General features: G+C 43.3%; 1 protein-coding gene, 2 non-coding genes and 2 pseudogenes across 7 annotated transcripts; 3 read left to right on the forward strand and 2 right to left on the reverse strand.

The window, feature by feature from the left end:
- Positions 1 to 4,546: 4,546 nt before the first annotated feature.
- Positions 4,547 to 14,976, reverse strand: Mzf1 (myeloid zinc finger 1). Of its 5 annotated transcripts, XM_020158681.2 has the most exons (7): positions 14,480 to 14,976; positions 12,629 to 13,063; positions 12,011 to 12,194; positions 11,285 to 11,355; positions 11,045 to 11,165; positions 6,082 to 6,120; positions 5,760 to 5,966 (listed from the first exon to the last, which is right to left on the reverse strand). In XM_020158681.2, the coding sequence occupies exons 2-7, from the start codon at positions 13,022 to 13,024 to the stop codon at positions 5,902 to 5,904; spliced, it is 876 nt and encodes a 291-aa protein (XP_020014270.1). In that variant the 5' UTR covers positions 13,025 to 13,063; positions 14,480 to 14,976; the 3' UTR covers positions 5,760 to 5,901. The 5 variants fall into 5 exon arrangements, with proteins under 5 accessions (XP_020014267.1, XP_073914652.1, XP_020014270.1 ...); XM_020158678.2 differs by having other exon boundaries at positions 4,547 to 6,120; XM_020158684.2 differs by lacking the exon at positions 5,760 to 5,966 and having other exon boundaries at positions 6,098 to 6,201.
- Positions 8,302 to 8,401, forward strand: LOC141418410 (small nucleolar RNA U13). Its single transcript, XR_012443044.1, has one exon. It is a non-coding gene; the product is annotated as a small nucleolar RNA U13 (small nucleolar RNA).
- A 2,615-nt stretch (positions 14,977 to 17,591) lies between the features above and the next one.
- Positions 17,592 to 23,719, forward strand: LOC141418004 (large ribosomal subunit protein uL23 pseudogene; annotated as a pseudogene).
- A 33,648-nt stretch (positions 23,720 to 57,367) lies between these two features.
- LOC141418285 (U6 spliceosomal RNA) lies at positions 57,368 to 57,469 on the reverse strand. Its single transcript, XR_012442968.1, has one exon. It is a non-coding gene; the product is annotated as a U6 spliceosomal RNA (small nuclear RNA).
- A 4,622-nt stretch (positions 57,470 to 62,091) lies between these two features.
- Positions 62,092 to 65,374, forward strand: LOC141417924 (vomeronasal type-1 receptor 1-like; annotated as a pseudogene).
- Positions 65,375 to 71,438: the final 6,064 nt, after the last annotated feature.

The raw sequence follows: 71,438 nt of genomic DNA on the forward strand, positions 1-71,438 counted from the left end.
CTGCGGACGCTGGGCTTGCTGGGCTTACCGAGCTCTGCTCATTTGTTTCCTCCGCGAGGGGGCTGCTGTTCGGGATGGAAGGAGGAGGCGGCAGCCACGGTCGCGGCGGCCGTATAGTGGCGAAGTCTTGGCTTCTTCGCGGAGGTCGGCAACGGCCTCAGGCGCCCCGCCGCTTCGGATATTTCCGCCGCCTGCCCGCTTCGGCTCTTCCTTCCGGGACTGCGCTGTGCGCCTGCGCAGCCCCTGTCCTTTGCTGCGCCGCGATGGGGTTTGGAGTTCGGGCTTCTTCGGCTAGGCTCGGGTATTTCCGTTCGTGAAGGTGACGGTTCGGTGGTCCATCGGGGATTTCCGGGGACGTTCCCCCGCCGAGCAGGAAGCGGTACTTGTAGCCATCTTTGAATGGGGCGGATGCTGGTCGCTTCGCTCTCTGTTGGTCCAGTTAATGCGGTGCTCCTGCGGAGGCCCGCGGGGGTGGGTCAGAAAAGGTCCTTGCCTCCAGAGGTCACAAAGGCAGAGCCCGGGCGAAGCCAAGATACCCAGAGGGTACCAAAGCGATCACCCTCAGTATCCGATCGCAAACTCAGATCGCTCTCTTGGAGATTCCGATTGAGGTAAACTAACATCGCGAGTGAGGCAGGATGATAGTGTGAGCCCAGGAACTCGGGGCTAATATGGGCAACATGGAGACCCTGCCCCTTATAACAACCAAAGTTGTTTCGTGCCAGATTGTGATAAGCTCTGTTGAGGTTTACTGTACAAATGAACACTGACCATGGGACACTAGTGCTGGAGCCGGGAGACCAACAGAGGTGCACTGATGTATGTGGGCGGGGCCACTCCCTCCAATCGCCGTCCAATCGCAGTTCGATGTGCCAGTCCGGGGGTGTTGGTGGGGGGGAGAGGAAATGGCGCCGAGTGGGTTTGGGACTTCAGGCCGTTACCTAGGAAACAGGCGGGCTTCTGCGGCTGGATGCTCAGTGCTTAGGCTGCGCCCCTAGCAAGTTCTCTCCCGTCACGGCGGTGCTGTTGTCTCTGCTCGCGCAGCGTGGAAAACGTGGCTCAGGCTGTCTGGGGATGGGGTCAAGCAGGTGTGCGCTTAGGCCCTTCTCCAGCATCTGACAGATCGCTCTTCCACCCCTCTCTTAAATATGGGTACTCGCTTGTCCCTCGGATCCGCCCGGCTCCCATTCTTACCTCAGGGTAGTCGCCCCGGCTCTTTTCGTGCGCAGCGTATCCTCATTTGCTCTGTTCCCTGGGGGGAGTGACCCTCTTCAGCCCTCTGGTGTTCTGTCTACCCTCAGCATCCTTACTTTCCTTTATCCTTAAAGACGAGTGTTGAAGAGGTCTGGGGCAAGGATGGACGTTCAGCTTAGGTTTGGTGCCAACATGGATTTCTACTATCCCTCCCATCTTCCTCAGACTTCACTCATGGCCAGTTCTGGGACTCAGAGGGCCACTCCAGAACTCTTCCATCCTTACTGTTCCCAGCCACCCTGATTATTTTCATACCGGCCCTCCTTCCCTCCTCTCTCCCCCCACCCCACCGCCGTCCTTCCCTCCCTCTTCTTTTTTTGAGACAGGGTCTCGCTATGTAGCCCAGGCTGGCCTCAAACTCGAAATCCTCTGGCCTCAACTAATGCTGGCATTACAGGTATGCACATAGAGGCCATTTCTACATGAGTTGACCATCCCAGTGTTTCGTCCAGTCTTGGGGGTGTTTTCTATTGGCTATCCTGATTCTTGTGTACATCCTTTAGTTATTGACTGAGGCTCATCTACCAAGGACCATCTAGGGTGGTTTTTTGTTGTTTTGGTGGTAGTGGGGTTTAAACTCAGGGCTTCCTGCTTGCTAGACAGGTGCTGCTTGAGTCTTGCCTCCACAGGCAAGGTATAGGGTATTGGCCCACAGACGGGTGATGCTGGATTAGCTCTGACCTAGTTTCTGATCATCAAGGTGGGGGGAAGACCATCAACTCTGCAACAACATGCTGGGGAAAAAAGGGGATCAGGGGGCTCAGACTAGGGAAGAGGAAATGGCCAAACTGAAGCTGGGGGCTGGGCTCTGTGTGCAAACTGTGGGTGTTAGTGTAGTTGCTGGGAGCTGATACTATAGAGGTGGGGGAGAAGAGAGGGCAGGCACAGACATAGATGGGAGGCTGAGGGGGAGGTGTTGTGGGTTACCACACCAGAGATTGATGACTAGAATCAACTGTGCTGAGGAGAGATGAGAGAGAATAAGGAGAGGGCTGGGTTTCGAGTGAGACTAAATGGATGCAGCATTGGCAGGTGTAGTGCTAGGCTTGGGGTTACATAGTATGGTTCTAGGTACAGGTACAGGCTGGCTAAGCACTTTGTTATACCTGCTTTAGCTGACTAAGGCCTTTTGGGCTCCTTTCCTAGTTTCCTGGTATGGCTATGATTGTGTGGGTCTATTTTGTCCAGGCATCAGTACTGCTGGTAGTATGTAGCACTTGCTTGCTGAGGGGCCGATTCTGGATTCTGTGTCTTCTGCCCCTGGGTTTTGGTGGTTGGAAAGGGTGTCATCATAGGGATCAGGAACCCCTCACTCTGCCACATGGAAGTGGCCTCTGGTTGGATTGTATGCTTTCCCTGAGGTCAGGGTGTCTTGGGTGTGAAGATGAGTGGAAGTGATGAGAAAATACAGCTGTACTCCTGGAAGAAGTTTAGACATACAGGCTTGAAGTTGATGTTCCTGGAAATATCTAGGCCAAAGCCAGGCTGTTATCTGCCCAGAGAAAGACCTTGACTAGGTTTTAGGGTTTAAGCTGGAGCCCACTGCATGAGACCTCTTTGACCCCTTGTTACCTGCAATTCAGGCATACACCAGGTGCGGTGAGTGGGACTGTGTCAAAGGCCTGATCAGTGAGATGGAAGGGGAAGGTGGCTAGAGCAAAAGAGGCAATGGCATGGGATCCTGGAGATACCAGGCCTGAAATCTGCAGCATACTGAACTACACTGTCAGTGTCTGTCCACTTTCACATAAGTTGGTATTAGCTGCATTTCCTGTGACTGGCTTCTGAATGCACTCTTGATGGAGACTTCTTATTATTTGGAAGCCCTTGTAGGGCTGTGCACAGGGCCATGGTGGGAGGAACCTATAGCTGGAGTGATGGAAACAGTTGCCAGAGGGTGGAGGAATTGACCCTAAACCTGCAGCCTGTGCTCCATTTGCAGGGTCCTTCATCCTCAGTACTGCTGGCTGTAAAACCATGGGAACAGAAAAGTCTTGAAATATGTTTGCAGGTAAAACCTCCAGCTTATAAACTTAGAAAATGGCTTCCTAGGTCTAAAGGAGTATTACAAGTACATTTTTAGGCAGGAACTAGCTTGCCAGTGTCAATTTATTAATAGTGCTATATAGGATGATCTTGGCTGGCTAGGAAGAACCAGGTCAATCTGGGACCTATTTTAGAGGTTGGCTTGACCCACAGCCCCAAGGATAACCATGGAGGGATTGGAAGTTTCAGATACCATGATCCAGGCATGGTATCGCCAACAAACCTGTGAGGTGGGTGATCCTGCTGGACCCTGGGTTCACAGCTGTCAGAAGTGCTCCACTTATGGGAGGCTAAGCAGTCCCTCTAGGACCAACTCTCTAGGGTTTCTCCCACTGGTGGGAAGCTTGGGCTACTTGTGACTGTTGCAAGGTTAGGGTGCCATTAGGGTGAAGGTGATTGAACAGCTGAACTGAGAGTGTGAGGAGAGTGTCATGGGCTTGGAAGGTTGGTCATCCCTCTGGATACTGACTGCTTTTCCAACTTCTCCCAGGCCCCAGGGAGTATCCTTAGTATCAGAGAGGATCTCATGAAATATTGTCCCCTGTCAAGGAGTGGGCTGTGCTGCCCTTTAATTTTCTGCATCTGGGTTCAGGTTCTCTTCATCTGCAGCCCTGTGAGGGGCAGGGTGCCATAGGGGCTGAGGGGTGTGGAGAGCAAGACTCACTCCTTCCACTAGGACAGCAGTGTCTCTTCACCTGGCAACTGAGGTACCTCTGGTACCAGCTCTCACCTCTCAGGACCAGGCTCACTGGCCCCTCACGGGTGCCCTCTCCTTAGGAGTCTCATCTTGGGCCCATTGGCACCCCCTTCTGAACCTAGAGACCCCAGGACCACTCTAGCACTGCCCTTTCCTTCTCAGGAGCTGAGTTTCAGCTCCATGGGAAACTCACTGGAGCTCCTGAGTAGCTGACCACTAACCACATAATACCTAGTTAGCAGTTTTGTTAAAACATCTGCTGTAGCTCAGACTCTTGACTAGACTCTGATTGACAATCACGTGCCCCAGGGCAGATGCTCACAGGGAACATTTCCTCCTCTGTGAGTCTGGGTGTCCATGGCTGTTCTGTCCCACCTAGGGCTGGGTATTCTCTCTGTGTAAGCCAGAAGTAAGGTACATTGGCTAGCCCACGAAGGAGGTGTGCTAGGAATTGCCCTTGGGGAGGAGCAGCATGGGTGCTGTGGGGCGCAGAGGGGGCACACCAGCACAGAAGTGGCGGGTGGGGTGAGCAGAGAGGCACCGCACAGGTGGGGAAGCACTGTCTACCGTTTATTAAGCAGCTACTCGGAACCAGGTCTTGAGCAGGCCTACTCGTACCTGTGTCATTTTGGCCTCACAACAACCCTGTGAGGTAGGTGTTTTGACCAAGCAGTGCATGCCTAATTGGAGCTACTCTGCACTGTGGACACGCTGGTGCTGGATGAGCTTAGTGCTCTGGTGGAAGCGGCGGCCGCAGTCCTGGCAGACAAAGGGCTTCTCTCGCCGGTGCGTGCGCAGGTGCTGTGTGAGCGTGGGGCGCTGGCGAAAGGCCTTGCCACACTCCAGACACGTGTAGGGCCGCTCGCCCGTGTGGATGCGCTGGTGCTGGGTGAGGTTGGCATGTTGCCGGAAGCTCTGACCACACTCAGGACAGGCGAAGGGGCGCTCACCCGTGTGGATGCGCTGGTGCTCTGTGAGCCGCGACACCTGCGTGAAGCCCAGGCCGCACTCGCCGCAGTGGTAGGGCTTCTCGCCGGTGTGTGTCCTCTGATGGCGTGTGAGTTTGAGTCGCTGGCTGAAGCGCTGACCACACTCAGGACAGGCGAAGGGCTTTTCTCCCGTGTGCACACGCAGGTGCTGCGTGAGTGTGGGTCTCTGGCGGAAGGTCTTGCCGCACTCAGCGCAAGCGAAGGGCCGTTCGCCAGTGTGGATGCGCCGGTGCTGCGTGAGGTTGGAGCGCTGCCGGAAGCTCTGGCCGCACTCTGCACAGGCAAAGGGCCGCTCACCGCTATGCACGCGCCGGTGCTGCAGCAGTACCGAGCGGCGGCCGAATCGCTCGCCGCACTCCACACAACCAAAGGACTTGTTTCCGGTGTGCACCGCCTGGTGCTCCAGCAGCACGTCCCGCCGCGCAAAGCTCTCGCAGCACTCACTGCAAGGAAAGGGACCTGGGGGTTCTGGCGTTCTGGTAGGTGCGGGGGGTGCAGTGCCATGGCCGGGGGGATCACCGTGGATGCGCTGGTGCTGCAGCAGGTTGGAGCGTTGTCGAAAGCTCTGGCCGCACTCTGCGCACCGGAAGGGCTGCTCGCCTGTGTGCACGCGCCGGTGCTCCTCCAGACGCGCGCTGCGCACGAAGCTCTGGCCACAGTCGCAGCACACAAACGGTCGCTCTTCAGTGTGCGTGAGCTGGTGGCGCAGCAGGTGAGAGCTGCGGCTGAAGCTGCGGCTGCACTCGCCACACACAAATGGCCGCTCGCCTGTGTGGATCTTCTGGTGCCTCAGCAAGTTGCTGCGCTGGCTGAACACCTTGCCGCACACATCGCAGCCGCCGCCCCGCACAGCCCCGGTTGCAGTGCAGGGGCGGCCCCGGTCTCGGCCCCTTGGAGCACACCAGCGCGCGGTGACTATTGCGGGCCCCACGTCTCGGCGTGGGTTCTCACCCGCTGGCTCCTGTTCACCTCCCGAGTCGCTGGGGAGCACAAGTGCATGCAGGAAGTCCCCATCGTGGGAGGGTGACCGGATCTGCCTGGAGAGGCTGGCCATGCCCAGATCCCAGGGGATATGGAAGTAGGGACTCACAGTACCTGGCTCTGAACAGACGCCGTCCATCTGGAGCGCAAACCCTGCACAAAGGGAGCCATGAGAGAGAGTCTTGTCTCTGTCAGAACCCACTGAACCCTGGGTAAACAGTGTGAACTACAAACCTAAAAATGATAAATGAGACAAAACAGGTGAGAAGGGCCACAAGCAGCAATTTTTGTTTTTGTTTTTTGTTTTTTTTTTTGAGCTACTGGGGAGGAGAGATCAGGAGGATCATGGTTCAAAGCCAGCCGGGGAAACAGTTTGTGAGACCCTATCTCAAAAAAAAAAAAAAAATCATCACAAAAAAGGGCTGGTGGAGTGACTCAAGGTGTGGCAGTACCGCAAAACCAAACCAAAACATCAAAGGAATCAACAAAACCCACCTCAGAAGACAAGCTCAAAAACTCTCCAGAGGCAAAGGGCTAATTAATCCCCTAAGAACTTCAATAAAGCTGGGCACCAGTGGCTCACGCCTGTAATCCTAGCTGCTCAGGAGGCAGTGATCAGGAGGATTGCAGTTTGGAGCCAGCCCAGACAAATACTGAGACCCTATCTTGAAAATACTGAACACAAAACAGGGCTGGCCTGGTGGAGTGGCTCAAGTAGCCCCCTTAAATATGCTAGTTCTCTTCTTAGTAAGAAAAATGGAAAGTAGAGATGAATTCATTCACCATTTTTACATTCCCAGCATTTTTTTTCAATGTTGGGTATTGAACCCAGGATCTCACACATACTAGAGAAGTGCTCTACCACTGAGGTACATCCCCGCCCATTTCTACATTCTCAGTGCAGAATAAATAGGAAGGCATTGTAATTAAATTCAACAGTGAATGGCTCACACCGTGACCCAATAATTCTAAAGTTCTTTACTTATGGAATTAATTCACCCTTTGCCTCTGGAGAGTTTTTAATTCAAAAGAGTGAATGGCTCACACTGTGACTCAATAATTCCACTTTTATGTACTTTTCCAACATTTGTACCTCCCTATGCTAAATGACCTATGTACAAGGTTCTTAAGTGCTTCAATGAGAAGCAACCCCAGTATGAACCTACGGAAAACGTATCCACAATAAGACAAAGTAGAGCTCTATGCTGCTGTCCAAAGACCTAGGCGACCTCTGTTGTTTAAGGGGGAAATGCTAGGTATGGCATGAAAAACACCAGGTGTGGAACCATCTGGAGAATAGGCATCCATGAGTTTTTTTCATAAATTTTTTTCCATGTGTATTTTAAAGGCGTCAAATGAACATGTGATGCTTAACTAGAGGGATAGACCTAAAAATTTGTTAAGCAATTTTATTATGTGACCATCACATAGAAACTAAGATGATTATAATGTCAGTATGCAATATAATTTTGTTTTGTGCTAGGGATCGAACTCAGACTCATGAATGCTAAACATGTGCTGTACCATTCAGCTATGCTTTTAGTCCAGTAGGCAATATACCCTTATAAGACCACTATTGTATTTGTGGTCCAGATTGACTAAAACATTATGTGGCATGTGTTTGCTTCTCTGCATATAGACTTTCTGGGAGGACACAAGAAATTGGTAATGTTGGCTATTGGGGAGCAGGACTACGTGGCACAGGCAAGGAAGGTGCATTCCACTCTCGTGTCTTTTGAATTGTCTAATATGTGAATGCACTAACTATTTAAAATATTCTTATGCTGAAAACATTAAAAACAACTGTGGCTGGTGGTGCAGCTTAGTGGTAGAGAGTGCATGTTTAGTATGCACAAGGCTCAGAGTTCATCCCCAGCATCTCACACACACACACACACACACACACACACACACACACACACATTCACATTCACACACACACTCACACAGAGGCAAAAAAAGAAGGAACTTTTTGGCTGCCAAAGAGGCACAGGCACAGTTAGGGGACAATGGAAGCAGCTGAGGGGCATGATGGTAGTACCAAGGCGGCCAAGGGGGAATTGTAGCTTGAAGCCAAGAGCTGTGGTTGTCTGTATTGAGTATAGCCTGAAAACAGGGCTGCAAAGAAAGAACCTACCAAGGAGCCTGAAGCAGTGCTGCTGATGTGACTGAAATAGAGCAAGAGATTGTCGGACTGTGAATTAAGAGAGAAGGTCCAAACAAGGCCAGTCAGCACAGGCCAGGCCTGTCCAGATCAGCTGGAGCATGTGCTGGAAACTATTCTCTGCTCCAATGTGCAGAAATGTAGACAAAATGTAAGAAAGGTTTTAAAAATGCCTTTTGTGGTTCATAAATGTGACTGGGTTTTCATGCCACTGTGTGAGATATGACTCCTTCAAACATGGTTGTGAAGTTGGCATATTATTGTCCAACATGTCTACTTTGGATAGCTCTGAAGCAGGAAGGGGCAGTGGTACAGGGAGGAGATTAGGCATCTATGAATTTTTTCTTCAGAAAAATTTTAAGCCAAGGAATCTGAGACAATGGTGAGATCAAGACTGGTGCAGCTGTACACAATGGTATGTGCCTGTAGTCTTAGCTACTAGGGAGGTTAAGGCAGGAGGACCATTTGAGGACAGCCCAGACAATACAGACTTTGTCTCAAAAACAAAACAAAACAAGAACCTTGTCCAGTGTATTCTGAAGATTATTAAGGCTGTGGGCACTTTAGGCCTGAAGCCAGGCTCCATCATGAAACTGGGGTTTTAGTAGCCCAGTTCACTCACTGACCTGGTCAGGAATTAGCTGTTTGCTTCTGCTTGGCTTGCAGGCCTGGAGACCTGCACTGAATGGTCCAGGGTCCAGATGCTCCAACTTCAGGGTTATAGTGGGTCCTTTGGCAGCCTCTCACCTAGGAAAATGCTTAGAGCAGGGGCAAACAAGAAGTTCTGAAGGTTTCAAAGGGCAGGCTGTCAATAAGGCAGCCAGTGGGAGAACTCACACCTGAGGAAACAGTAACTGGCTAGTCTGGAAAGGACATTAATGTTTTTCCAAATCCTCAAAGGAGGGACTGGTGTCCATGAAACAAAGATATTATGAATAAAAATTGAATTAGGACCCCAGTAAAAAGTACAAAAACTTTTTTTTTTGAGACAGGGTCTTGCCATATAGCCCAGGCTGGCCTGGAACTTGTAGTCCTCCTGCCTTAGCCTTCTGAGTGCTGGGGTTACAGGTATGCACCACAATGCCTGAAACCCTTGCCATGTTCCTCCTAATTCTTAACTGCCACAGACAATAAATCCCTGACCCACCCGCTCAGAGCTGCCAGCCAGATTTGTGGTCTCCCTGTGTTACATATAAGCAAACTACTTGGAGGGAAAAAGAAAACACTGAGAAAAGAAAAGTTAAAAACAAACAAGTTATTGCTGTCCTCTGAGAAATAAGAGAAGACTTAAAATTGATAGATGAGGAAGTGACTATAAAAATGAACATGAGAATGAAAATACTCTTGGAAATTTAAAATTTTCTGGCAGAATGAAAATTTCAGGTCTGGAAGATAGAAGTGAAAAATATCATGGAAAACAGAACAGAAAGACAAAGAGATGGAAAATTGGAGTGCAAAGATAAGAACAAGGCTAGGCTCAAAGATGTGTGCCTGTAATTCCAGCTGCACAGGGTAGGAGGTGGTGGACATGGGAGTTTCTTGGTCTGAGGCCAGCTGGGCAAAAGTGAGATCCTATGTGAAAAATAAAAACAATAGCAAAGCCAGGTGTCTATGGCTCATGCCTATAATCTTAGCTACTCCAGAGCCAGAGACCAGGAGGATTTCGGTATGAAGCCAGCTCAGACAAATAGTTCATGGGACCCTATCTTTAAAATACCCAACACAAAAAAGGGCTGGTGGAGTGATTCACGTGGCAGAGCTCCTGCCTAGCATGTGTAAGGCCCTGAGTTCAAACCCCAGTACCGCTAAAAACAAAACAACCCCCCCAAACAAAAACAAAATATTAGAAGACCTGTCCCTGAGGTCTGGCTCCCCGCCTTTTTTGAGACAGGATCTTGAAAAGTTGCCCAGGCTGGCCTGGAACTTGTGATCCTCCTGCCTTAGCTTCCAGTGTAGCAGGGATTATAGATGTATATGACCATGTCCTTCTCCAAAGAAACATTTCAAAGAAAATTCCCACAACTAAATTGAAAGGGCTTGCCAAAAAAGGTTTGAGAGTGAGTTAACTAGTTCTAAGCTGGGTGCTGATGACTCACGTCTATAATCCTAGCTATTCAGGAGGCAGAGATCATGAGGATTGTGGTTCAAAGCCAGTCTAGGCAAATAGTTCGTGAGACCCTATCTTGAAAAAAATCCATCACACACAAAAAAATCCAGGCTGGTGAAGTGCCTCAAGGTGTAGGCTTTGAGTTCAAACCCCAGTAATGGCAAAAAAAAAAAAAAAAAAAAAAGTTCTAGGGCTGGGAATGTAGCTGAGTGGTAGAGTGCTTGTCTAGCATATGCAAGGCCCTGGGATCAATCCCTAGTACCACAAAATACAAGTAAATATATTCCATTCCATAAATATTGAGGAATAGGCAAATGTGTTTGATACATATTTTACGTCCCATAACAGAATGTATAGGAAGTTTTACCAACTCAAGAGACCCTGGATAATTGGGCAGGATCCTGGTCTGTCCTTGCCAGATACCTGTACTGTGTTAGAGCTCCTCCTCCTCTGTCTACTAACGTGCTTTCCTTGCCAGGTCATGACCTATCCAGCAGGATACAGCTTAGAGTCTGGAGGCCATGCAGGATGCCAAGACTGGGAGAGGATGTGGATGTGGGGAATACAGGCTGTTCTCAGGAGATGTTATGATGTAGGGAGAAGTTAGGAGTCATGGAGTCAGTGGCAGGTTTCTTTTGAGGGCAGAACTTGCTAGAGTGAGTTAGACATTGCAGAGGATGGCCTAGGGAATGGGGATCTTGGGGATACTGGAGTGAGAGGGCTGCCCGGGTAATGACAGAATCAGGGCTGATGGGGATGGTGGACCATAAGGAGGATCTAGCTCCACCATGCCCAATCTCACTCACCTGAGGAGAAGATGTCCCCAGCCTCCTCATGCCACAGGGCACCAGGGTGCTTCTTCCATGAAGACCCCTCAGGCCCAGTTTCACTGTGAGGAAAGGCTTGGTCCAGCACTGTCCCATAGCCCTGAAACCACAGTGGTCATTTTATGATTGTGCTTAGATGGGCTCAGGGAAGGTCCTTTCCGATGCCCACCCATTAGACTCCTGGAGCAGGAAATAGCTCACATCCTTTCCAGGGCTCACCTGGGGCTTCTTAGGTAGGAAGGTGGCTGCAGCCTCTTGGGTGGCAGGAAGAGGCCCAGACTCCAAGAGTTCTGGGGAGAAAGAATGGAGTCAGATAGCCCAAAGGAGTTCTCACCTTTTCTTCTTAGTGGTGTGCCAAGTACCAGGATCCAGGCAGGGGGAAACCTGGACATAGACTTGAGCTGAAGGTCCAATTGAGAGTGGAGTGAAGCAGGGTATGCTGGAAGGCCAGGGGTCAAGGAACAGAGGGATGAGGTAGGCTCAGGTTTGTGCTTTTGTATCCATGTGAGCCTTGGGGAAGGATGGCCAAATATGTGTGTGTATGTGTTTGACTTGGACAGGGTCCACACAGGAATGGCAGAGTGTTGGTAGCTGTCTCAGGGGAATGTGGAGGGCACACAGTCAACGTTTTGAGGTCTTCTCCTCAGCAGCACTTCCCTGTAAATAAGCCTGCTTCCCCACAAGTGGATACCTCACAGGGGATCTCACTGGGGACTTAATTCCATGTCTCCCATACAGGGGAATCCCAACAGCCTGTTCCATGTTGGGGGAGAGCTGAGGAAATGGGACAGGTTGGCTTGTAAGTGACAGTGACAGTGTTGTTGGACTGGAAAGGGTATGGAAGCCACAGGTACATACGAACCATTCCACCTAGCAGGGCCTGGCCCAGTGAAATTCAGACTATCAGGCTAGGCTTTAAGCCTTGCCCATTCTGCCTGGCCTCACCTGGATCCTCTGTAACTTCTGGCTCTTCTTTCACCTGAAGGTCCAGCGGCAATTCCTGTATGGCCCCAGGGGGTGTGTCAGCCCCAGGTCCTGGAGTTTGAGGCTTGATTTGAGGTATAGGCTGGAAGCTGGAAGGCTCCATCTTCTCTGATAGGACCTCCTCACCCTGCACCTGGACTGTGACCTGGGGAGATGCCCCCGCAAAGTAGAGAGTATGGCTGGGCACAACCCAGGATTCATGAGCACCAGCACCCACTCTATTGCAGGACTCCTGAGGTTTGCCTGGTCAATGTCTTCTGACTGGATCCTCAAAGGTCCTACCCCCTTTAGGCCTTGAACAGGGAGCAAAAGGTCCACCTACAGATGGTACAGGGTACAGGACTGCTTGGTACCCTCCCTCTCTCACTTAGCCTGCAGCCCATGTATCCACAACTCCAGGTGAAGCAGGGATGTGCTGGTGAGAACCCTCCTTGCCTTGAGTGGCCACAGAGGATTGCAGGTGGCAACTTCTGTACCATGGGGATAGGGGTGGGCATGTCTGACTGGGCACAGTATCCCCAGGGTGAGGCAGAGCTGGACAATGCCCCAGCTCTGCTCCACTTAGGGCCATTGACTCACCCATCTCCGAGGCCCACCCAGCTCCCAGCGAAGCCTGTCAACCAAGGCTGCAGCCTCTTCGATGTTGCTTGGCCATTGCCCTTCCACACGTGCCTGGATTTCAGGGGGCAGTGCACCCAGGAACTGCTCTAGTACCAGGAGCTCCAGGATCTGCTCCTTGGAGTACACTTCTGGCTGTAGCCATTGGTGACACAGCTCTCGGAGCTGGGCTAGGGCTTCTTGGGGACCCATTGCCTCCTCATAGCGGAAGCACCGGAAGCGTAGGCGTGCAGCCTCAGGGCTTGGGTCCCACAGGGTGGCTTCTCCCTCCTCCTCAGAGTCCTCCAGCGTTACCATGACAGGCTCCTCGTTTTCTGGGGGTGCATGGCCTGGGTAGTCCAGCACAGTGGGTCTCATCAGGAGTACTAAGTCAGGTCTCTGAGGCAGTGTCTGTCCCTAGAGAAGGAATAGTATGAGACTGCTACATTAAGGATAGACAGTTGTCAGTGAATTCTTATTGAGTATTTACTGTATGCTGTGCTGTTTAGTCCTCAGACCTGCCCCAGGTGACCCATGAAGAAACAGAGGCACAGGCAGATCAAACCCCAGGGACTTGTGGGGCTGGGAGCCCTGGCTGAGCCACCTGTTTTCCTAGCTTTCTTCATTTCTGCATTTTTTCAGGTGGGGTCTTTTTATGTAGCCCAGCCTGGCCTCAAATTTGTGATCCTCCTGGAATTACCAGTGGTGGTGTGCACTACACTGACTGCCTGGCCTTCTTTCTAGTTGGACCTGTGCAGAGTCTCTGGGAGTCCTTGCTGCTCCAAACACAGGCTGCTTTTTAGGCCTAGAAAACACCGCTCTCCTAAATCTTTTCCTTCTTCTACATGCCTTTGTTCCTCCTCATGCCTGCCCATCTCTATACAGTGGATGGCACCTATGCCACCTACCACTTGGGCATCAGCACCACTGCTGACTACCACCCCCACTCCCAATGTCAGTCCCTCAGTGTGCTCCACCCAATATCTCTCTTCACTTCTCTGTAGTTCCACATCACTCCCTTACCAACCTGGTCTTATGGTGCGGCTTTGCTCTACTTAGTCCCCCATCTCAACCTGTGCAAAGTCACTTGGGTCCAGCACAGCACTCTTCTACTCATCCTGGAGACCTACTTATCACACCACACAATGATTCATCTCCCCAGCTCCCTGATTTTAGGTAGGGCTGGGAGATGATGGGGCACCTTAAGACCACTGGAGCCGTGGCCTGCAAGGAAGGTCCAAGATGTTGATTCTGCCCATTTCAGGTAGCTGTGCCTCTGTTAACCAATTTCCCCATTTGCATACCAGGCTGACCTCCCGATTCCAGATGCTCTTTTTGCAGCTGGGGCTTTGTGAAAATCTTAAGTTTATTATTGGGATGGCGACACAATCATCCCCCCGGGGGTGGCATCAACTTCGAGGGCCGCCTGATTCCGTGGGTCAAACATTTGCTTCTCCAGGTTTCATTCAAGTCAACCCTGGGAGAAACTTGGGTCATCGCCAAGCGAGCGGGTCCCTGCCATTGTTCCGAAAATACATTTCCCAGAAGTCTAGGAGGACACTTCCGCTCTGGGGTACGGAGGCTGGGCCTCACAGCTTCAGGGTAACCCGGAGCGGGAGAGGGGAGGGTGTGTGTGTATTCCAGAGCCTGTCTCCGCGGCAGTGGGTAATGAAGGACGAGCTCGCGCGACCGCGTAAGGCCAATTTGAAAGGAGTGCTCTGACCCCTGCTCCGCTCTCCGGGTCTCGCTGGGCAACTGGGACCCCCGAGTCTGTGCCGTCGCCCTCCCTTCCCGAGTGGAGAGCTCGCCCCCTCCCCGCCCTTCGACCCTCACCTCAGCACTCAAAATTGCTCCTCCGCGCTTGTGAGCATGCGCACTCCCGTCTTCCTCGTTGTCCCGGTCAGACTACACTTCCCAGACTGCCCCGCGCGCCACCTCGATCCCTCCGGCCCTTCCCCCACCTTGCCTCCGTTTTTATCGGTCCTCCAGTTCCCTGGAGGTAGGGCTGACCGCACAGATCAGGTCGCACTCCTAACAGTCTCTTCCTACACTCCCTCCAGAATCCAGGCGTCGGACCTTCGTCGACGTGCGCAAGCTTGTTGGGGGGCAACGGACAGCAGTACCACTTTGCAGATCGCGCATGCCCCCCAGCACATTTTCGTCAAATTTCTACAGGCCTTCCCGGGATTTACAGGGTTCTGCGCCAATCACCGCTCTCACTAAAGCCGCGGTCAGCCTCCCCGTTTCCATGGCAATCTCCTGCCAGGAGGCGCACCGCCTCTACTACCTTCTGGACAGCTGAGCACAGAGGCTCAGCTCGGTGCTTTCTGGGAGACGTAGTCAGCAGAGCGCGCTGTGTGCGCGTGCGCAGCACCTTGGTGGTGGGGGGGTGGTCTCCTTTGTACTCCTGAGCGGTAGGTGGGCTTGAGCGTCTCTATGGTAACCGGGTGACCACGCATAGCCGTCTCCAAACCAACCCTTCAACCCGAGTGGGTATAGGGCAGGTGGGATGATGGCGTGGCAAGGGGACTGCGATAATGTCGAGCGAGATAGGCAGTGACGAGAGAGAGGTACAGAGATAAGAACAGAGACAATAGACCCAGAGACTTAGAGGGCAAAGAGGAGAGACAATGAAAGGAAACCAACAGACACAGCGACACGGGTCTGGGTGAATGAAAGATGGAATTCACTTCTCATTAGACGGGATCAGAGAGTCAGGACTGGGGAGACCGGTATTTCAGAACAGTTAGCGAGAGGGAGAGAGATTAGAAAGAGATGGAGATGAAAGGAGAAACAGAAACAAAGAGGGAACTCTCGAGACTTGGGAGGAGGACTGGAATACAAAGATGAAGAAAGGGACAGAAATTAGAGATAAAGTAATTGATAGTTTTCAAAGTCTGGATGAAAGATGAAGAGAGGGAGAGTTGGGCAAGATGTTTTAGGGAAAGTTATCTAAAACTTGACAATAAGACAGAAAAATGAGTGGGAGCCGTAGCGTAGTATCAAGCCCTTTTTAGGACACCTAAACGCAGCAACTCTTAGCCTAACTACCTGTGATCGAAGTCCAGGTTCTGTTCAATTAGAGGCTGATTTAGGAAAGGTTGACAGGTTGCAAGTGAGTTCTGTGCAGTGTAGTTCTGTATCCGACCTTGCGCTTTTTTCAGTAGTGATTACATCTTCCTGAAACCACCTATGTCACCTTGTGGGTTCCTAAATCTTTGGCATGCTCTCTGAGAGTCGTGCCTCCCTCCCTTCCTCCCTTCCTTCTTTCAGTATTGGGGTTTGAACTTGGGGCCTCCTCCTTGTTAGGCAGGGGCTGCGCCACTTGAGTCAGGACTCCAACCCATGTTTCTAACTTTTTAAAAGCTGTGGGGGAGCTTGGTATCGGTTTCCCACGCCTGTAATCCTAGGTACTTGGGAGGCAGAGATTGAGAGATCGTTTGAGACCCCCATCTCCTGAATAACCACAGCAAAAATGGACTGGAGGTGTGGCTCAAGCCTGCTTTGCAAGAGCAAATCCTTGAATTCAATCACCAGTCTTCCCCCCGCCCTCAAAAAAAAAAAAAAAAAACAAAAAACAAAAAACAAAAAAAAAGAAAAGAGCCGAGGTGGCCAGGGGCAGGGACTTTGCTGATTGGTGCTCCATGAGAGAGTCTGACTTGAGGCGTTGGAGACGTTGCTTTGAGGCAGGATAGATAAAGGAAACTGAGGCATGGGAAACAGCCAGAGATTTACAAATAAGTATTGTACTAATGAATACCTCGATTAAAAACATAGATACTGCTTTTTCTGCTTTAAACCTTACACTCCCTCAGTAAACTGCAACATTTACTAAAAAGAAAAAAAAAAAAGGAAAAAGAACATCTTTCTCCTTCTGATGTTGCCCTCTTGCCCAAAAGTAATTAGTGAGCTCTGAGAACTGAACAAGGATATCTTAAAGAAAGAGGCTTATCTTGGGAAAGAACTTTGGAAAATGACTCCCCTGGGAACAAAAAGTAGCTGCAAAGAAAAATACTTATCACAAAGATGGACACCTGTCCTGAAGGGAGCATCTGGCAGGACCCAGACTTTGTTTAAAAGGATGTTCAAACATGCCATAGTGACACAAATTTAATGAGCGGACGAATAGATAAAACAGTGTAACAACAAAAATGATAAAATATACTAGTTGCAGAACAAAGAGGAGCATTCTTTCCTAAGAGAAATTTGAGTCAAACCCCCAGTCCACTTTTTCATCATAAATACCCCTGATGTTAGAGCACTCCTTGCACCTGTTTTCTTTTCTTCTTCTTCTTCTTTGTTTTTTTGGCGGTACTGAGGATGGAATCCAGAGCCTCGTGCATGCTAGGCAAACATTCAACCAGTAAGCTATATCCCCAGCCTTCTCCTTGCACCTGTTATCATATGTGCCCGTACCCATGTCTAGGTTGTGCACTATCTTTCTATCTTTGCATTGCTTTACTAATAAACCTTTTTGGTCTCTACCTCAACGTGTCCTAAAATTCTTTTTTTGCAATATCACAAACTCGGTACCCAAGTGCCAGGCGGAGACTTCCTCCTTTGGAGACCTCCTCGTTGTAGTGTCATCGGTTCTGGAAACAGTCCCTTTACTGCCTCTGAAAAAAAGGTCTAAAAGTAAAAATATACATGTGTTTGTGTATAAATATATGTGGGAATATAAATATATATTGACAGTCTGAGGGAGGTGGACAGGCAGAAAACGGAGGACTACTGGGAGACAAATGAGTGGCAGAAAACCAGCTTCTGGCAGAAACCCCGGATTGTTCTACCAGGCCTCGTTACCCACTGCCTCTGCAGTGGGTGGACAGGAGGAGCAGCTCGGAGACAGGCGTGGCTGAAAGGGGGGCGTGGCCAAAGGGAGCTGGGCGTGATTGGAGGAGGTGGGCGTGATTGGAGGAGGTGGGCGTGGCCGGGTCGCGGCGAGATTAGCCTGGGACAAGAGTAGCCCGAGGAAGGCGCTTGTGGAGGGGGCGTGGCCGGAGAGAGGCCAGCATGGTCGGAGGAGGCTGGTGTAGCGGGGTTGAGGAGAATTTAGTTGTGTACGAGTTTCGCCGGGGGCGAGCGCCGCAGCTTCGGCTAATTTCCGCGCTCTGCCTGCACGTGACGCTGGTCCGCTAGACCACTCTTGTCCCTTCCTGGCGCTGAGGGCTGGAGGTTCACCTGCCATGACAGCGCAGACTGAGTGTTCAGCGACCGCGGACTCCTCTGCATCACCGTGTACCCCGAGTCCAGGAAACGTAGCCTTCCCTTCGGATTTGGGAAGGGAACACCGCGAGGCCGTCTCTGGAGAACGGTAGAAGGGAATGAGGGAATCTATGTGTTTTAATTTGAAATTGCGCGTGAGCTGCTGAAGGCATGGGTATGGGAGAAAAGATTCCGCGAGTGACCTTCAGAATTCGGGCTTCCTCAGGCCCACCTGCCTTTCCAGTCTCTTGGCTCAGGGCTGTGGGCCATACCGCCTTGCTGAAATCAGACCATGACCCGCGGAGGTGCTTGTCCTGAGTTCCACAGCCACTCCACAGACCATCAGGCATTTGTACTTGCTTTTCTGATGCTTTGATCAGGTGCTAGGTTTGCATGGTTCAGAATACAGATTGGACACGGTGAGAAGCTGCCTCCCACCAATGTACTTAATTTAATAGTTTACTTGGTAAGTGACTGCTGGATGCCTGCTAAGTGCCAGCCCTGTTCCTGGGGACACAGCAGAGCTCAGCAAATAGTTCCTGCCCTCAGGAAGTGTATCAGACAGTTAAACCCAGGGGGAGGTCCTCTTTAATAAAGTTACCTTTAAGCAGACGAGGTGAGGAAATAATTTTATACGGGTAACAGAGCAGAACTCTGGCCCAAAAGCTCAGTCAGGAGTACCCTTTGTCTGCCCAGAAGATGTGTTCAGAAAGAAGTGGAAAGGAGGCTTTGATGTCACAAGGAAATTGATGAGGACAGTGGCTTTGACTCAGCATTAAAAATCTGGGAAGGGCACCTGAGCAGATGAGGGACAGGATCTGACTTAGGTCTTACTGAATTACTGTTACTATGGTGTGGAACACTATCTTCCTCTGCCCCAGGTATTCCATGGTTTTAGGGAGGTTCCCTTCTGTGTTAGTTTCCAATAATTGATGTAATAAATCACTACAAATTTAGTGGCTTAAAACAACATATATTTATAATTTTAATGTTTTGGAGGGCAGAAGTCTGAAATGGGGCTGGAGGTGTGGCTCAGTAGTAGATTGCTTGCCTAGGAGGCCCTGGGTTCAATCTCCAGTACAACAAATTAAAAAATTCAAAGGAGATTTCACTAAGTAAAACCAAGCTATGTGCAAAGCTGGTTCCTTCTCCAGGCTTTAGGCTTCATTGGTCAAATCTTCCTGAGTCTCTTATAAGGACTTCTGTGATTACATTTAGGGGCTACTTGGATAACCCAGGATAATTCACCTAATTTGAGATTATTAATTTACAAAGTTCTTTCTGCCATGTAAGGTAAATTACAGGTTTCTGGGATTAGGATGTGAACATCTTTAGGTGCTCTTAGTCAGTATCCCACACTGACATTTGATCTCACTGAAGGAGAACTGTTGGTTGGCCCATCTGTTCATCTGTGTCTGGGAGGTGGGTCAAGTTCTCTAGACTATTGTCTTTCCATTTCAGTGGCAAGAAATTCCAGTAGCCCCCATAACTAGAAGAAGAAAGCAAAGTCCTGTAGAAGATCTCTGTTTGAGTCTCAAACCAAAACTGAGTGACACAGTCCTCTAGTCATAAAGAAGGCTGAAATTGGGCTGGTGGAGTGGCTTAGTGGTAGAGCACCTGCCTAGCAAATGTGAGGCCCTGAGTTCAAACCCCATTACTGCAAAAAAATTACTGGTTAAACACTGTGATCAAGGGCAATTTATACTAGGGATGTTTTGACATTTGCAACTCAATAAGTGTAATACATTACTAATGATATTAAGAATAAAAACTATATGACCATTCCAAGAGATGCAGGAAAAGCATTTGATAAAATTCAGCTTCCTTTCATTATATGAACTCTCAAGTAATTTGGTGTAGAAGGAACATTGTGGAAGACATTAAAGTCTGTATTTGACAAACCCACAGCCGATATCACACTGAACAGGGAAAAGCTGAAATAAAACAGAGACTCCTTTTCAAATTAGTATTGGAAGCCTTACCCAGGGAAAGAAAAAGACATAAAGGACATCCAGTTAGGAAAGGAAGACGTCAAATAATTCTTGTTTGTATAGGATAGGAATTTTACATAGACGAAAAACCTAAAAACTTCATGAAATGTTTAGAATTGCTAAACTAATTCAGTGAATTTCAAGATACAAAAATCAACATATGAAATGAGTAGCATTTTTATGTACCAATAATGAACTTGCAGAAAAATAAATTAGGACAGTAATCCCATTCATAGTAGTTACCAAAGAAAAATCTAGGAGTAAATTTAAACAATGAAATGAAAGATTTCTATAATTAAAAAATTGCAAGCCAGGTGCCAGTGGCTTACTCCTGTAATCCTAGCTACTCTGGAGGCAGAAATCAGAAGGATTGAGATTAGAAGCTAGCCCTAGGCAAATAGATCGCAAGACCCTTTCATGAAAAAGGACTGGTGGAGTAGCTCAAGTAGTAGAGTGCCTGCCTAGCAAACATGAGGCTCTGAGTTCAAACTCCAGTGCCACAAAAAAAATTGCAGGAAAAGACTGGAAAAAATTTAAGAGGACATGCAAAATGAAAAGATATTCCATGTTCATGTATGGGAAGAATTAATATTGTCAAAATTATCATAATACATCAATGATCTACAGAGTCAATGAAATCTTCATAAATACCAATGACATTCTTCACCTAAAATTCACTGGTTCCATAAAAGACCTCGAATAGCCAGAGCAATCCTGCCCCAAGACAAAAGCAAAACAAAACAAAAATAAAGCAAAACAGTAAAGGAAAACCCTACTTCAAACCATATTAAAAAGCTGTAGTAACCAAATCAGCATAGTTTTGGAATAAAAACTGGCACACAGACCAGTGGAACAGAATAGAGAATCCAGGAATTAATCCACATACACAAAACAAACTCACTTTTGACAAAGGCACCAAGAATACACATTGTAGATAGTCTTCAATAAATAGTGGCTGGGCATCTATAACTATCTCCTAATCCTAATCCTAGCTAGTCAGGAGGCAGAAATCAGGAGGATTGTGTTTGAAGCCAGCCCTGGACAAATAGTTATTGAGACCTTATCTTGAAAATATTCAACACAAGAAACCCTTCTCACCAAGATGGTGCTGAAAATGAAGAAGGAAGCTCCTGTTCCTCCCAAAGCCAAAGCCAAACCAAAAGCTTTGAAGGCCAAGAAAGCAGTGCTGAAAGGTGTCCATAGCCACAAAAAGAAGGTAGGCATGTCACCCACCTTCAGGAACTCCAGAGGTAGCCCAAATGCCTTAGGAAGAATGCCCCCAGGAGAAACAAGCTTGACCACTACACCATCATCAAGTTTCCCCTGACCACTGAGTCAGTCATGAAGACAGAAGATAACACACTTGTGTTCATTGTAAATGTCAAGACCAACAAGCACCAGATCAAACAGGCTGTGAAGAAGCTCTATTACATTGATGTGGCTAAGTCAATACCTTGATCTGGCCTGATGGAAAGAAGAAGGCATATGTTCAACTGACTCCTGATTGTGATGCTTTGGATGTTGCCAACAAAATTGGCATCATCCAAACTGAGTCCAGCTGGCTAATTCTAAATATACATTTTTTCACCATAAAAAAAAGAAGCCAGGCACTGGTGGCTCACACCTGTAATCCTAGCTACTGAGGAGGCAGAGAACAGAATAGTGGTTCGAAGTCAGCCCAGGCAAATAGTTTGCGAGGCCCTATCTTGAAAAAAAACCATCATGAAAAAGGGCTGGTGGAGTGGCTCAAGGCATAGGCCCTGAGTTCAAACCCTAGTACTGCAAAAAAAAATTATCCAGCACAAAACTCAAGTGGTAGAATACCTTCCTAGCAAGCATGAGGACCTGAGCTCAAACCCCAGTACTGCCAAAAGTAAATAAATAAAAAAACAGTGATAGGGGAGTCTTTACTGCCATTTCCTGGGTGGGGAGGACTGTGGTTCAATGCTAATCTAGGCAAATAGTTTGAGAGACCCCCCTCAAAGTAAAATAACAGGAGCAAAATGGACTGGAGGTATGGCTTAAGCAGCAAAACACCTGCTTTGCAAATGTAAAGCCCTGAGTTCAAACTCCAATCCCACTAAAAAAATGATCTGAAAGGACACTGCACAAAAGAGGTACACAAATTGGCAACCAGTATATGAGAAATATGCAATATCATATCACTAATCATCACTGAAGGCAAATCAGAACTATGATGTATTATTTTTTGCCAGTTAGAATGGTTAGTATAAAAAAGACAAAAATAACAAATGCTGGTAAAATGGGGAGAAGAGAACTCATAAATTCTTTGTGGTAATGTTAATCAGTATAGTGGTTATGAAAAACATGTAGATTTCTTTAAAAACTAAAAAGATAACTGCCATATAATCCAGCTATCCCACTACTGGATGAATGTCCAAAGAAAATGAGATCCTTATGTCAAGGGATAGGGGCACTCCCATGTTTGTTGCCTCACATGGCCAAGTATAGAGTCAGTAAGGTATCTATCCATAGAAGAATGCATAAAGAAAGCATTATGTACACACACACACACACACACTAGAATATACTCAGTTATAAAAAGAATGAAGTCTTATCTTTCGTGTCAGAGTAGATGGAATTGGAAGGTATCATGTCAGTTGAAATAATCCAGGAATAGGAAGAAAATTACAACCTGTTCTCACTCGTTTGTTGAAGTAATGGATCACATAGAAGGAAGTGGGATATTGGAAACTAGATACTGAGAAGTGTAGAGGGGCTGCAGATGGATAGAGGTTGAAAATGCTCCCTATCAAGCTTCTGTTCCACATAAGACTTAGAAGTTAAGGGAGTAGAAAAGCTGTAAATTTCTGTCTTTGAGTAGAGGATTCCTGACTATATGTGTGCTAGATATCAAACCCTAGAAATTCTTTAAGTTTTTTTACTAGCATATATTGATTGTGCCAAAGGGTTTCTTTGTAATATTTCCATACATGCATATAATGTACTTCGATCAAATTCACTATTTCCATTGTTCTTTCTTATCCCCCTACCACCATTTTAAAACAATTTTAACAGGTTTTGTTATTACCTATGTATGAAGCACTTTGATCATATTCACCCCACTTTTCCCTCTCCTTTCCCCTCCTCTCTCCTGTTGCTTCCTACCCCCAAACAGTCCCCCCCCATTTTACACTTGTGTCACTCATTTTTTAGGTTTAGATTCTGCATATGAGAGAGAACATGTAATATTTGTCTTTCTCAATCTGGCTTATTTCACTTAACATGAGCCCTGGTTCCATCTATTTTCCTGCAAATGACATAATTTCATTCTTCTTTTTGGCTAAATAATACTCCACTATATGTACATACCACATTTTAAAAATCCATTCACCAGTTGATGGATACCCAGGCTGATTCCACAGTTTGGCTAGTGTGAATAGTGTCGCTATAAACATGGGTGTGCAGTTGTCTTTCTTGTATGTTGATTTACACTCTTCAGGTGTATGTCCAGGAATGAAGCTATTATATGGTGGTTCTATTTTTGGTTTTTTGAGGAACCTCCACACTGATTTCCATAGCGTTGCACCAGTTTACATTCCCACTAACAGTGTTATAAGAGTTCCTTCCCCCAACATCCTTACCAGCATCTGCTGTTTGTTTTCTTGATGAAGGCTGTTCTGCCTGGAGTGAGATGAAATCTTAGTTTTCATTTGTATTTCCTTTATGGCTAAGGTTGTTAAACATTTCATCATGTACTTCTTAGCCATTTGTGCTTCTTCTTTGGAGAACTGTCTGTTCAATTCACATGGCCATTTATTAATTGGATGTTTTTGGTGTTTATTTTTGAGCTCTTTATATATTCTGGACATTAATCCTTTATCCTGTGAATACCTTGTAAAGATTTTTCTCCCATTCTGTGTGTTTTCTTGTCATTCTGAAAAGTGTTTCCTTTGTTGTGAAGAAGATTCTTAATTTAATGTAATCCTGTTTGTCAATTCTTTTTTTAAAATTTTTATTTTTTTATTGTTCAAATGTGCATAAAATGCTGGGTCATTTCTCCTCCCTGTCCCCACCCCCTCCCTTGCCACCCACTCTGCCCCCTCCCTACCCCCCACTCCCTCGATACCCAGCAGAAACTATTTTGCCCTGATCTCTAATTTTGTTGAAGAGAGATTATAAGCAATAATAGCAAGGAACAAGGGTTTTTGCTAGTTGAGATAAGGATAGCTATAAAGGGAGTTGACTCACATTAATTTCCTGTGCATATGTGTTACCTTTTAGATTAATTCTTTTTGATCTAACCTTTTCTCTAGTTCCTGGTCCCCTTCTCCTATTGGCCTCAGTTGTTTTTAAGGTATCTGCTTTAGTTTCTCTGTGTTGAGGGCAACAAATGCTAGCTAATTTTTTAGGTGTCTTACCTATCCTCATATCTCCCTTGTGTGCACCTGCTTTTATCTTGTGATCAAAGTTCAATCCCCTTGTTGTGTTTGCCCTTGATCTAATTTCCACATATGAGGGAGAACATTCGATTTTTGGTCTTTTGGGCCAGGCTAACCTCACTCAGAATGATGTTCTAAAATTCCATCCATTTACCAGCGAATGATAACATTTTGTTCTTCTTCATGGCTACAAAAATTCCATTGTGTATAGATACCACATTTCTTAATCCATTCATCAGTAGTGGGGCATCTTGGCTGTTTCCATAACTTGGGTATTGTGAATAGTGCTGCAATAAACATGGGTGTGCAGGTGCCTCTGGAGTAACCTGTGTCACAGTCTTTTGGGTATATCCCCAAGAGAGGTATTGCTGGATCAAATGGTAGATCAATGTTTAGCTTTTTAAGTAGCCTTCAAATTTTTTTTCCAGAGTGGTTGTACTAGTTTACATTCCCACCAACAGTGTAAGAGGGTTCCTTTTTCCCTGAATCCTTGCCAACCACTGTTGTTGGTGGTGTTGCTAATGATGGCTATCTAACAGGGGTGAGGTGGAATCTTAGTGTGGTTTTAATTTGCATTTCCATATTGCTAGAGATGGTGAGCATTTTTTCATGTGTCTTTTGGCCATTTGAATTTCTTCTTTTGAGAAAGTTCTGTTTAGTTCACTTGCCCATTTCTTTATTGGTTCATTAGTTTTGGCAGAATTTAGTTTTTTAAGTTCCCTATATATTCTGGTTATCAGTCCTTTGTCTGATGTGTAGCTGGCAAATATTTTCTCCCACTCTGTGGGTGTTCTCTTCAGTTTAGAGAACATTTCTTTTGTTGAGCAGAAACTTTTTAGTTTTATGAAGTCCCATTTATCTATGCTATCTCTTAGTTTCTGTGCTGCTAGGGTTCCATTTAGAAAGTTCTTACCTATACCTACTAACTCCAGAGAATTTCCTACTCTTTCCTGTATCAACTTTAGAGTTTGGGGTCTAATATTAAGATCCTTGATCCATTTTGAGTTAATATTGGTATAGGGTGATATACATGGATCTAGTTTCAGTTTTTTGCAGACTGCTAATCAGTTTTCCCAGCAGTTTTTGTTAAGAGGCTGCTTTTTCTCCATTGTATATTTTTAGCGCCTTTGTCAAAGACAAGTTGGTTACAGTTGTGTGGCTTCATATCTGGGTCCTCTATTCTGTTCCACTGGTCTTCATGTCTGTTTTTGTGCCAGTACCATGCTGTTTTTATTGTTATTGCTTTGTAATATAGTTTGAAGTCAGGTATCGTGATACCTTCAGCATTGTTCTTTTGACTGAGTATGGCCTTGGCTATTCGTGGCCTCTTGTGTTTCCATATAAATTTATTGGTAGATTTTTCAGTCTCTTTAATGAATGTCATTGGAATTTTGATGGGAATTGCATTAAACATGTAGATTACTTTTGGGAGTATCGACATTTTTTACTATGTTGATTCTACCAATCCATGAGCATGGAAGATCTCTCCACTTTCTATAGTCTTCCTCAATCTCTTTCTTCAGAAGTTTATAGTTTTCCTTGTAGAGGTTGTTCACATCCTTTGTTAGGTTTACACCCAGGTATTTGATTTTTTTTGAGGCTATTGTAAATGGAATTGTTTTCATATATTCTTTCTCAGTTTGTTCATTATTAGTGTATAGAAATGCTAATGATTTTTCTATGTTGATTTTATATCCTGCTACCTTGCTGTAGCTATTAATGGTGTCTAAGAGCTTCTGAGTAGAGTTTTTTTGGTCTTTAAGGTATAGGATCATGTCGTCTGCAAATAGGGTTATTTTGACAGTTTCTTTACCTATTTGTATTCCTTTTATTCCTTCTTCTTGCCTAATTGCTCTGGCTAGGAATTCCAGTACTATGTTGAATAGGAGTGGAAATAGTGGGCATCCTTGTCTGGTTCCTGATTTTAGAGAGAATGGTTTCAGTTTTTTCCATTAAGCATAATGCTGGCTGTAGGTTTGTCATATATAGCTTTTATAATATTGAGGTACTTTCCTTCTATTCCTAGTTTTCTTAGAGCTTTAATCATGAAATGGTCTTGGATCTTATCAAAGGCTTTTCCTGCATCTATTGAGATGATCAAGTGGTTATTGTCTTTGCTTCTGTTAATGTCGTTTATTATGTTTATTGATTTTCATATGTTGAACCACCCCAGCATTCCTGGGATGAAGCCTATTTGGTCATGGTGAATAATCTTTTTGATGTTGAATTTGGTTTGCCATTATTTTGTTGAGGATTTTTGCATCAATGTTCATTAAGGAGATTGGTATATAGTTCTCCTTTTTGGAGGTGTCTTTGCCTGGTTTTGGGATAAGTGTAATACTGGCTTCATAAAATGTGTTAGGCAGTTTTCTTTCCCTTTCTATTTCATGGAACAGATTAAGGAGGGTTGGTGTCACTTCTCCTTTAAAGGTCTGATAGAATTCAGCAGAGAATCCATCAGGTCCTGGACTTTTCTTTTTGGGGAGACTCTTGATTGCTGCTTCAATTTCATTTTGTGTTATAGATCTATTCAGGTGATTAATTTCCTCTTGGTTCAGTTTTGGATGATCATATGTATCTAGAAATCTGTCCATTTCTTTAAGATTTTCAAATTTATTTGAATATAGGTTCTCGAAGTAGTCTCTGATGATTTCCTGGACTTCCATGGTGTTTGTTGTTATCTCCCCTTTTGCATCCCTGATTCTACTAATTTGAGTTTTTTCTCTCCTCATTTTAGTCAGATTTGCCATGGGCCCATTGAACTTGTTTATTTTTTCAAAGAACCAACTTTTTGTTTCATTAATTCTTTGTATGGTTTTTTTTGGTTTCTATTTCGTTGATTTCAGCTCCTATTTTTATTATTCCTCTCCTATTTGTTTTGGGATTTGCTTGTTCTTGTTTTTCTAGTAGTTTGAGATGTGTCATTAGATCATTGATTTGGGATCTTTCAGTCTTTTCAATATATGCACTCATGGCTGTAAACTTTCCTCTTAGGACTGCCTTTGCTGTGTCTCATAGGTTCTGGTAGGTTGTGTTTTCATTTTCATTGACTTCCAGGAACTTTTTAATTTCCTCTTTTATTTCATCAATGACCCTTTGTTCATTAAGTAATGACTTATTCAGTTTCCAGCTGTTTGCCTGTTTTTGTCTTTACTTTTGTTGTTGGGTTCTAGTTTTATTGCATTGTGATCAGATGTATGAAATGTATAATTTCTATTTTCTTATATTTGCTGAGGCTTGCTTTGTGACCTAGGATATGATCTATTTTGGAGAAGGTTCCACGGGCTGCTGAGAAGAATGTATATTGTGTAGAAGTTGGATGAAATGTTCTGTAGACGTCAAGTAAGTCCATTTGATCCATTGTATATTTTAGATCTTGGATTTCTTTATTGATTTTTTGTTTGGATGACCTATCTATTGATGATAATGGGTGTTAAAGTCTCCCACAACCACTGTGTTGGAGTTAATATATGCTTTTAGGTCTTTCAGGGTATGTTTGATGAAATTGGGTGCATTGACATTGGGTACATATAGGTTGGTAATTATTATTTCCTTTTGGTCTATTTCCCCTTTTATTAGTATGGAATGTCCTTCTTTATCTCATTTGATCAATGTAGGTTTGAAGTCTACTTTGTCAGAGATAAGTACTGCTACTCCTGCCTGTTTTCAGGGGCCAATGGCTTGGTAAATCTTCTTCCAGCCTTTCATCCTAAGCCTATGCTTATTTCTGTCGGTGAGATGGGTCTTCTGTAAGCAACAAATTATTGGATATTCCTTTTTAATCCATTTCATCAAACAGTGCCTTTTGAGGGGAGAATTAAGTCCATTAACATTAAGTGTTCGTACTGATAGGTATGTCGTGATTCCTGTCATTTAGTTGTCTTAGTTATTTGAAGGTTTGATTGTGTGTAACTAAGTTGAGGTTACTCTGTACTTTCTTGCTTTCTCTTTTCCTGTAGTTTGGTGCTGCCTGCCCTTTCATGGTTATGTTGGGTTTCACTTTCTGTGTGCAGAATCCCTTGAACAATCTTTTGTAGTGATTGCTTGTGGTCACATATTGTTTTAGTTTCTGCTTATCATGGAAGACTTTTATTGCTCCATCTATTTTGAATGATAGTTTTGCTGGGTAGAGTAACCTGGGGTTGAAGTTATTTTCATTCAGTGCCCAGAAGATCTCACCCCACGCTCTTCTTGCTTTTAATGTTTCTGTTGAGAAGTCTGCTGTGATTTTGATGGGTTTACCTTTGTATGTTATTTGTTTTTTCTCTTACAGCCTTCAATATTCTTTCCCTAGTTTCTGAACTTGTTGTTTTAATGATGATATGTCATGTGGTAGTTCTATTTTGATCTGGTCTGTTTGGTGTTCTGGAGTTCTCTTGTATCTGTATGGGAATATCTTTCTCTAGATTTGGGAAATTTTCTGTTATTATTTTGTTGAATATATTACGCATTCCCTTTGCTTGCACCTCTTCTCCTTCTTCGATGCCCATGATTCTCAAGTTTGGTCTTTTGATGGAGTCAGTGAGTTCTTGCATTTTCTTTTCACAGGTCTTGAGTTGTTTAATTAATAGTTCTTTGGTTTTTCCTTTAATTACCATTTCATCTTTGAGTTCTGAGATTCTGTCTTCTGTTTGTTCTGTTCTGCTGGATTGGCCTTCCATTTTTTTTTTGCAATTCTGTTCCATTCTTTTTTCTGAGGTTTTGTATATCCTGGGTCATTTCCTCTTTAATGTTGCCTATTTTTGTCCTGAGTTCATTTATCTCTTTATTAATCATGTTCTCTGTTTCACTTTGGAGTTTGTACAGTGCTTCTATGGTTTCCTTTGCTTTTTCAAATTCTCTATTTTTGTTGTTGGAATTTCTTGTTGAGTGTCTCCTGTACATTTTGATTGACCATATCCAGTATCTTCTCTATAAAATTCTCATTGAGTACGTGTAGTATTTCTTCTTTTAAATTATTCTTGTCGGCTTCATTGGGTTCTTTGACATAGTTTTTCTCATTTTGTTGGAGTCTGGATCTGAGTATCTGTTTTCTTTATTTTCCTCTGGTTCCTGTACTAATTTTTTGCTGTGGGGAAACTGGTTTCCCTGTTTTTTCTGTCTTCCTGTCATTGCCTTGGTGTTGTTATTGTCTCTGTACTGTGTGCAAGTAAGTATTTTCTGGCTTGTAATAATAGCACTATTGATTTTTAGAATGCAAGGGTGAGAGGGAATGGTAAGCAAAGAAGTTAAAGGAAAAGGGAGAAACAAATAATCAAGTAGAAAAGAAAACAAAACAAAGAAACAAACAAAAAAACTTTCAAAGATATAAACAGGGAGAGATAGTGTACTAATTAAGCGTAAGCTGAAAACGCATTACAGAGACAGAGAGAGGATTGAAAATTAAAAAGAAAAAGAATAAAGATAAGAATAAAAATAAAGAATAAGTAAACAAAAGAAAAAAAACCTCCAAGGTCAAATACAATGAAGTTTCACTCTTAATAATTTTGGTGTTCATCTCTCAGCCTCCAATCCTGGAGATGGTGCCTCAGATGTTGTTTTGTAGTTGTCTCATCAAAGGGGAAACATAAAATAGAACAAAACCACACAAAACAAAAAACAAGCAAACAAACAAACAAACAAAAAAAGCAAAGAACCCAAAAAAACCCACGAAGTGTCCCAAGTTCAAATGCAATACAGTTTCAGTAATTTTTTCAACATGCATGTGTAGTTTAGTTGTTTTCTCATCAAAGGTAGGGAGAGGAAAATAAAGAGCCTGGAGACATGTCTGTGAATGGCTATCTGCAGCTGTGGCTTGCCTGCCCACTGCTGTCAGCCTGCTGTTGCTGGAGGCATTATTTTTGCAGATCTCTGGGGTGAGCTTAGCACTCACCTGGCCTTGCAGGCTTTGTTTACTCAGAGTTCTCCTGTGTGTGAGCTGTTGCTACAAGCTTTCCCCTTTCCAAGCACACTGGGGGAGGTGACACTGCACCCGCTTTCTCAGGCCTGCTTATTTATTTACAGCTCACATGGGAAGTGGGTCTTCCTCCCTCTTCTGTGGAGTTTTCCTCCCTCTGCCACTCTTACAAGCTTTCCTGCTCCTGGTTGCTGGGCGTGTGCCGCTGCTTCCACCCTCTCCAGCCAGGCCCAGCTTGTTTATTTACAGTTCCAGGAGGGATTCCCCTCCCACCCTCTTGGGCTCTCGGGGCACCCCACCCTCTTTGCTATGTGTCTTTATTCTTCTTGCTTATTACTCAGTTTCTCTTTTTTCCCTAGGTGGGGGTTGGTCTGTCCAGGGGGCTATGCTGATCTGGCCCAGGGTTGTCTGTGGAAGTACTGTGTATCACTTAACTCACCTTGTCCACGTCTTCCCAAGCTGTCTGGGCGCTGGCGTCTGGTGGTGGCCTGGGGGGCCCTCCTGATTTCTCCATTCAATGTGAAGTGGAGATGCTCTGCGCAGGCTGGAGGTGTGGAGGGATCAAAGTTTTGCCTCTTCTCGGTGACCTTGCCTGCAATGTGTGTCTCCAGCATCTCTCCAAGATTTCACTTTAGGAGGCATGCTTTCTGCTTCCTCCCTCTAGCCACCATCTTGGCTGTTTGTCAATTCTTGCTCTTATTTTCTGAGCAATTGGAGTCCTAGTCAGAAAGGAAAAAAGTACCCTAATACATGTTGATGGGAATGTAAATCAGTCTGGCTACTGGGGAGATCAGTATGGAAACTGATTAGTTTCCAGGAAACTAAATATGGAACTACCCTATTATTCAGCTATAGCACTAAGGAGTGTACGTCAGCATGCAGCAGAGATGCCTGCACATCATGTTTATGGCACACCACATACAATAGCCAAGCTATGGAATCAGCTTAGGTGCTCAGCAACTGATGATTAGATAAATAAAATGTGGTACATATATGTAATGAAATATTATTCATTCATAAAGAAGAATGAAATTATGTTGTTTGTAGAAAAATGGATGTAACTGGAAATTATGTTAAGTGAAATAAGCCAAGTTCAGAAAGACAAATATCACATATTTTCACTCATATGTGGATTCTACACCTAAAAATAAAATAACAGCATGGCATGACTGTTTGGGGGGAGGGAACCAGCAGGAAGGGGAGGGAGAGTTAATATGATAGAAATAAATTATACATATGTACAAAAATAGCATAATGGAAACCACTGAAAACTGTTAAAAAGGGGCCACATATAATCCCAGCTACTTGAGAGGTGGAGATCTGGAAATTGTGGTTAGACACTAGTCTGGCAAAATGTGAGCAAGACCTCATCTCAACCAACAAGCTGGGTGTGGTGGTGCACACCTGTGATCTTAGCTATGCAGGAGGCCATAGTTAGGAGAATGGGGGTCTGAGGCTAGCTGTGGCAAAACCTGAGACCCTACCAAAAATAACTAAAGCAAAAAAGAATTGTGGACAAGGTTCAAGTCTACCAAGTATGGGGCCCTGAGTTCAATTTCCAGTACTACAAAAAAAAAAAAAAACCTGGAAGTGGGTTTAGGAAAGATGGGTGAATTTGACCAAAGTACATTGTATGTATGTATCTAAACACTTAATGAAATCCCATTGCACAATTAACTTATGTTGGTAAAAATTTAAAAAGTTAATGATAAACTAGAACTAATGTAATGTTGAAAAAATATGGAATAACATTTTTAAACAATATGAAGAATAAATAGCATAAATAGTAAACATTATTGATGTAAAATTTAATTTATCGAGACACCAATAATAAAGAAGCTTATGCAAATAAATTAGAAAGTACAGAGGAAAAATGTAAAAGCACAGAGGATTTCCTGTGAAATATAGGGTATCATATTTAAATTAAAGCCAAGCACTGGTGTCATATGCCTGTAAATCCTAGCTATTTGGGAGGCTGAGAGTGGGTGTATCTTGATACCCCATCTCCAAAAATAACCAAAGCAAAATGGATTGGAGGTGCAGCTCAATCAGTAGAGCACCTACTTTGCAAGTATGAAGCCTTGAGTTCAAACTCCAATCCCACCAAAAAAAAAAAAATAAGATACTAAGTAGAGCTGGACACTGGTGGCTCATGCCTGTAATCCTAGTTACTCAGGAGGCAGAGATCAGGAGGATTGCAGTTGGAAGCCATCCTGGGCAAATAGTTTGCAAGACTCAATGTTGAAAAAACCCATCATAACAAAGGAGTGTCTCAAGGTGTAGACTATGAGTTCAAATTCCAATACCACAAAAGATAAAAGGATAAGTAAATGGAAAAGTATAAATAATTTTTTAATATTTTAAAGCATTAACTAAAAATTCTGATAGCTTTAATCTCAGTCTCTCAGTCACATTAGGTGACATTTAGCTATTGGTTATGAAACACATCAGGTTGTAGGAATAAATATTAAAAATGACCAGTGATTTTATGAAAAAACACAAATTGAAGCCGCACTAAGATAACACTTCACACCACTTAGCATAATCAAAAGAGATTAATGATGTGGGTGAGTGTGTGGAGAGATTAGGACACTCACACAGTGCTGATGGGGTTGGAAAATGAAGCAGCCCCTTTGGAAACAATTTTGACAGTTCCTCAAATGTTAACATATTTTTACTATATGATCCAGAAGTTTCATTATTAACTGTATTCCCAATATCATGAGATCTTGTATGTGGACATTTATAAAAAGCAATATTCATAATAGCCAGAAACCAGAAAATGGAAACAACCTGAGTGTGCATCAGTGAATGATGGTGAAATATGGTGTATGCATGCAATGTATTCAGCCATAAAAAGGAATGAGGCAGCAGTAGCCTTTGCTTCTTTGCCCACCTGCCCACCATCTTCTTTCCTTTTAAATGGTGTCCTAATAAGTCTCTGCCTTTGCTGCTTTTCCAATCTCATCAAACTCTTTTATCAACCTACAATTCCAAAATCCATGGCATCTGGTAGCCCATAGGAGGATTTGAAGCTTATGGGATCATATCTTTCTAGGGACTTCATCTTTCTTTTTCCACATTGATACACCCCTTTGCAATCTTCACCTGCAACACATGGCACAGTAGGAAACAGGAGGCTGGGCAAATGAATCTGTGCAAGCTGTGGGTGACTATTTTCCTCCATCTTTACTTTCACTTTCAAATCCCTCTGACTTTCCTTGGAGACACCATCTTTGCCTGTTGGAAGATGATCTGGAGCCAATGGTGAGTCACCCCTTTTCCCTTCACTCAGTCTTTGGAGTCCCTTCATTTCTGAGGGTTGCACTTGGTCTTTGGGGTCCTTCTGACTAGTGAGATTTTGTTATTAGAGGTTGCACCTTGGTCCCCTGTGGACATTTTGGTCCCCATCTTTCTAGATGGGATGTACCATGAAGAGTTAGGGCACCATAAATGGTCTTTGGAGTCCCCTTGTTTCTTGGGGATGCACTCAGTTTTTGGAGTCCCCTCTTCTCCTCCCCCCTTTGGTAATTGAAGGTCCCTCTGCTTAGACGAGATGTCACTATCAGAAGTCATACCTCAGTCCACTGTGGACAGCTTGTAGTGTCCCATCTCTCTCACTGGGATGCTCCAACAAGACTTAGGATGCTGGAAAAACCCTTCCCCCATGCTGTGTTACCCTCTTACTCACCCCTGGACTACATTCTTTGTAATGTGGCTGGACAGTTTACAAACCTCCAGATTAACATGATCCCCGGCTCTTTTCTGTTCCACCCACCGCCTTATACAGTCCCCTGGTCTTTCCCCTCCTAGCGGACTAGTTTGTCTGTCACTAGTCAAAAAGCAACTCATGATCAGTTTTTATGGAGACCTTCTCCATATTTAAAACTCCCTAAAGGTTCGATGGATCCTCTCCTAACTCTCTGGTATGTTTCCTGAGTAATTAAGTCCTCTCCTTGTTTTCTTTCATCTGGAAACCTCCCACTCTTTGCCTTTACTGCCCTGACATCCTGGTCAGACCTTTTCACTCTCTGCACTGAGGGAAAATCTTTTGCTCACCTCAGACATTTTCTTTCTTTTTGTGATGATGGTTAAAGTCTAGGTCATCTATATATTGCAAGAGGGTGCAGCCAGCTTCCTCTGCTGGGTATGCCTGCAAATCAGATGCCAGGGCAGTTCCAAAGATAGTTGGGGAATTTTCAAAGCCCTGTGGGAGATGGGTCCAGGTTGATTGCTGTTCTACCATTACTGGGGGTCCTCCCATTGGAAAGCAAAGAGGGATTGGCTCAAAGGCACCAACTGGATGCAGAAGAATGCATCTTTTAGGTCCAAACATGAGAATCAGGTTGCTTCTGCTGGTATCAGGGCCAAAAAGATGTATGGGTTTGGAACCACTGGGTGCACAGTCACTCTTGCTTGATTGACCACTTGGAGATCATGCACTGGGTAGTAATCATTGGTGCCTGGCTTCTGGACTGGCAGTAAGGGGGTATGCCAGTAAGATTGGCAAGGTCTCAGGATTTCATAGTTTAAGAGCCTCTGGAGGTGATGGGATTTCCCCTCTCATGCCCTCTTTAGGATTGGGTATTGTCTCACTTTTACTGGGGTGACTCCTGGTCTTATCTCTATTACCATTGGAAGAATATTTATGTCTAACCCCAAGAAAGTTGTCTTCCATCCACACTCCTGGGATTTTAAAGGGCAGTTCTGGTCCATTTAAGGCAGTCTCTATTGAATGTAATCTCCATTTTTCTCCCGGGGAGTGATAAAGGCTAGGACACTAAGGGGCCCTGAGCCAAAACTCAAGGCTGTTTAACTGTCCTCCCCAAAACTGATTTGGGACAGCAGTTTGCTTAGCATATCTCAGCCCATCACTGCTACTGGGCATTCTGGTACATAGAGAAATTCGTGGATCATGAGGTGTCCTCCCAAAGTACATTTTTGGGGCTAAAGAAAAGGGTGGCAGATTTGGATCCCTGTAGCCCCCACAATTGCTCAGTGTCTTCCTGAAACTGGTGCCACCCATTGGTCCACCATGAAATCTACAGGTTGTTCCCCCACTATCATATGGACCATGGGCTCTTGAGGGCTAAGGAGGATAGAGTCTGATTGGTCCCTAATCATCGGCTCAAAGCTTTCAAGTCACACAAAGTCCTCTTTTTCTTTTGTTTCCAGCTTAGGCTGGAGCTGTGGGCACTCATTTTTCCAGTGTCCCTTATGACAGTAAGTGCATTGATTTTTCTTTAGGGGCTCTGATCATTTGGGGGAATCTTGTGGGGAATTTCCTGGGGATCCCCCTTTGCCTCTTCCTTGGCTTTTACCTCAACTGGAATTGTGCCCTCCTCATTCTCTCAATGCTGCTGCATTGAGTTCTTCTTTTTCATTTTTTGTTCTGCCTCTTTTTGAGCCTCCTGGTCTCAGTTAACAAAAACCTTAGTTGCCACTTCTAGTAGCTGGAATGCATTCATGCCTGCATATCCTTCTAATTTTTGTTATTTTCTTCTAATGTCCCCTTGGACCTACTTTGGAGCAAATCATCATTCGCTGATTTTCAGGGGCCTCGGGATTGAAGGGAGAATACAGACGGCATGCTTCACATAGTCTCTCATAGAACTGTTCTGGACTCTCATCAGACTTCTGTAAGATCTCTGAGCCTTTGTTCATATTTATGACCTTTCTTCCCCCTTCTCTTAGACCCACCATCAAAGTCTCTCTATATCTTTGTAGGGCCTCTCTAGATCTTTGTAGGTTCTCTCAGCTTCCTGCTTCATTTGGGTCCCATGCAGGTTCGGCTTCTGGAAATGCCATCTGGGCATAGGCTCGCACATCATTTGCCCCATTGGGGGCATGAGCCTCAAGCCAAAGCAGGGCTGCCTGGATGACCCTTCTCTATTCCTCTAGGCTGAGGAGCAACTGGAACAATTGCCTACAGTCATTCCAGGTTGGATTGTGGGTTTGGATGATGGACTGAATCAGGACAACCATGGCTATGGTTTCTCAGTGTACGAGGGGGTATGATTTTTACCAGTTTAGGAGGTCCATGGTGTTAAAGGGTTGATCAATAAACAGGGACCTGCCTCCCTGTAGCTCACCGTTTTTATTATACCACATGGGCCTTCTGGTCTCTCTGAGGGGCATCTGGAAATCTACCTGAGTTGCTGAATGGGTTTTTGGGTGAGCTCTGGACTGTGCAGGAGGGCTGACTGAAACTCCCGACAAGGGAGAATAAGAAGGGTCTCCCGAGTCCTCGGGTTCTGAGTCTGTTGGGGGATCTGCCAGAGGAGGGGGCCACTGAGGCACAGGCTGATAGATCAGGGTATACAATGGTGGAAACACCTCAGGTTCAGTCTGAAGCACTGGGGAAAGAACCCTTTCTTCCTTCCTTCCTTCCCTCTCTCCCACCCTCCCTCCCTCCTTCTTTCCTTCCTTCTTTCCTTCTTTTCTTCCTTCCTTCCTTCTTTCCTTCCTTCCTTCCTTCCTTTCTTCCTTCCTTCCTTCTTTCTTTTTTCCGTTCCCTTCTAACAGTCCCAGTAGTCATTGCCCTTGCCATCAATATCTTACAATTGTCCTCAAGGCACTTCTTAAGCCAGGGAAGAGGATGAGCTGTCAATGACTGCCATATGTCCATGTAAGGGAACTGTTTTGGGGTGACCTGGTGACCCTGTTGCTACCTGATAAACCCTATAAATGGTTTCTTGATCCAGAGGTCCTTTGGAAGGCCACCCCACATTAAGGGAAACCCACTCTATCTGACATAATTTTCTAAGATCTTGGGGTGTGAGCTTCACACCATAGTCACCTGTCTATCCTTTTTAAAAAGTTGTTAAGCATGCATTGTAAAGGAGTCAGTTTACTCTGGCTCCCACCCATATTGAGATAAAGCACAAGAGGATTAGGGAGTTTGGAAATGAGGCAAGAGGTCCTGAATTTCTTTTTTTTTTTTTTTTATTTTATTTATTATTTATTTTTTTATTTTTATTTTTTTCATTTTTCTTTTATTATTCATATGTGCATACAAGGCTTGGTTTATTTCTCCCCCCTGCCCCCACCCCCTCCCTTACCACCCACTCCACCCCCTCCCGCTCCCCCCCTCAATACCCAGCAGAAACTATTTTGCCCTTATCTCTAATTTTGTTGTAGAGAGAGTATAAGCAATAATAGGAAGGAACAAGGGGTTTTGCTGGTTGAGATAAGGATAGCTATACAGGGCATTGACTCACATTGATTTCCTGTGCATGGGTGTTACCTTCTAGGTTAATTCTTTTTAATCTAACCTTTTCTCTAGTTCCTGGTCCCCTTTTCCTATTGGCCTCAGTTGCTTTAAGGTATCTGCTTTAGTTTCTCTGCATTAAGGGCAACAAATGCTAGCTAGTTTTTTAGGTGTCTTACCTATCCTCACCCCTCCCTTGTGTGCTCTCGCTTTTATCATGTGCTCATAGTCCAATCCCCTTGTTGTGTTTGCCCTTGATCTAATGTCCACATATGAGGGAGAACATACGATTTTTGGTCTTTTGAGCCAGGCTAACCTCACTCAGAATGATGTTCTCCAATTCCATCCATTTACCAGCGAATGATAACATTTCGTTCTTCTTCATGGCTGCATAAAATTCCATTGTGTATAGATACCACATTTTCTTAATCCATTCGTCAGTGCTGGGGCATCTTGGCTGTTTCCATAACTTGGCTATTGTGAATAGTGCCGCAATAAACATGGATGTGCAGGTGCCTCTGGAGTAACAGTCTTTTGGGTATATCCCCAAGAGTGGTATTGCTGGATCAAATGGTAGATCGATGTCCAGCTTTTTGAGTAGCCTCCAAATTTTTTTCCAGAGTGGTTGTACTAGTCTACATTCCCACCAACAGTGTAAGAGGGTTCCTTTTTCCCCGCATCCTCGCCAACACCTGTTGTTGGTGGTGTTGCTGATGATGGCTATTCTAACAGGGGTGAGGTGGAATCTTAGTGTGGTTTTAATTTGCATTTCCTTTATTGCTAGAGATGGTGAGCATTTTTTCATGTGTTTTCTGGCCATTTGAATTTCTTCTTTTGAGAAAGTTCTGTTTAGTTCACATGCCCATTTCTTTATTGGTTCATTAGTTTTGGGAGAATTTAGTTTTTTAAGTTCCCTGTATATTCTGGTTATTAGTCCTTTGTCTGATGTATAATTGGCAAATATTTTCTCCCACTCTGTGGGTGTTCTCTTCAGTTTAGAGACCATTTCTTTTGATGAACAGAAGCTTTTTAGTTTTATGAGGTCCCATTTATCTATGCTATCTCTTAGTTGCTGTGCTGCTGGGGTTTCATTGAGAAAGTTCTTACCTATACCTACTAACTCCAGAGTATTTCCTACTCTTTCTTGTATCAACTTAAGAGTTTGGGGTCTGATATTAAGATCCTTGATCCATTTTGAGTTAATCTTGGTATAGGGTGATATACATGGATCTAGTTTCAGTTTTTTGCAGACTGCTAACCAGTTTTCCCAGCAGTTTTTGTTGAAGAGGCTGCTATTTCTCCATCGTATATTTTTAGCTCCTTTGTCAAAGATAAGTTGCTTATAGTTGTGTGGCTTCATATCTGGATCCTCTATTCTGTTCCACTGGTCTTCATGTCTGTTTTTGTGCCAGTACCATGCTGTTTTTATTGTTATTGCTTTGTAATATAGTTTGAAGTCAAGTATTGTGATACCTCCTGCATTGTTCTTTTGACTGAGTATTGCCTTGACTATTCGTAGCCTCTTATGTTTCCATATAAATTTCACAGTAGATTTTACAATCTCTTTAATGAATGTCATTGGAATTTTGATGGGAATTGCATTAAATGAGGCAAGAGGTCCTGAATTTCTGACATGAAGGGGAGACAGACAACTTTCACTTTGTCCGTCCATCCCTAGCTGTTCTCCTTGCAGAGATATTTCAGACCCCTCTTAGCCATAGAAAGTTCATATAAGTACCAGACCAGTGCCCCAAGGGGGTCGCTGTAGGTGGAATGAGAATGTCTGTGGCCTCTGGAAATGAATTCCACACACTATGTGGCAACCGAAGTCACAATTCATTCATGCTCTCAGTTACACAACATATATTCATCCAATCCAACAAACCTAGTCTGTAAGGTATCACAGTTTCCTCCTGAATAACCCAAAACCAAAACACCAAATTCAGGAGTACTGGTACATACGCAGGGGTGACCAAGCCCCTCTTCTATCCCCCTAATGGAAGGGCCTATTCTAATGGACCCAGGTCCTACCTGTTCGAGACAGGTGCTGCCCCGAATTCCTAATGCCTGGTTCCTGAGGTCTTCACCCAGGTTCTGTCAGTGTGTATGGTCCTAAGGCCTCAGACTCCATGGGAGGCTTCCCTAGCCATCTGGACAAAGTGTCTAGTGGCACCTTGGCAGGGCTGTGTCCCCAGGAGTTGGGCCACAGGGCTGACAGACAGGGAGGCAAAAATGCCAACTTTGGTCTCTCCTGTTCCTGGCCAATGCACCAGAAATGTTGTGGGAATGATGAGGGAAACAAAGTCATTGAGACCACTTTTACAGGAAGCAGGGAATTTATTATGCTAGTGGACTCAGGGGTGATAATTTCTCAAAGCCCTGAGCCCCAATCTGTGTCAGGGGATCAGTTAAATACTCTCTGGATGAGGTATGTAACCAGTTTTGTTTTTTCAGTATATGGGTCACAGGTAGTCAGAAAAATAAGTCAGTTACAGAAAGACAAGTTGGTTACAGAGTTTGCCCCTACCCCCCTATAGAATGTGGTCACAGTTACAAGAAACATTGCAGAGCTAGCTGGAGGTGTGCAATATTGCAGAGATAGCAGAAAGCTGCTTGTAGACTCATGGTGGGGAAACCAAGGTAAATTCCAGATACACAGTAAATCCCAGGAAAAGCTCCAACAATAGTAAAATGTGAGAAGAGAGAAATACACTGAAGATGGAATTAGTATATGTTGGAGACCAGGCATGAACCCTGGACTGAGATATAATGGAGTTTGCACAGCCTCTCCATGGTATGAGTTTGTGTAGCCTCTCCTACCATATTTTCCCCAGTACCTGGTGTCTTGACCTTTGTTCTCACATCTCCTTGAAGAATAAAACCTGCTGTGTTTGCATATCAGCCCCCTGATGCAAAACTAGATAAAGTACCAGAACTACTTGGAGACTCCCTGATGCCAGATTCATCAGTACCTTAGATAAGGTGTCCTGTGTGCCTTGATGATTCCAGAACTGATGTGTTGTAATTAAGCTTCATTAGCCTTAGGAAAATTAGCCCACCAAACCTCATTCCTTTTACCTTGCATCAAGAATTGTTAAAGCTTCGCAGAGAAACTAAAGCAGATACCTTAAAAGCAACTGAGGCCAATAGGAAAAGGGGACCAGGTACTAGAGAAAAGGTTAGATCAAAAAGAATTAACCTAGAAGGTAACACACACTCACAGGAAATCAATGTGAGTCAATGCCCTGTATAGCTATCCTTATCTCAACCAGCAAAACCCCTTGTTCCTTCCTATTATTGCTTATACTCTCTCTACAACAAAATTAGAGATAAGGGCAAAATAGTTTCTGCTGGGTATTGAGGGGGGGGGAGTGGGAGGGGGTGGAGTGGGTGGTAAGGGAGGGGGTGGGGGCAGGGGGGAGAAATGAACCAAGTCTTGTATGCACATATGAATAATAAAAGAAAAATGAAAAAAAAAAAAAGAATTGTTAAAGCTTGATTTTTACCTGAGTCTTTTCCTTGTACTGACCTATAAAATAAACACTCTTGCTCAGGTAGGTGCACATGTTTCCCATCAGGAATGTGCAGCCCTCCCATCCCCAGCTTTTCTGTTTTATGTCTATATGTCTGTGTGTGTCTTATTTCTCATTCCTCGCTGCTCTTAGTCAGGTTCACATAGCATACCCACACAGGTCACGGGTAATTACGTAAAAAAAAAAAAAAAAACCCTAGAAGTTAAAGACTGGGATGTCTCTCAGCCTGTCCCTATTATAAAAGTAACAAAATGTATTTCAAAGAGAACACTGAAGATATGGAAGACTGATCACTGAGGAGATTAGTGAGGGGTAAATCACAGCTCTGATGAGCCACCTTGACAGAAACCAGGAGTGAAGATAATACCAGCAGCACCCCTGTGGACTGGGACCAGGGGAGGCAGAGGATATGTAACAAAAGGAAGGAAGGGTGTCAGACTTCTAGATTTTACAGGACAGGAGTGTTGTGGGAAACAACAAGGGAAACAAAGCCACAGAGACCATTTTTACAGAAAGCAGAAATTTATTATGCTAGTGGACTCAGGGAAGATGTTTTCTCAAAGCTCTGAGCCCTGATCTGTGTTAGGAGCTGGGTCAAATACTTACAGAGTTTGCCCTTTAAGCCCCCTTATTACTCCCTGTTTTAGTATATGGTTACAGTTGCAGCAAACTTTGCAAGGCTAGCAGGTGGCTGCAGTGTTGCAGAGCTAGCAGAAAGCTGCTTGTAGACTCATGGTGGGGAAACCAAAGTGAATATCAGACACAGTAAATCCCAGGAAAATAGCCAAGCTGGCCTGAACATTCCCCCTTTTGATGCTTTGACATTTTATTCATCAAAACGCATCATCTCTTTCTTTTTAGACATGGGATTTTCTCTTTGGTAACCTTGTAATAGATATAATTGTGTGGCCATTTTTTGTTCCATTATGGCTTTTATCAGGATTGATATGGACTGTGTGACCAGTGGCAGCAAGCATAAGAATATAAGACAGCCGAACACTGTAATTAATACAGTCCCTAACATTGATTTTAAATCCTCCTATTGTAGAGAACCATCCTTTAAGCAAATTATCAGGATTTTACACTTTTCCAAGTCTGAACTGGAACATGAACAATCTTTTAAATTTTATCCATGATCTCTTTTATTATCTTTTTTGTATAATGGCATTTTTAGCCTGAGTAGTACATAAGCACAACTCATAGGATGAAGGGTTCAGGTTTGCAAAAGGAACCCAGAATAGAAGCAACCAAAAACAATACCACATCCTGTTAGCAGGAGAAAAAAAGAAAACTGCCAGAGAAAGCCTTTTGATCCGGCTTTATCCCACTGGGGCAGTTACTTCTATACCTATTGACCAAAGCAAAGCAAGGTTATAATACCAGGATCAGAGATAGGCAAGAGATGGCAGAACTTAAATATCACTACAGAACACTAGCTTTGAAAAACAATAGTCCATTAATTGTCTGTTTGGTTGATTCCTCAGGCTTTTGCTGTGCATTGACTAGTCAGCCTCTGGTTTGTGACTAGGGCAAGGCTGAAGGTCCCATCCTCAAGGTTAGTTTGAGTGAGTTGTTAGAGTTCAGCTGACTCTTGTACTTGGGAGCTGGTTTCTTCACAAGGTGTGGTGGATCCACAGGGTGATCTCTGCCACCTTAATTGCTGTGGGGGTAGACAGGATCACTGAATAGGGCCCTCTCCACCAAGGTTGGAGAGGCTGGAGATTTCACTCCTTTATCAAAACCTGGTCACCTGCCTTAAAGGAATGCACATCAGTGGTTAAGCTGATAGTGAGTTTGTGTTGAACATTGTGGTGTAGGTCATTGGGTACTTCTCCCAAACTGTGCATCTGTTGGAGCAAGGTTAGAATTTTTTATTTCTTTTAAATCTCCCTTAATGCCTTTTACTAGTGGGGGTGGCCTTCCAAAAAGAATCTCATAGGGTGAGAACCCAATATGTTTGGTGGGGCTGCACCTGATCCTAAGTAAAACTAATGGCAAGACCTGTTCCCAAGTCAGGTGTGTCCCCTGACAGAGTTTACTCATCTGAGTTTTTAGTGTCCTATTCTTTCTCTCAACTTTGCCTGAACTCTGAGGTCTGTATGCCGTGTGAAGGTTCCAGGTTATTTTTAGCCCTTTTGTCAGTTGTTTAACAACTTCTTCCACAAAAGCTGGTCCATTGTCTGATCTGATGGAGATGGAGATCATATACTTGGGAATTATTTCCTTTAGCAAGGCAGACCACTCCTTGGGCCTTCTCTGTTTGGGTGGGGAAAGCCTCTACCTACCCAGAAAAGGTGCACACAATCACCAGAAAGTTTTTTTAGTCCCTGGTTCAGGACACCTCCATGAAGTCTGTGGAGAAGGGTGGAACTGCCTATGTACTGGACTCCTGATTTAGGGAGTGGCCCCTGTCTGGGATTATTTTTGGCACATGTTTCACATTGCCAAATATTACTGGCTAGGCTGGTGAGGCCGGGGACATAGAAATGTTGGTTCAGCAGCTGCTCAAGGACTGATTTCCCCATATGAGAGTCCCGATGAGCATTCTTTACTAAGGTGGGGGCTGGTGTTTCTGGGATCACTATTCACCAATCTGCAAGCTGATGCTATCCCCCTTTGCAATATTTTCCTTCCTCTTGAGTGAACCATTCACATTCATTAATGGAATAATGGGGAACACATTTTGTTAGTGGGGTTGGAAGGAGTGCGGCAGTTGCAGCCATAGGTTGGGCAAGTGGAATCTGGAGAGCTGCTGCAAGAGCTTCCTGATCTGCTCTCTGATTTCCCAATGCCATGTGGCATTTTGCCCTTCTGATGCCCTGGACAATGCATAAAAGTGACCTTTTTGTGGGTTCATACTGCCTCCAGGAGCTCAAGAATCTCCGATCCATACTTTATATCTTTTCCTCCTGAGGTAACCAGTCCTTTTTCTTTGTATATAGCCATATGTACATGAAGAGTGATAAAAGCATATTTACAGTCTGTGTATATAACAGTCTTCTGAGCTGCCAGTTGGAGGGCACGTGTCAGTGCAATGAGTTCAGCTTTTTGCACTGATGTGCCCAGAGCCAGTGCCTGAGCTTCTAAGACTGAGTCTAGAGTTACTACTGCATAACCAGAATACCTTTTTCCTTCTTTAAGGAAACTGCTCCTATCTGTGAACAGCTCAGGTCAGGCTGAGCTAGGGGCTGGTCACAGAGGTCAGGGTTCCTTGAGAAGACCTCATTAATCACCTCAACACAGTCATGGTCTGCAGGCCCCACAGCCAATTGTAGGAGGGTGCCCCAGACTGCGTGGGTATGCTGTGTAAGTCTGACTAAGAGCGACAGGGAACAAGAAATAAAACACACATAAATATACAGATATACAACATAAAACATAAAAGCTGGGGACTGGAGGGCTGCATGTTCCTGATGGGAAATGTGAGCCCCCCACCTGAGCCAGAGTGTTTATTTTATTAGGTCAGTACAAGGAAGACTCAGGTAAAAATCAAGCTTTAACAATTCTTGATGCAAGGTGAAAGAAATGAGGTTTGGTGGGTTAATTTTCCTAAGGCTACTGAAGCTTAATTACAACACATCAGTTCTGGAATCAACAAAGCACACAGGACACCTTATCTAAGGTACTGATTAATCTGGCTTCAGGGAGTCTCCTAGCAATTCTGGTACTTTATCTAGTTTTGCATCAGGGGGCTGATATGTGGACACAGCAGGTTGTATTCTTCAAGGGGTTGTGAGAACAAAGGTCAAGACACCAGGTACCGGGGAAATTATGGTAGAAGAGGCTGTGCAAACTACATGGAGAGGCTGTGCAAACTCCATTATTCCCAGTCCAGGGTCATGCCTGGTCCCCAACATCTCCCCCTACTCTTTTTCTTAAAAGCTCCTGATGCATTTCTATGTTTAATCTGAGAAGTCGCCTTTTGATCTTTTGAGTTCTGACTGAAAGTAAGCAAAAACAACAAATCATTAATAACACAATCCAATGAAATACCAAAAGGAATATTTTAGAGTATTAAAAGGGTTAAATCCTTGTAATTCATCCAGTATAGTTTTTGCTATATCTGCAGGAGCAGCCACCTGATCGTGTGCTCGCTGCATGGCTAAAACTTGTTGTCTTAAGGCTTGTAGGTTAAGGGAATCATTGTTATTTTCCCAAGTTCCCATGATATGTGCTTTAACGAGTTTCCATGGGAGGTCTGTGGCATTGTAGGTGCTACAGTAACACAAATATGTTGGAAGCCTGCATGGCACCATAAATCTTGATGGAATTTCAGTGTTTGAACTTCATTTCCCATAGCCAGCAAAGCAGCTTCTACAGAATTTAAGCGGATATGAATTTTTTCATCTATAGCAACTTGTTGTTGAAAGGCATACCTGACATTTTGTGTTAAGGTATTAACATAATGAGCATTTTGAATGCTTTGGGAGAGGATTACTGCAGCAGTAGCCATGGTGGCAATAGCAGTGGTGGCTGTCACAATGCCTGCTATCAAGAGTCCTACAAATCTTTTTTCTCTTACTAATAATGATTTTATTTCTTTGACAACCTGTAGTCCTCTATCATGATACCATGGTCCTGTGAAATTTGTAGGTACCAAGATATAGGGGCTTTGTTTTACTATAAGTAGGGTGCCATTTATGTAATTATCCCACATGAAGTTAAATTGCAATTAGAACAAGAGCTATCAAAAATAGTCCTATTTTTAGAAATGTTAATTGATCCAGCCAATAAAGCAAAAGGATGTTGAACACAAGCTTGTAAGCCTTTAATAACAGAGCTGCCTGAATGGCTAGTCAGATTGATATAAGCAGTAGCAGCTCTGAAATTCCACATATCTGATTGAATGGTTTCTCTGTCTGGTCCCACCAGAGGGGTGGTCCAATACCCCATAATATTAGTTTCAGAAGTGCCGTTATAAGACCAATACACAAGCTTGTAGCCTATAAAAGTAATAGTCATTGGAGAAGAAAATATACATTTTTCCCATGAGGCTCCCCTATGGGGGTGCCAGGGATTTCGCTTGTTATGACGGTGGGGAATGTGAAGCCAATTTGTAACATTATATGGCTCAGTGCCATTAAAGCCAAAAAATTTTAGTTTTTTATCAAGAAACTGAGTACTATTCCATAACAGAGCACTTTCCCAAGTGGGCGTGAAAGGGAGACAATAAGGCAAATTCCCCAGACATATGGGTAAAGCAACAGCTTGTTCTGTAAAAGTATAATTAGTGAAAGTAGGAAGCAGGTGTTCACTGGAGTGACCTCTTACCAGTTCAGAGTCATTAGTAAAAACTGATATAGGTGGACTTTTCTAAGTTACTGCATGAAGCAGAGGTGGATGAGGCACAAAAGCCCAATGTACTAAGTTCTGAGCTTCTGCAGCATTTACCTGTTGACTAATGATGCTAATCAGAGCTAGCAGAAGAACAGCAGGAGTTTCTTCCTGTCCCCACCCCTCATTGGAACTCTTGGCTATATCCACCAAGCATTTTATTTGACCCCAAGTTGGGGGAATACATCCCAGGGCTGTTTTACTGCGTTTGTCAAGATGATGATGTTGCCTCTTTTAGGACTGGTAGGGGTGGTTCCTTTCTTTCTTTTTTTTTATTTTGGTGGCACTGGGGTTTGAACTCAGGGCTTTACACTTGTTAGGGCAGACACTTTACCACCTGAGCCACTCCACCAGCCCAAGGGTGGTCCCTTATTGCCTTCAGTGACAGGATCTCTGTTTTGGTTTCCGGCGGGCTTGGGCTCCTTTCCTCCTCCATTAGATGGAGCTTCTGCATTTGATGGCTGATGGGTTCCATGCATCATCACAAACTGTGAGGGTACCCACATTGGGCTTTCTTCACCTTCAGGAAAAACACAAGCATGGCCTCGGCCCCATAACAAGACTGGGCTAGGGCCTTGCCAGGCCCCAGTCATTACATCTTTCCACAATACCTGCAGTAAATGTTGTTTATTACAATGCTCCCAATGTTTTTCAGCTGGAGTAAAGCCAGATTCAGAGCAATTTAAAAACTTTAAAGTAAAAAAGAGCTTTGTTAATTTGAGTGGCTGGGGAGCTGTCTGCCCCTTCTTGTCTTTGTAATTGAACTTTTGAAGTTTGGTGAGCTCGTTCTATTACAACTTGGCCTTGGGGATTGTAGGGTATGCCTGTGGTATGAAAAATTTTGTAGGAGGAACAAAAAGCCTTGAAGGCAGTAGATGTATTGCTTGGGCTATTATCAGTTTTTATATGGAGCAGCTTGCCCATCACTGCAAAGGCGGCTAAACAGTGATCTATGACATGGCATGTTGCTTCTCCTGATCTTAGAGAGGCAAAAACAAAATCAGAGTAAGTATCAATGACAACATGGACATAATGCTGTCATTCAAAAGATGAAATGTGAGTAACATCCATCTGCCACAATGATAGAGGACGAAGACCACAAGGGTTAATTCCCCACTAGGCACAGGCAAATGAGGAGCACATTTTGAACATGACTTAACAATCTGATGAGCTTGTTCTTGAGTGATATGAAAATGTTTATGAAGAGCTCTGGAGTTTTGGTGGAATTGAGAATGACTTTGTATGGCCTGGTTTACTGGTGATGAGTTATCCACCTGTAAAATTAATGGAGAAACTAAGGCATCTGCCTGGCAATTGCCTTTTGCCAATGGCCCAGGAAGGCCAGAGTGGGACTGGAGATGGCCCACAAAATAGGGATGTTGGCATTGTTGTAATAAAGCCCTTAACTCATGGAAGAGATGAAAAAGCTGTTCATCATTTGCAGGTTCTATATAAGCAGTTTCAATAGTCTTAAGTAGACCATAAACATATGCACTATCTGTATACAAATTAAAAGGAACATGAGCAAAATCCTGACAAGCCAATATGACTGCCTGAAGCTCAGCATGCTGAGCAGTGGAAAAACCTGTTTGCACAACCTTTTGTCCTTGAGAGGAAAAGTAAGCAGCATTTCCAGAACCTGAAGCATCAGTAAAAATCACAAGAGCCTGAGGTATAGGATCCTCTTGGATATTGTGAGGAAATATAAAAGCATGTTGAGAAGCAAAATTAAGAAGTTTAGAGGAAGGCAATTGTTTTTCAAGCTGTCCTGTAAACTTTGCTAATGCATTTTGTCACATAGTATCAGTACACCATAACCAAGCCTGTTGTTCCTTGGTAAATGGGACAAAAATAAGGGATGGTTGTAGTCCTAGCAGTTGCACAGTGTGAAAATGTCCCATGACTATTAATTTTGCTACCATATTATGGTAAGGAGTGATGACTCTAGCAGGGAGTGAGGTAAATGTAACTACTCTAGTACTCCCTGAGTCTGCCAAAGAACTCCTGTGGGTAAACTTATAGTAGGTAAAATAAGAAGTTGTATTGGTTGAGAATAATCAACCCGAGTTCTCTGAGAATTATGAATAGTGTGTTCAACCTTAGCCAGGGCCATACAACCTTCTGGTGTGAGATATTTAGGAGATGATGGTTGAGTGTCTCCCTGTAAAATTTTAAATAGAGGAGACAGTTCACGGGTGGTAAGTTTTAAGGCAGGACATAGCCAATTTATATCACCTAATAATTTTTGAAAATCATTTAAAGTTTTCAAATTATCTTTATGGATTTCTATTTTTTGGGGGTGGATAGTCAGCCCCTCAATAAGCTGTCCCAAATATAAGATTATTTTTGAAACTTATCTGGAGCTACAATAAGGCCCATTTGGCCAAATTATAAGCAACAAAAGAAGTTTAGAAGAAGTGGGCTTACCTGGCATCCATTTTTAGTTCTGTCTGAACTATAGATGATATCCTAAGAATTTAAAAATGCTGCATAATGTAAACAGAACAGTTAAAGGTTTTTAAAAAAGCCAACAATATTTAGAAGGCTGACTCAATTGAAAATAGGTACTGGGTAATTATGTAAATGCTCTGAAGAAGGACCAAGACTGAGAATGAAAAGACTTAGAACAGCCATGGTTAAAATACTGAAAAGTAGTTTGGGAATTCTCAGACATTTAGTTATTTCCATTGTAGACTGTATTTTTAGGAGAATAATTATGACTGATAGTATTAAAACAGCAGCACTAATGCTCTTTGTTACAATTAGGTACACATGGATACAAGCTTGTAAAAGTCTAGCACCGTTAACTTTAGATTTCTTTAAGTTATGAAGCCAATGCCTGTGATCCCAAATTGCTTTATTTTTTGATGTATAGTTACATTTTATACATATACAGCAACACTTATTTGACTAAAACTAATATAGGCCAGGTCTTAAGTAGCAGGATTGCTCAAATGGCAAGGTTTTTCTGAATGTTACTGATTATAAACAGCACACCTGCCAAAAGTTTCATTAAGCATTTTATATGTCAAAGATTTATGTAACACATTTGGATAAAAGAGAGCTTTAGCTCATTATTTCTATATAAACTGACACGTTTAACTTTGCAAATGTTTGTACCATATTTAGATAAAGTCTAGACACAGAACACAGTTATAAGGTGGTCATTTAAGAGACCTTTGCATGAGCAAATAAATAAATGAACTCTGATTTAGTAGTACTTAAAGCTTGACAAGATCAACAGAAGTAAGGGAGAGGGTGGGGAAAGGGAGGAGAAATGACCCAAACATTGTATGCACATATGAATAAAATAAAAATTAAAAAAAAGATCAACAGAAAACACAAGTAATTTCTTTGATAAAATCTTTCCCTATAACAATTTTTTGTAGATGTTACTTGGAGCAGAACAATGTTAAAATAGCCTTTTTATCTTATGGACATAGAGAATTAGATTTTAGTCTGACATGACCCTAAAAACATTCTTTTAGGCAACTCTTAGATTATAGTCAACTTTATCACACACCAAAGCTTTTTACTATACACTTTTAAAACTTACTCAGACCTTCATACAACATACTAAACCCTCTGATGGTTTGTCCTTATCCCTCCTCTTCATATTTGAAACAATCTTTAGGACAAACCCTTCTTTACAAAATCCTTTCTCATCTAAAAACATTCCTTTTTTCCTTTAACTTGATCACAAAATACACACTCGGTACCTATCTATATCCTTTCTACTTGTTCACTTTGTAACTTATATTTTAAAATAACTTTTATAAGAATTTTAAATTTAAATAAAATTATTTTCTCAATTAGCATTTTTTAAAGACACCTTTTGTTAATAAATTTAATTATGAAAGAATTGAATATAAATTACACCTATGACAAAATGAAATAGATTAAGGTTACTGTCCATAAAATAATGCCTGTAATTAATTAGACCTCATTGTGATATAACCTCTGAAAAACCGTTTTTTCTTAAAAGTAGCAGCAGAAGTGGTGGGGGAGAGAAGAGAACAGAAGTTATTGTATTTCTTTACAATAATTTTGTAATAAAAATCCTCCTAAGATGTTTAAATATGAACGTATGTAAAACAGGTTTTAAATTAGGCATGCCATAAATGTCAGTTTAAGTGTGCATAGACTCAAGAGCTCAAGAACATGTAAAAATTAAATAAGTGGCCACAAGTACATTGATTACTTATTTTTTTAGGAGCAGATTGAGAAGTGTCCCATTCTGTTCTTTTAGGACTAATTTTGGGCAGCTTAACAGCTGAGGCAAGAATCAATTTTAGGAACAGTGTTTTGAGTCAGTCTCAGTTTTTAGTAAGACTGTTGTTATAGCTATTAGATTTTTGTCTCTAATAAGTTAATCATACAATTGACATACACAAATGAAACATACACAGTAGACACTCACACAATGAAATACAAAATAAATACATTAATATACACAAAATTTACACAATGAAACACAAAACGGTTACATTAATTTCAAGTGCACTCTTAGATATTGAAGACTTTAGATTTACCTCTAGTTTTAAACATCCGTACATACTGATCTCTTTCTTACATAGTGATCTCTTTCTTTAGATCTAGTTTGTCCCATATTTATTACTCCTGACTATATTCAGAGTTTCACTCTCCCCTTACCTTACTTTCCTTGTGGACACGTACTTCAGAGAGCATTCCCTTGCCTTGTCCAATGAGTTCTCTTGTAGTCAGGCCCCACAGTTGGGCACCACTTGCTCAGCCTGTTTGGGTATGCTGCATGAACCTAAGAGCGATGGGGAATGAGAAATAAAACACACACAAACATACAGACATAAAACATAAAACATAAAAGCTGGGGACGGGATGGCTGCGTGTTCCTAATGGGAAACGTGAGCCCCTACCTGAGCCAGAGTGTTTATTTTATAGGTCAGTACAAGGAAAAGACTCAGGTAAAAATCAAGCTTTAACTATTCTTGATGCAAGGTGAAAGGAATGAGGTTTGGTGAGCAAATTTTCCTCAGGCTACTAAAGCTTAATTACAACACATTAGTTCTGGAATCAACAAGGCATGCAGGACACCTTATCTAAGGTATTGATTAATCTGGCATCAGGGAGCCTCCTAACAGTTCTGGTACTTTATCTAGCTTTGCATCCTTGGGCTGGTATGTGGACACAGCAGGTTGTATTCCTCAAGGGGATGTGAGAACAAAGGTCAAGACACCAGGTACTGGGGAAATTATGGTAGAAGAGGCTGTGCAAACTCCTATATGGAGAGGCTGTGCGAACTCCATTATTCCCAGTCCAGGGTCATGCCTTGTCCCCAACAGGATGGTTGCCAGGTTTAAAGTCTGGGCAACCTCTAACTTCATTTGTGGATTTTCATAGAGCATACTCTGGTATCTGACCATCCTGGCATTTGTCAGCCAATACTGTCTCTTGTATTCTATTAGAGTCACAACAGAATGTGGGACACAGACAGTTATTTCCAATCCCAATGTTAGCTTTTCTGCCTCTGATACCAGCAAGGCTATGGCTGTGACAGTTCGCAGTCAGGGAGGCCATCCCTTTGTCACTGAATCCAACTGCTTGGAGAGATAAGCCACCAGCCAATGCCATGAGCCCAGATATTGTGTCAGGACTCCAGTTGCCATGCTGCTTCTCTTATACACATAGAGGAAGAAAGGCTTTCTCACACCTGGGAGTCCCAGAGCAGGGGCACTGACTAATGCCTCCTTGATGCCATGAAAAGACTTTTTGTTCAGACTCCCAGATTAGGGACTCCCTTTTGTCTCCTTTGTAGCTTCATTCAAAGGTTTTGCTAGCAATGAGAAATTAGGTATCTAGATCCAGCAGAACCCCGCTGCTCCCAAGAAATCACAGATCTGTCTTCTTGTATTTGAAATTGGGATCGAGCAGACAGCTTGTTTACTTTCTGGACTGAAGTTCCACTGGACTTGGGAGATGTGGAACCCCAAATATTTGACTTGGTCTGGAAGATCCAAGCTGTCTTTCAGGATACTTTGTATCCAGCTTCCCATAAGAGACAGTGTAAGAGCTCTGTCCCTTTTAAAAATTCATTTATTCATATGTGCATACATTGTTTGGGCCATTTCTCCCCCCTGTCCCCTGCTCCCTTCCTTTACTCCACCCCCCTCACTTCCAGGCAGAACCTATTCTGCCCTTTTCTCCAATTTTGTTGAAGAGTAGACATGAGCAATAATAAGAAAGACAAAGAATTTTTGTTAGTTGAGATAAGGATAGCTATACAGAGAGATTCTTAGTATTGCTTCCATGCACAAGTGTATTACAACCTGAATTGATTCATCTTTACCTGACCTCTTCATTACTTCCTGATCACCATCCCATATTGACCTCTGTCATTTTAAGGTTACTGTATTAGCTCCTTTGCAATGGGGACATCAAACACTTTCAAGTTTTGGGTTTCCTACCTATTCCCATTCCTCCTGTATGTGCTCTCCCCTTAGTGTGTGACCCAGAGCTCTGTCCCTTAAGGCAGTCTTGGTGGTTAGCTGCCATGAGGAGGAGGTCATCCTCATATTGTAAGAGAGTGCATCCAGCTTCCTCTTCTGGGTATGCCTGCAAATCTGATGTCAGGGCAGTTCTAAAGGTGGTTGGGGAGTTTTTGAAGCCTTGTGGGAGATGAGTCTAGGTTAACTGGTTTTTTTCCCCTGACTGGGGGTCCTCCCATTGGAATGCAAAGATGGGTTGGCTCATAGTTGCCAACTGGATGCAGAAGAATGCATCTTTTAAGTCCAAACATGAGAATCAGGTTGCTTCTGCTGGTATCAGGGCCAACAAGGTGTACAGGTTTGGAACCACTGGGTGCAGTCACTGTTGCTTGATTGACTGCTTGGAGATCTTGCATTGGGTGGTAATCATTGGTGCCTGGCTTCTGGACTGGCAGTAAGGAGGTATTCCAGGCAGATTGTCTAGATCTTAAGATTCCATAGTTAAAGGAGCCTCTTTTTTTATTCTTTTAACAGTCTCTGTTGTCATTGTTTTAGCCATCAGAATCTTACAATTGTCCTCAAAGCAACTTTTAAGCCAGGATGAGCTGCCAATGACTGTCATATGTCTATGTAGGGGAATTGGTTGGGATGATCTGGCATCTGTGTCACTACCTGATAGCTCCTACAAATGGTTTCTCAGTCCAGATATCACTTGGAAGGCCATCCAACCTTAAAGGACACCCAATCTATTTGACAGAATTTCCAAAGGTTTTGGGGTGTGAGTTCCAACCTGTAATCACCTGTGTACCCTCTCTTGAAGTTGTCAAGCATACATTGTAAGTGAGTCTTTTTACTTTCTCCCATCCATATTGAAGCAAGGTACAAGAGAATCAGGGAGTTTGGAAATGAGGTATGGGGTTCTCAATTTCCAACACAAAGGGAAGACAGACAACTTTTGCTTTGTCTGACCCTAGCCATTCTCCTTGCAGAGATATTTCGGATGTCTCATAGCCATAGCAAGTCCATATAAACCCCAGACTAGTGCTCCCAGTGGGGTTGCTCTAGACCAGATGAGAGCATCCTTTGCTTTTGGAAACACTCTGCACACCATATGGTGACCAAAGTCACACTCGTATCATGCACTCAGTTGCACACCACACATTCATCTAACCCAACAAACCTAGTCTGGAAAGTATCCCAGCTTCCCCTGAATAATCACAAAAACAAAACAAAACAAAACAAAAAAACAGATTCAGGAGTACTAGTGCATACCTAGGGAGTTATCAAGCCCGTCTTCCATCTTCTCATGGTTGAACCTATTCTGATGGACCTGGGTCCTACCCATTCCAGATGGGCACTGCTCTAAATTTACCTGGTTCCTGAGGTCTCTACTTAGATTCCATTGGTGTGTATGTGTCTGAGGCCTCAGTCTACATGGGAGGCTTCCCCAGCTGTCTGGACTAAGTGTCCAGTGGTGCCTCAGCTGGATTACATCCCCAGGAGTTGGGCCATAGCCCAACAGCCAGGGAGGAAAAAAATGCCAACTTTGGTCTCTCCCATTCCTGGTCAATGCACCAGAAATGTTGTGGGAAATGGTGAGGGAAACAAAGTCACTGAGACCATTTTTACAGGAAGCAGGGAGTTTATTACACCAGTGGACTCAGGGGAGATAATTTCCCAAAGCCCTGAGCCCTGATCTGTGTCAGGGGCTTGGTTAAATACTTATAGAGTTTGTCCTTTATCCTCCCCTTACCACCCCCCCCGTTTAGTATGTGGTTACAGTTGTGGGAAACTTTGCAAGGCTAGCAAGTGGCTGCAGTGTTGCAGAGCTAGCAGAAAGCTGCTTGTAGACTCAAGGTGGGGAAACCAAGGTGAATACCAGACACAGGAAAATAGCTAAGCTGGCTCCAACAGGAGAATTACTTGGCTTGTGCTTTTCAAGTCAAGGACAGAATGATCCTGAAGGGATTCATGGATCACCTGTGCCACCTCCTCAGTTCCAGCTGGCCTGGTGGACCCCACCCAAAGCCTTGGGGGAGGGGTACTCAGAGCTGTGGTGTCCAAACTCTGGGGCATAACCCCACCTAGCTGAGGTGGGGTCAGGACCATCTCCCAGTGGATCTAAAGCTAGAGAACCAGGCCATAGAGAATTTTTCTTTTTCTCCTTTTCCTTCTTGGCTTTCTCATTTTCTTCTTCCTCTTTCTTCTTTGAGTTGGGAGAATGTGCTGTAGCTCCAACTACTCAGGAGGCTAAAGCAGGAGAATCACTTGAGTCCAGGAGTTTGAGACTAGGGGCATTGGGGCTATTCCATCTCAACAGTCCCAGTAAACATTAGGGCTATTGGAATGGAATGAATGCAATTTGTATGTGAACAGATTATGGATTTTGTGAGCCAAAATTCATATTGAAGTTCTATCCCCAAAGTGATATTATTTGAAGGTGGGGGCTAGTAATTGGGTTATTATGGTGGAACCCTCATGCATGGGATTAGCACTTCTATATGGGAAACTTGGGAGAGATGATCTTTCTCTCTCTACCATGTAATGTTACAGCAAGAAGGCATCCTTCTGTAAGCCAGGACTAGGCCCTGACCAGGAACACAGCTGACAGCAAACTTTGCTGTTTTCAAAATTGTGAGGAATGAATGTTTGTTGTTTTTTTTTTTAGTGTATAAAACATCTCAGTATTTTATATTGATTACATGTTATGATTTCTATATTTTGTTAAATAATATATATTGAAATTTAATTTCACCAGTTTACTTTTTTAATGGAGGTCTAGCAAATTTCAGGTTACTTGTGCACCTCACATTATATTTCTACTGGAGAGTTCTGGTCTCCATTATGTCTCCATGTCTCTCCGAACCCCATCTCAGGTAGGCTTGGTTCCCACACTTCACCCAGAACAGCTAATGTCAGGGTTACCTTCCTTTTAGTAATCGGTTTTCACTCATAACTGGTCAGTATTCCACACAATTTTCACTTCCACTGACATTTCATTTCTCACTTTTATTCTTCTCTTACCCCTAGGGATATTATGTTACCTTGATTATTTTTTTTCTCTTTATTCATCAGTGGTTCCCTCATAGTCGCCTTTCTTGAATCTTCTTCATCTTCTCAACTTCTTTTTTTTTAATCCAAACTCATTCCCCAATAGAACACATCTTGACCCATTGATGGCTTTAAGTACAATCTTTGAGTGCTTCCAAGCTTTATGTCTGCAACTCAGACTCCCTCTTCCAGGAACCTGTACCTGTATTGTCTACTCAGCATTTCTACTTAGATATCCAGGAGGACTATTAAAGTTTACATTTCTGTCTAAGTCCATTTGTGCTGCCATAATAATACCTGAAATTGAGTAATTTAAAAAGGACAGAAATTTATTTCTCACTTTTCTAGAGACTGAGAAGTTCAAGAGCAAGGCACCGGCAGGTTCATTGTCTGACAGAGGTATGATCTCTGCTTCCAAGATGGCACCTTATTGCTGTATCTTCCGGAGGAGAGGAGGAATGCGGTGACCTCATATGGTGGAAGGAAGAGGGCAAGCTGGACAAACTCCTTCCATCAAGCTCTTTTAAAAGGGCACCTGATTCCAGTTATGAGTGCATAGTCTTCATGGTTTAATCACATCCTAAAGGCTGTACCTCTTAATGCTATTAAGAATTTTGGAAGGGCCCTAGTCAAACCACAGTAACACCTACAACTGATTTCTTGGTTCTCCTTCTCTAAGCCTGACCCTCCCCAGTATTTCCTATAATGGCAAAGGGCAACTTCCTTTATGCAGCTAGATTTAAACTGCAGACTTTTCTTTTTTCATCTTTGATTTTTTTCTCTTTTTTCATCTTTTGACTTTTCTTCCCTACCCTCATATCCAATCTATTAGCACATTCTGTTGAGTCTCATTTTAAATCATATTCTCCTTCTCTCCACCACTCACCCCCTGCAAGAACCATTATTTCTGAGTGGATCATTGCTGTGTCTTCCTACCTCCATCCTTGTCCCTCTGTGACACCCAAGATAACTCTTCTCAGAACTTTCCATGGGTATTATCATCTTCCTTATTTTAATAAAATACACTACCCTTAAAAAATGCCTATAAGATTTATCCTTTCCATCACCAGTATACAAGCATACCTTACTTGCTCTCTGACCCCTTGCCCTGGTTTACTTTTCAGGCTCTCCACCCTTCCAGGCATGCTCTGTCCTCAGGGCCTAAGTGCTGTTCCTCATAAGCTCATGGAATTTGTCTTTCACTCAGGTCTCTGTGTGAAGCTCACTTTGCTGCCTACATAGCCTTCTCTGACCCCTATATCCAAAATAATACCTAGTGGCCTTTTAGATATTTATTTTTCCTCAAAGCATAATCACTGCCTGACACATTATATGTTTGTTTCTTGTTTCTCCCATTGAGAAACAAGAGGTCTTTTTCTGTTGGTCCACATCCTTTTCCCCAAGGGACCCATGCTGTGTTTCGTATAGAGTTCACTGTTTCCTGATTGGATCATTCTGCCATTCTGCTCAGTTACCAATTCCATGTGCCTTTAGAGTGGAAATTCATTTACTTCTGTGTATCAGAATCACTGAGGAACTTGCCTAAAATGTACATGCCCTGTCCCCACCCCCTAGAGATACAAATGCAGTATATTCTGGGTGGAATCCAAAACACTGCTTCTGTTTGTTGTTGTTTTAATGTGGAATGCTTCACGAATTTGCGTGTCATCCTTTCACAGGGGCCATGCTAATCTGTATTGTTTCAATTTTAGTATATGTGCTGCTGAAACAAGCATTCATGTTTGTTTCCTAGTCCACCCTGGCTGTGATATTTTTAGTGAGGCATCCTGAGTTGGTTGAGATGATGATGGTGTATAAGTTCAAAGTGTGATGGAGGGGAGCTGGTGTTTTCACAACTTGGTGGTTAGAGTATGGCTCTGGAGCTACCCCAACAGCAGATTTTGTAGGGCTGGAATTGGTGACTACAGCACATGGGACAGGCTGAGCTGGTCAATTTGGCCTGAGGAAATCTATGCAGCTGAAACAGGAAATGCACAACTAAAAAGCCTTAATCCTGCAGATGGCCCATGCTTTAGAAAGGGTCAATGATTTGCAGAGTGGTCACACTTGAATGAGGGCATTTTGCACATGAGGGTATCACTAGGGACTGGGCCATGGAACTCAGGCATGGAGAACAGATGTGGAGGAACTGCCTCACAGTGTCTCCAACCTCTCACACCAATTCAAAATGCAAACACAAAATTCAGGAAACTTCATAGGGAGAAGGAGCCTTAGGGAGGAGTGAGGGTGGGGTAGTGATGTTTCTCTTCAGACAATCTGTGCCTGACTACACACTTACTGAGAACTGAGCCCCCCTGGAGGGGATGGTGAGCCTACTTCAGGGAGTTATCAGGAGAGTTCCTGCCTCCTCCCCAGCACACCTTGCCTCCCCCACCCAGCACACCTTGCCTCCCCTCACTCTGGTGTGCACCTCCCCTGCAACTCCAGGGAGCATAGAGAAGTTTGCTCCCAGTAGTCCTTCCTGTTCATCAGGCTTCCTACTTAATCACTGGCAATTGCTGCTTGCACCTGGCCCTTGAGAGTTTCTTCCCTCCAGGAAATGCCCCAGACTCCCCTTGCAGACAGTGTCATTGTGTCTGCAGTGACACAGTGATGGCCACCTGGGGAGTGAGCTCAGAATCCTGTCCCTATACCAGTGGCTTTGAATGCTTACTGTACATTCTGACCCTTGCTCCCTACCTGTGATTACAGCAGATGAGGTAAGCCTTTGAGTGCTCCCAGGGCTGGGCTTGTCCCTGTAGCCTCAGACTGCACCCAGCTATGCCTGGGAAGGTGCTACTACTGGCTGCTATGGGTTGTGTAGGATGAAGAGCTTGTCACAGGGACATATGAGGATAGGAAGGGAATGTTGGGGACTCTGATACCAGCAACTCAAGCAATCTGTGTATATTTGGCTGATTGTAAAGGCTTATGCCAAGAGCTGTCATTCTGAATGCAGACCCCTCCCAGAGTCTCTCTGCATTTGTCTTCTCAATGAGGAAAGGGAGAAGTGTTCTATGTTTCAATGTCTCCTGCCCCAGCTTGGTCTCAGTAGCAGGGATGCAGTGATGTTTTTGTCTTTAGTATTTAGGGCCCCTAACTCCTCCTCATGACTTGTGTGTGTGTATGTGTGTGTGTGTGTGTGTGTGTGTGTGTGTGTGTGTATGTATGTCTCATTTCAGCTGTAAGAAAAGTAATAGTTCTCTAACTTTCTGAACAATGAGGCCACAAAGAGGAAGAAGAGAAACTGGAACAAGATGGCAGACTGAGGTAAGTTCCACACCAGCAACAACACATGCGTAGCTTTGTGTAATCTACTCAACCCTCCTGCTCTATCTCCAGGCCTCTCATGTAAAGCTGAGCATTTACACTGCAGGAAAATTGTAGATAAAATAAGTTTACTATATAAATCATTTGACAGTAAATAGTGAGGAGATGAGAATCTGGATGCAAGCTTACTCTGACTTCTCTCATTGTGTTCATGGGTATGTGTGTGTTTCTATACTGACCTCCTTATTTTTCTTCTTTAACTGCATCTCCAGTCTGAGTCAATCTACAACTCTTTCACTTTCTCTGGTTATTTTGGAGATGGGGTCTTGCAAACTATTTGCCTAGGCTTGCCTCCAACTGCAGTTCTCTTGATCTCAACCTCCCAAGTAGCTAGGATTACAGGTGTGCATCACCAGCACCCAATTATGATGAGTAACTTAAAAAAATTATTTTGGTGGTATTGGGATATGAACTCATACTTTCTAGGCAGGTGCTCTACAAATTGAGTCACAGTTCCTGTCCCATAATGAGTATCTTGAAGGGACAATTTTCAGAAAGTTGTGGGGATTTCCTTGCTTATGTTTTTTTTGGGGCATTTGCTCATATTCTTGATCCTGTTTCTACTTGTCTTGTTGAGCTCTCACTGCCACCATGGGACACAAAATCTGGTGTGTGGCTGTTGGAAGGGAAGAGTTTCAGAACTTCTCTTCATCAGGCAGCACTGGAGCCTCTGTTCTCTGAATTTAGATTGGCAGGGGTGGTGGTGGTGCTGCTGCTTGATCTGTCCTGAGATTGCACCCAAACCTGGTTCACAGTTCATATGTAGCAACTCAGCCTCCCAAACTGACATGATGTGGGATGGTGAAAAGTCCTGTGTTTCTATAAAGTGTTGCAGCACCCCTAGAAGAAGTAGTTTTCCTTCTAGGATCCCACAATAGTGTGGACTTCCTTCTTCCCCTCAATGTCTTCATCATCTGCTCATGAAGTCTCTAAACAAAGTGGAGATGGTCTCTCCATTCACCTACAGTATGTGTATGGATATAAGGTCTTATTGGGGTCTGGGGGTTAGCTCAGGGGTAGGGCTTTTGTCTAGCAGGCACAACACCCACCAGAAACACACACACTTGCACACACACACACTGAGAGAAAAAAAAGAAAAAAACATATGGGACTAAAATTATTGTCAGATTCAATCATTATTCTAGTTAGCTGAAAGCAAGGTGAATGTGTTCTAATACTAAAGTAATAATTATGATGTTAATAAAAATGTCTAATGCAAAATGGAGTTTTACATGCCAGGAATTTTCCCTGAATATTTTAGTTTAATCCTTTAAGAAAGAAAGAGTGTAGGAACTTATTATGGTTGATTTTATACTGAAGACCAAGTCTTAAATATCAAGCCATGTGTATCCAACAGACTGTCCCACATGGGGATGGCTGCTGGCCCTTTCCTGAGGAGCAGAATCTCACAAGATCAGGATCCTTGTTTGCCCTGTGTTCTTGGTTAAAATGCTGTTGTATTTCTTTCCTCCTGCGGTCTCCTTTTCCTTCTCCAGCTATATTCAAATGCCATGGATGCTGAACAACCTTCACATATTCTTTGGCATTATTTGTTTCCTCCAGAAGTTTGTATATTTGTAGAATTTCTAGTTATTATAGTGACTTATATATTTATTTGTTTTTGTTCAATGTGACAAAATTTCTTACCACAATTCACTTAAGTTTGCTCTGGTAGTTTATTTTGTCTGTGGTTGAAATGTCACAGAAAATATAACTCCCTGTCTGCTAGCCAATCCAGAGTGCTCTAGGTCAATTTTTATTCATAGTTTCAGTTTACTAGCAATAAAATGCTAGTTAGTTTTACCTAGGTTAAAGAAATAACAGTGAAATATCCTTTCTACAGACTATCAAAACCTTTTGGTTGTAAGAATGTTTTTAAGAAAAGTTTGGGAATATCATCAACATCCAGTCAGAACGCTTTCAGTTGCCATAGAAAGTATTCATTATTTTGTCAAAGCTGACTGTCCTCTCTAAAACAGGTCTTTGCATTTACAAATTATAATAATCTCAGCTGTGATCATCCCTTAACTGTTTGGTACCTACTGACTTGTCCAATTTTTTACCTTCCCTTTTCAGCTAGATGTCGAGAAATTGTTATAGTGGAAACTCCTCAGTCTGCAGCAAGGCCTTGGATTGCTTTTTTTGGGTTATCTTTCACCATTACTCTCAGCTGATCTTCATTTAAAACAGACTTGGGCCACCCTTGGGGTTCATTTTTCAGACTCAGATTCCCAGAATGAAAATTTTCAAACCACTATCGGATAACCTTTCACTAACAGAGCCTTCTCCAAAAACAGAATTGATACTCTGCTTGCCTTAGCTATCCTGTGTCCCAGTTTAAATTCATATAAAAAAGCATTTGCAAATCTTTCAAAGATATGGTGTTATTTACTTCTGTAAAAGATGATGTTCTCTGAGTGTTTTATTTTTAGAAGTTTCCTATTAATAAGTGTATAATCACAGGGACAGGATTTATATGCAACAGGAGCTTGTTGGTTGCACTGGAGCAGGATTTGGTGGTCATCTTCACTTTCTTGGCTGGAGTTGTAGACATGCTCTTCTTCTTCTGGCAGTGGCTCAGGCTCCTCCCTTTGTAGCTCAGCCACTTAGCTTCCACCCACCCTGTCTCTGCTCCTGCTGGGTGACACAGGTTCACTATGATGACCTATTTATGAGTTTCTCCCTCTCAAATAAGAAATGGTGTCTGATCACCAATCATGGAGTTTCTTTTTTTTTCTTTTATTCATATGTGCATACAATGTTTGGGTCATTTCTCCCCCCAATCATGGAATTTAGAATTAAGTAGGAAGTAAATAAAGATAGACAGAGAAGAAAGCCTGAGTCTCATTGGGCAGGGCCATCCACAGGGACAAAATATTCTGATGGGCTTGGAGTTCCTCTGTGTTTTCCCGGGTCCCTTTTTCAGTCAGTGCAGATGGTGAAGTCCAAGGTCACTTAAACTCCTGGACTCACTGGGCAGCTGTAATACAACATAGCCATGTTATTGTTTTTCTTTTCTAGGAGGTGACCTAGACTACAGGCCTCCACGGACTTGGTGCAAATGGCTGTTGTTGATGTGGTCCTGAAGGCTGTGTTCCTCCTCCAGGTGGGAGCTGGTATTCTGGGAAATGCTTTTCTGTTATTCATTTACAGCCCCATATTTCTCAAGAGGCACAGACTGAAGCCTGCAGACCTCATCCTGTCCAACTTGACTATGGCCAACTCCGTTGTTCTTTTCTCCAAAGGTGCACAAGGAGTGATGGAAGACTTGGGACTGGCACATGCCCTAGGAGATTCTGGGTGTCAGGTCCTGTTTTTCTTCCACAGGGTGTCCCGAGATCTTTCACTCTGTATTACTTGCTTGCTGAGCTACCTTTAGGCAGTCACAATATGCTCCATGAGTGGGGTATGAGTAGTACTCAGAGAAAGGGTCTCCAAAAACATTGGCTCCTCCTGTGTCCTCTGCTGGACCCTCAATTTGGCTGTCAATACCATCTCTCCCTTTCAGATATTTATAGGGTCTACTGGGAAAACAGCAGTAGTTCCAGGACAGGGAACCAAATCATTTGTCATTATGAGGTTCCCATGTCTGTAATGTGGGCAATCCCACTATAATTTCCAGGTGCCCTATTTATGACCCTCATGTTTGTGGCCAGCATACACATGGTGTGTCTCCTGCGTAGACACCACCAGAGGGTCCAACATGTCCACAGCTCCAGCCTCACTCTCAGGACCTCCCCTGAGATGAAAGTCACCCACAGCATCCTGCTTTTGGTGGCCAGCTTCATCCCCCTTTACTCTCTCAATTCCATGTATGTATTTTATGACACAAAGTTGTTTGGTTCCTACTTGTGGCTACAATGCACTCTAAAGTTTCTTGGTACATGTTTTCCCTTCCTCAGTCCCTTGGTTCTTGTCCTCCAGAACTCCAGAGCCCTGGGGTCTTGATTTTAGGTCCTTGAATGTCTAGCATGATCATTGGTCTACAGCTGGAGGTTTCTCATCTCCTACATGTGTCTCTGTCTCTCACTTCCTCCTTTACCTCCACAGACTTTTGTAAAAACCTGTGGATCCATCTTTCCTTGCTGTGGAGGACCTCTCAGGTCTGTTAAGGAGGGACTATTAAAGAAATATGTGAAGCAAAACAACTTTTTAAAAACTTACTATGTTTGGGGAAATAATAGCTTATTGTCATGTTTTAACACTGATGGTTTTCTTTATATGTATAACAAGGAGGAAGCTAAATATAGTCTTAAAAGAATGCTTTTAGAATTCTATGTTAGTCGGTTTCCATCCATCATTATAACAAAAATCTGAGACAATCAACTTATAAAGAGAAAAGTTTGTTTTGGCTCACAGTCTTGGAAGTTTCAGTCCATGATCAGTTGGCCTCATTGCTTTTGGGCCGGGGGTAAGGAACACATCACAGTAGAAGTGTGTGTGGCAGAGAAAAATCTCTCATCTCTTGTACAGGAAGCAAAAACAAAAACAAAAACAAGCTGAAATTGACCAAGGTTTCACTACCTTTTTGGGTATGGTCCCAAAATAAGATTCCCGTTGGTTCTCTTAAAATGGGGGCAAAACATAGAAGTTGGAGAACTAAAAGTTATGATATTTATGAGTTTCTAACACCCAGAATGATGTATATTAAATGCAGAGAAAGTGCTTGTACCCCTCCCTCATTTGTGGGGAGCCCATCAAAAGGCTTTATTTTCTCCACATGGCGACCAGAGAAGGTGTGGGCCCAGATGCTTCCAATTGTGTACAAACAGAAGAATTCAGATAAATCCATATTGAAGGTTGTAATGCAGATCTACTATCTTATGTTTTATTTTCTCCTTGGTGGCCTCTGGATAAACTTGCTTTAAATAAAATAAGAACACAACAGTCTTGGGCTTTGGGTATGACTCAGTGTGGAGTACTTGGTTGGCATGACTGAGGATCTGGATTCATCCCCAGCACAGCAGGAATTGAAAAAAGAGGACCAATCACAAGGAAAAAAAATATTTGGCTTCTAAAATGGCATTTAAAGAATGGATCAGAGCTATTTCTGAAAGCCATGGGTCTCTGATGGTTCCATGTGGCTTGTGAAATCAATGTACTGTTGACCCCTCCCAGCAGAACAGGCAAAACTGGTGAAAACTGTAAAAAACACCTCATCTGAGTGCTGGTGGCTCTTGCCTGTAATCCTAGCTACTCAGGAGGCAGAGATCAGGAGGATAGAGGCTCAAAGCTATCCTGGGCATATAGATCCAGGAGGCCCTATCTTGAAAAAACCCTTCACAAAAAATAGGGCTGGTGGCATAGCTCAAGGTGAAGACCCTGAGTTCAACCCCCAGTTGAACACTGCAAAAACAACAACAACAACAACAACAGCACACACACACACATACACACACACAAACACAAACAAAAAACAAAAACAGAACCCAAAAAACCCCACTTCAGTCATTAAAGTTCTCCAAAAACTGGAGGGCAAAAAACAAATGAAGATGTTTATTTAGGAAAATCTACTAAATCTTGGTAAAACAGCTGGATTCTGTGGCCCTTTACCACAACACTCTTCCTCTCTTCTCATCAAAGTCAGTCTGATAGGTGTGTGCCTTCAGGCATGTGTGGCTAAGAAGATGGGGCACTCCTAGTCAAGGGGTGTGGACTCTTCCCAGGAAAGTCAGACCACTAGCACTTCTCCTCTCTCAGCTCTGTGTAGCCAGAATTATATTCTCTTATAGTTTTGGAATTTAGGAGTTTAAAATAATAATTTTACCAGATTCATGCTTCCTTTGAGACTTGATGAGGTCTGTCCTACCTGTTCTCAGCTTCTGGTAGTGAATGTTAATCCTTGGATTGTAGCTGAATCCATTCCAGTGTCTGTCACTGTCCTTCCATTGTGTCTTCCTCCTCTCATAAATAGACTAGTTAGATCAGATTGGGGCCTGCCTTAATAGCCTCATTTTAATATGGTTCCATGAACAGACACCCTATTTCCAAATAAGGTCACATTCACAGGTACCAGGGTTTTGAATTTCAACATATATTTTGGGGAGACACAATTCAATCCATAACAATTGTCTGGTCCCACATTAGAAAAGATAGACTTGAGAATGGGAGGTCATAAATTTGTGTGGTGGTCTTAAAATATGGAAGCCCTTGCTCAGCCATGGTCTCATGTTTGTATCTTGCAGTGCCCAAGTCAATGGACATGTAAGACCTTCATTGTTATATAAATTAAATATATGTATGTATAATTATTTAAATAATAGATTATTGTTTAATTACAACAATAAATCATTACTTAAAACAATAGATTCTATGCGCTATCTTGATATACACTAAATATAAAAATTATTATTAGGGCTGGTTTACAACTCAGTAGTTAAGTGCTTGTAAACATTCATATGGCCCTGAGTTTGATCCACAGTCTCACAAAATAACATTATTGAGATGTTGTAATTTGTTTTCAAATATAAAATTTTGGAAACTCATTGTATACTTTGCAATTATAGCACATCTTTATTTGGACAAACATTTCCAGTAATCAATGGCAGTGGGCCAGTGCCTACCAAATTTTTTCCCTACAAATAATATATTTATATATTATTATATATATATAATATATATAATATATATTATATATAAAGCATGACTGCTTTAGATTTTATAAATTAAGGAGAAAGTGGAGAGTTTCTTTATTTCTCTCTTCTTTCCAATACATACCATTTCACCTCTGGTTTGTATCTCATATTTCTTAAGCCATTTATGGGTCAAGTCTATACTTCACATTGGGAATTGAGGCAGAAGCAAAGTTTTATTGACTTTCCAAGGGAGAAAAGGGACTGAACACTAATGAGACTGGAAACTAGGAGGTAGAGTCTGGTCAGGCAGGGCAGGGACAAGGAGAGCTCAATGTAAATTTATCAAAGAAACAGAAATGAGGTAAACAGGATGTGGAGAGTCTTGAAACTGCTTACCCAACCCTTGAAACTGCCACAGCACATGAATAGCACACGATCTATGCTGTTAGGGTGCTCAGTTGTTGCACCGGACCACAGAGCTAATTAGGCGAAGATAGGAAGACATGCACAGTGTCCCTGTGCTACTCATGGGCTGGTGCAGATGTGCATCCCATGAGTGGGCCAATAGCACAGAGACGTGGCCAGTTTTACTTCAACCAGGAAATAAGAATCTTTGTAAAACCCATAGACAAAGGAGCCTCAAGTAGCTTAGTCTTTCTGAGACCCCTCCTGTGCGGGAGTGTCTCCTCTCCTTTCATCTTTGTTTAATATACTTCTCCTCTTCTGCTCACTCTCTTGTCTGTGACTTTCATTTGTAGATTTCACAAGACAAAGTTCCCATCAATCACCAGTGCACACATGAGGCCACCATATCACTAAGAGTTATTGGCTCAGAATGAGGTCAGGGCTGGGATTTATAAGCATTTTAGATAGAAGGAATATACTGTTGGGGGAATCTCAAGGTGAGAACGGGACATACTTAGCCAGAAGCAATGTTTTATTGTGCCAACACAGACCCAATGGACTCGTGTCCAAAGGCTGAGTCCCCAGAACAAAGAGGCCTCACCTTATGTACCCTTGCAAGCAGGTTACAGAAGCAAAAAGGAAAGCTCAACCCACTTGTGGCTGCATGGGACTTCATTGGATATTTCATTTTCCCAGTGCTATGTGACTTTCCTGTTTCAGTTCTTTAAGTTTTATCTCTCTGCTTTGTCATCTCTTCCCCTGTATCATCAGAACACAGCCAGTCTGTTTCTTTTCTGGCCCTCCTCCCTTCTACATCATTACCCCCTTTGATGCTCGGACCTGACTAGGGTCAAAGAGCATCACCTTGATTTAGAGTATTGTATTTTTATAGCATCATTACTTGTGTGGCTGTTTTGCCAGCAAATTTAGAGACCTTGTAGCTTTATTAGTTATAATTTTAACAACAGCCTGTAGCCTGATGATGTGGGTGAGTATATATAGGGGTGCAATAGCCCCAGGACTTTTCTTCTGTCCAAGTGGCAGGACCACAGTATTGGATAATTTGCTCAGGAGGCCACTTATCATCTTTCCAATTGTCAATTTGTAAGGCACCCCATTTTGTCCATTTAATTTTTCTTTATATATAGGGACTCCCAGTTTTTTTTTTTACCTTGTCTGAGGGGAAGCAGGAAGTGCTTGAGCCTAGCACATAAGACCCAACCAGCTACTAGCACTGTATAAGCTTGCTTCCCACAGATCCAATATAGCCTCCTGGGTGTTTGCCAGTCTATGTTTGCTGTAAGATTGTTCCACACTTTCCTGAAATTAGAGAAGCTGACAAGTGGGTGGGGCTGAGGTTCTGTATGGTTAGGAGCTACTCAACATTGGGTCTCTTGGGCAGTGTAATTCTTGATGATGGAAGTCTTTAGGAGCCAGATGCCTTTCCTGTGTTTTGGGAAAGTAGTTTCATTAAAAGGCTCCTGTGGGTCTTTGCTTCCCAAGGCCAATGGTCTCCTATGTTGGTCCCCCCACAAACATACTATGAAGTGACTTTCAGTGTCTGAGCTATAGACTCAGCCAGTGAGAAGAACAAGTTTTTAGCTTTTGCAGAGATAGAAAATTTACTCTTCATTTCATTATAAAGGGAGTGGAAACTTGGTATGAGGAAATTTTGTGGGTAACAGTTACTACTTTGTGGTGCATCAGAGTTCTAGGGTCAAGGCCCTTTTTATCTATCCTTATACCAATTATATGTCCCCATGTCCAATCAGATGGCTTAAGTACAGTGAAATTTATAGGATTATAGGTACCAGGAGTGCAGTTTGGGGCAGCTGTCCTCTTGTGAAGGAGGGCTGTGTGTTTTGTCCTTTGCCATGTAGCCCATGAAACACAACTCCAGTAAGGGGGATAATAAGAGCCTAAATCATCACATGTCCAAGAGTTGACTCTCTTGCACATATACTTATCATTTGACATATAGGCTCTTTCTGAAGCTAGACCCCCACAGCCATAGCCTATACCTCCACACCCACCTTGGTCTATGGCCACACATGCATCAAAGAACATAGATATTGGTTTATCATGGCTACACAGCTGGGTGTGACTGATGAGGTTCCCAGGGTTGCAGATGCTTAGATCTGTAACCTTTACTCCCAAGGGTGGTAAGTGGGGTTGAAACAGATAGGCTGATTACCATAAGAGCACACTAGATATGTGGTATTTTTGTGAGTGTATAACCTGATGACAGAGCCTGCACAGGAATAATAAATATGGAAAAGCAAAGTCTTAGTGATGACACTTCCTGCTCAAGTAGTATGCATACATAAGTCACAGGATGAGGGCTCTGGGACCATAAAGGGAGACCATATCAGTAACAATAAATAGTAATAATGTATCCTTCTCAAAAGAGATAGAAGAGAGCTTATAAATCCAGTCCGTGGAGATGGTTTCTGCCAAGCCTGTTATGGCAAAGGGTAAGGTGAGAACTACAGCAACAGATACAGACAAGGAGTGACAATACATTACAGTGAAATAACTGGTGTGGAAAACAGTCCATTTGTCCTGTTGTAGAGTTGACTCCTCAAGCTTCAGCCATGCATATATTAGTCAGCTTCCTGGGGTGACTAGAGCTTGGCTGTTATCCCACCATTCTTGGTCCCCTGTTGTTTCCTGGGAAGTGGAGTTCTGCCAAGGGAGGGCACTTAGGCTCTGGAGGGTGATCCTCCACGGTGAAGCCAGATAAGGGATGCACTCCCACTCAAGAGAAGCTGGCTTGACTTGACTGTGGTGAATCCAAGGAGCAATCTCTGCTACTTTAACAGCAGTGGGGATAGAAAAGACAACAACAAAAAGGCCCCTCTAATGGGGTTTTAATGGCTGGACATTTTATTTTTTTACCCAGATAGTATCATTTGTTTTTTTTTTAACTGAGTAGAATTACCATGGCAACAGTATATTATCAGTATATATGTCCAAAAAATGAGTTGTTTTGAAAAAGTTAAAACCACCATCTTTAACTATTAAAGATCATGTTTAGAGCCAGTAAAAATAGTTATTTTTCTCTATTTAAGTAGAAGACACTGTCTAAAAAATATGAGTTTGTATGTGGCTTTGATGCCAGATAGCCACAGATGTATAAGAACCACTTCCTCAGTCCTCTCAGCCTTGGTTATTTTTGAGAGGTTTGGCATGTGTGACTCCATTTGAACTTTGATGGCATTCCCCCCTTGTCTCCAAACTGTTTGTCTCTGAGCAGTCTCTTTTGAAGATTTGTCTCCCATCCAAGTACTAATCAGGCCAAATCCTGCTTAACTTCTGAGACCAAATGAGATTGGGCACATTTAGGGTGGTATGGCTATAAACTGAAGATCTTTCTTGATTGGTCATTTTCTTTCTTCATTGTGAGGATTTGTTCTTTCCTGGTTTTTGTTTGTTTGTTTTTGGTCCCATGTCAGGGGTTGGGGGGAATAATGAGCAAATCAGGTGGAAGTCAGTACCAACTAGACACTTTTGGCCAAATTTAAGCAACAAAGAGGCTTAGAAGGAGTGGCCCTTAGGCAAGGGGTTTTCGACAAGGACAATATAAAACAAAATCCAACAAAAGCAAATGTCTAAAAAGTTAACCTGGTTGATACATAAGCACTTATTAGAGTCATTTTTTATGGACTTGACTGTGAATGCCCCAGAAGGATCAGAACTGTAATGACAAAAACTTAAGAGAGCTGTGGTTACAATTTTGATGGACAATTTAGCAACTAACAGAACAGTATATCAATACCATTAACTTTTTGTTACTGTGTTTATCTAAATTTCATATTTTAGAAGGCTTGATATACTTGAAAAACATAAATATATTTAGTGTAAGGAACCAGCAAGAGCATCATAGCTCTATAGAGGTTATATATACATATTAGTTCAGCTGTTCTTGAAGTAAAACCTTAGATTTTTATTAGTTGTAGGGGGGAAGAATAGTTTTAGTAAACCCAAATAGCCCAGTCACAGACACATTTAGGGTACAAACTGTATTAGAATCACCCAAGACAACAATTGTTTAACCATGAGGTCATCTAGAAAATTTTATATAATCTGTTAGAAAATAAGAGGCATGGATGAGGCAGAGAGATGGCTCAAACACCAATACAGGGTTTATTGTTTAAGTAGGAGTCCTGTGGAGGGGGTCCCCAGCACGAGATACAGAGCCCATTGCCATATACAGGCTTGGGCTAGGTATAGGGGGTTAGTGGAAAAGTGCCAGGAAGGTCACTAAGGTATAATGTTGCTGGGCAACCAAGAAAGATAAGTTGTAGTTAGGTCACTGTCTGCCCAACTGTCCTTGGCAGCCATCTGGGGAGATAAAGGTTAACAATTGTCTCTTTGTCAGTCTTTGGGTCTTAGTGGGGAGTTTCTAGTAAGCCATCTACAAGGGAAGGAGGGGGACTAATCCTAACATGGCTGTTGCTAACCCCAACATAAAACAACTCTTAAATGAACATGACTCAATTACCTTAGAAGTTAAAACCCCGACAAAAACCACCAGAGAACACAGGTAAATATTTATGGGGACTAAGTGTGGAGTTGAGAAACCTAATGGCCAAGAATCATGGCTCAGATGTTGATAAGGGATCATATCCCAGATTGCAGATTAGGCCCCCTAAAATAACAGGCCTAATCTGGCCTTCCCAGGCCAAAAATTCCATCTGCCTAACATGTGGAAGGAGTAGGACTAACATCTCCACTCTGTTGACTCCAGTAAAAACTGAAGGTCTTGACTTTCAGTGTAGTGCTCCCTTTTGAGTTTTTATTTTTTTATCCTATCTGGAGGGTGTACTTTGGCTTTTTAAAAAAACTTTGTTTTACATAAGTAAATCTGTCTCAACCCTCATATCAGTGCAGCAGTACTCCCTGTGCTCAGCTGCTTCTTGCCTCTCTGTGTTTTAATAAACTCTTGTCTTGACAAATTTGTGGATTAGCCTGTAGCACCAAAAATTCCTGACAGTTATCTTGACAAAATAAAAACCATTTTTAGGACAGTTTTTGTAAATGTTATTAAGAATAACATTTTAAAGATAGTCTTCTTGTTATGAGCTTAGAGAATTAAATTTTAGTTTAACATCCATACATTAAATTTTGAGCTTACCAAACCTTTAATGTAACTGGATTTTAGTCAACTCAATCACTTACATAAGCATTTATAAGCTGTATCCTTTTATGACAACTTACTTTGTACCTTTATGACAACTTATTTTGTATCCTCTGGGGGAGCTTGTCTTTATCTTTTTTTTAAATTTAAAAGTATTTTTACCCTTTTATTTTAAAAACCATATCTTTAATATTATATATAAATGATATTTTATATATATATATATGTATATAACTTGTTGAAATTAACTCATAA

This window comes from Castor canadensis, chromosome 16 (genome assembly GCF_047511655.1).
Source record: "Castor canadensis chromosome 16, mCasCan1.hap1v2, whole genome shotgun sequence".
Taxonomy (NCBI): Eukaryota; Metazoa; Chordata; class Mammalia; order Rodentia; family Castoridae; genus Castor; species Castor canadensis.

What these genes read in the sequence shown, in the direction of transcription:
- Mzf1 (XM_020158678.2), bottom strand. Translation starts at nt 13,024, where the DNA reads ATGAGACCCACTGTGCTGGACTACCCAGGCCATGCACCCCCAGAAAAC. An exon ending in TGGGTGGGCCTCGGAGATGG is followed by an intron (nt 12,195 to 12,628) that starts GTGAGTCAATGG and finishes GCATCTCCCCAG; the next exon opens with GTCACAGTCCAGGTGCAGGG. An exon ending in TGGGGACATCTTCTCCTCAG is followed by an intron (nt 6,121 to 11,044) that starts GTGAGTGAGATT and finishes CCCTTTGTGCAG; the next exon opens with GGTTTGCGCTCCAGATGGAC.